Below are 71,470 nucleotides of genomic sequence, written 5' to 3' on the forward strand. Positions count from 1 at the left end.
CGAGGACACTTTCCTCATCAGCAGGTAAGGCATATAACTCCTCAGCGAGGACATTTGCCACATCAGCAAATGAGGTCTATTACTCCACAAAGAGGACAAGTGCCCTCTCAGCACAGTCAATCCTCAATACCCAACAGGGAGTATCTACCTCATAGGCAAATGAGGTCAGTCACTCCAAAACGTCAAGTCAGATCCACAACTCCTAATCATGAGAATCAGTCTCAGCAGGGTTCCTCTTTTTCCTATCCTGCTGGAAAGCAAGCATGGACCATGATTAGAGGACATCAGATTCCTCAAAATCATCATGGTGAATCCATACTTGGTCCTGTTCCTCAAATGCCCCCTCCTAAACTTAGACAAAGGAATAAGTCCAAGTCTAAGCAAAAGAGCAAGGCTTCCTCTTCCTCCACTCCAAAAATAAATGAACTTACTCAGCGAGTAAATGATCTTTCCTCTCAGCTGAGGGACTTTCTCCTTCAAAATCAAGGCAATTCCTCTGACAAAAAATGCTATCTTTGTAGCAGCGAGGACATGTTGCCTCTGAATGTGTTTTATACAGCCCAAGAGATGCTCCAGCGATTGTATGTCAACCAAACATCTCTACAGCTACTGAAACATCTTCCTCCTCTACTCGGATCAGTGAGAACCTCTCTACTGAACCAGTTATCAGTGACACCTCCTCTGTCACAAATGCAAGCATTGGTGAATACATTGTTGCTCAGCGCTTTGAAATTCCCCATTCTCAAAGGATTATTTCAAATGCTTGGGGACAAACCTCAATACTGGTTGAGTACAGCGCTCCTGATGTAGTAAGCAGCTATGCATATCTCATAGTAATGAAATCAGCATTATGCCCACAAATGAAGATAATCCTACCCCTGTCTCTGTGGGAAATCACATTACTCTTGAGTTGGCTCTCTCTGTAGAGCCAACATCCTCCACTGAAGAACCTTCAGATAATCCTGCTGATATAGAAATGGATGATCAAAGTGAACCTTAAATCCTTTCTTTTCATCCATGCAGGGCTCGCTAAGTAAAGGAGTGTGGTATTTGGACAGCAGTTGATCAAAACACATGACAGGCTCTAAGTCTCTGCTGGATGACTATACTGAGGCACCTGGTCCTATAGTGGTGTTTCGTGATAACTCCACTGGACAGACTGAAGGGTATGGTCTTCTTTCTAATGGCCTCGTAAAATTCTCAAAGGTTGCTTATGTAAATGGATTAAAGCATCATCTCTTCAGCATAAGTCAACTATGTGATGTTGACTACAAGGTAATCCTTGATAAACATCAAGGCACTGTAGTAAACATCAACAAGGAAGTCGTCTTGGTTGCACCAAGAAAAAGAGATGTATATCTTATAGACTTCACTCCTATCAAGACTGATAGTGAGACTTGTTTCTTTGCTAAGTCAGCATCTGAGTTGAATTGGTTATGGCACAAGCGTATGTCGCATGTGAATTTCAAAACCATAAACTCACTGGCCAAAAAGAACCTTGTTCGTGGCCTTCCTCCTCTGTCCTTTGAAAAAGATAGGCTTTGTGGTGCTTGTGAAAAAGGCAAATGCCATAGAGCTACTTTCAAAACTAAACAAGCCAACTCTGTTAAGGGTTGCTTTCACCTTCTACACATGAACCTTTTTGGACCGGTGAATGTTCAAAGTCTAAAGGGTAGCAGATACACTTTAGTAATTGTGGATGAATATTCACGATATACTTGTTCAATTTTTCTTAATTCTAAGAGTGATGTTGCTGATGAAATTATCAAATTCATTAAGAAATGGAAAATCTCAACAGCATAAGGGTCAAAGAACTCAGAAGTGATCATGGCACTGAGTTTAGAAACCACACTCTTGAAACTTTTTGTGTTGATCAAGGGATCTCACAAAACTTCTCTTCCACTAGAACTCCTGAGCAAAATGGTGTTGCTGAAAGGAGAAATAGAACTCTTATAGAGGCAGCACGTACTATGCTCAGTGAGTCCTCTCTTCCCAGTAGGTTTTGGGCTGAAGCAGTCAACACTGCTTGTCACACTCAAAATCGATGTCTCATTGTCAAAAGACATGACAAAACTGCATATGAAGTTTTAAGAGGAAAGAAACCTCAAATCAAATACCTTCATGTGTTTGGATGTCCTGTTTTTATTCTTAAAAATAAGGATCATTTAGGGAAATTTGATCCTAAAGTTGATGATGGTTACTTTGTTGGATACTCTTCCAATAGCAAAGCTTTTAGAGTATTCAATACTCGTCTTCAAAAAGTGGATGAATCCATTCATGTCACTTTTGATGAAAGCTCATCTGCTCTTAAAGATATCCAGCCATCTTCTACTGAAGAGATCTTCAATAAATTCATTAACCCTCCTATGGAGGATGCTGACTCATTTGTTGATGCTTCTTGCTCACCTCCTCCTTCTCAGCATCTCTCTGAGGATAGTTCAACAGACCCTGAGCTGGAGCAAAGTTGCTGCTCATATCTATACGATTGAGCCAGTTGAGCCTATCTTAAGGTCAATCCATGCAGCATCAGCCAAACCTTGATCACTGGCTGATGATGTGCAAGTTGATGACTCTGCTGATGAAGAGTTTCATGATGCTTCAGCTAACACTGAAGACGTGGTGTCTGCTGATGACCCCATCATTGATAACTTAAATCAGTCAAATGGCTCCACTGATCAAACTACACTTAATCCTTCCATTACCATTGATTTCTCCTCTTATTCTTCTCCTGCTGATCCCATGCAAATATCTTCCGCTGCCACTCTATGTTCATCAAGTGTCCCATCACTTAAACGGACTTCAAGTCATCCTGCTCACCAAATTATTGGTGATTCTCAGCAGGGCATTGTGACTAGATCAGCGACGAGAAACACATGTCTATATGTTAACTTCTTGTCAATGATCACTCCTAAGAATATTGGAGAGGCCATGGTTGACCCATCGTGGGTTGCTGCCATGCAAGAAGAACTAACTCAATTCCAAAGATAGCATGTCTGGTACTTAGTTCCTCTTCCTCTTGGCTAAGAACCCATTGGAACTAAATGGGTTTATAGAAATAAGATGGACGAAGATGGTGTTGTTATACGCAACAAGGCTAGGTTAGTAGCTCAAGGCTACCTTCAAGAAGAAGGTGTCGACTATGACGAAACCTTTGCTCCAGTGGCTAGACTTGAAGCAATACGCTTATTCCTGGCACATGCTGCTTATCAAAACTTCACTGTATATCAAATGGATGTCAAGAGTGCTTTCCTAAATGGAAAACTCGAAGAAGAAGTTTATGTGGAGCAGCCACCTGGTTTTAAAGATCTAACCAAGCCAAACCACGTCTTTCGTCTTAATAAAGCATTATATGGTCTTAAACAAGCTCCCAGAGCTTGGTATGACACTCTCTCTGAATTTCTTCTTTCTCATGAGTTTCGGCGAGGATCTATAGACAGCACCCTCTTTATCTATAGAAAGGGTGCTCATGTTCTCTATGTACAAATATATGTCGATGACATCATATTTGGATCCTCCAGTAAGAAACTTTGTAATAAATTTAGCTCACTAATGTTTTCTCATTTTGAAATGAGTATGATGGGTAAGCTAACCTTCTTCCTTGTTTTACAAATTCGCCAGCTCACTGATGGCATCTTTATAAACCAAGAAAAGTATATACGAGACATGCTGGCCAAATTTGATATGTCTAATATCACCACAAAGTCTACTCCCATGTCTCCTCCAAACAATCTCCATGCTATGTGAAACCCACTTTCTATCATGGAATGATTGGCTCACTGATGTATCTCACAGCGAGTCGTCCTGACATTATGTTTGCTACTTGCCTTTGTGCAAGGTATCAAGCATCACCCAGGGAATCTCACCTTCTCGCTGTCAAGCGTATATTCAAATATCTCAAAGGGACTTCCTCTTTAGGTCTCTGGTATCCCAAGGAGTCTACCTTTGACTTAGTTGCATACTCTGACTCTGACTATGTTGGGTGCATGTTAGATAGAAAAAGTACCAGTGGTGGATGTCAACTGTTGGGGGGAAGGCTGACTAGTTGGTCTAGTAAGAAACAGCATACAGTTTCCATCTCCACTGCTGAAGCAGAGTATGTGTCTGCAACAAGTTGTTGTGCACAAGTCCTTTAGATGAAAAACCAACTTGCTGACTATAACCTATATTTTTCCAAGATCCCCATCATGTGTGATAACACTAGTGCTATTGCCATTACACATAATCCTATTCAACATTCCAAAACTAAGCATATTGACATTAGGTATCACTTCATTCGTGATCATGTCATGAAAGGGGATGTTGAAATTTACTTCATTCCCACTGATGACCAACTTGTTGACATCTTCACTAAACCTTTAGATGAAAAGAGATTCAAGGATCTCATCAGTAGGTTGGGAATGTTAAATGGTGATTTTACAATTTCAACAACATGATCACTCATGTTTTGCTGCCCATATTCCTCTTATGAAGATGAGCAGCAACTTCTTAAGTCAAAGTCATCAGCGAGCTCTTCCTTTTACTCGCTGATCCCTGTTGCTTTGGGAAAAAGCAAAATAAAGGCAATGGAAAGCCAAAAGTTTCCATCTAGTCCAGCAGCAAACGGCTGCTGGTAAAGACGTCTAAAATCCGTTGATCCCTGATGCTTTAGGAAAAAGCATAACAAAAGTAATAGGGTGTTGAAAGTCCCTATCTAGTCCAGCAGCAAACGGCTGCTGGTAAAGACGTCTAAAATCCGTTGATCCCTGATGCTTTGGGAAAAAGCATAACAAAAGTAATAGGGTACTGAAAGTCCCTATCTAGTCCAGCAGCAAACGGCTGCTGGTAAAGACTTCTAAAATCCGTTGATGGTTGACAATTTGCCAAAAATTGTTTAATGCTCATCAGCATCCACCCCTTCTATCTTTGTGGTGCTGAGTAAAACTTTGTAACCATTATTTCTTCAAAGTTATCCAACTCTTTAGTGGATACCTCAAGTTATCTGAGTGTATTCCACTACGTGTTTTTATTAATATTATATTATATATGTCTAAAACAGTTACCTCGATTTCCCTCCCAAATGGGCTACTTGTACACTGTATAGCCGTATACACTCGAGTGTATTCGGCGTATTGGTACATGTCTCATCAAACTACTTATTTACGTTACTCACATACGTATTTTTGATTAATAAATAAAAACGTTTATTTGCACTACCATTGGTACAATATAACCATTATTTCTAATCTTAAATATTTTAATACATCAAATATCCTCATACTACGTATGTGAGAGAAAAAGTGACGGTTCACTTTTGCAGACGTAGGGTCCACTTCCATACCATATATATTTCCAATCGTGTCTATATCCAACCTTTTACGTTTCATTCTCTCTAACTCCTCATATCTCTCTAAACTGCTCAAATCTCTCAACTTCTTAAAGTTCTTCAAATCTTTTAAATCTCTCCAAACAAACAATCTTCTTCACTATCAATTAATCATTCTTTTCAAATCCTCTTTTATAATATCTCAAATGGCTTCTCCATTTGCACAATCTCCACATGCTGAAAATATTGATTCTGAAAGTGTTCCTGCCTATCTCACTTCCAAAGTATATGATCCTGAAGGGATTTCATCTTCTCCTCTTGTTTCTTTTCAAGCTTCTAAGCTGACAGTTAAAGCAAATAATTATCTTGGATCTCAAGGAGTACCCAAGAACGTAGAAGGGTACTACTCCATGATGGATTTCATCATGGGGTGTGACGTCAGAAGGGCTCTGTACAGAGACCCTGGTGAGATGCCTCTTCATCTTTTAAGAGAATATTGGTGGACGTGCAAATATGATAAGGTAAATGATACCATTACTGGCACGGTACTGAAGAGAAAGTACAGCATTGACATCACCGTTAACTCACTGAGGAGGGCTCTTCGCCTCCCTCAACAATCTGAAGAGCGTCCATTTTTTGGTGTTCTCCCAAGCCAAGTGTGGAAGGATTGGCTAGCCTCCATTGGATATGGTACAAATATGGAGCCAGTACAAGTTGTGCACAGCAATCCTCAAAAGAAGTTTTTACCGGGGATATGGAGGTTGTTGTTCACCCATGTCATACAATGTCTCGGTGGGAACAGTGGCTCATTCGATCAAGCCACTGCTGGCCAGATGCAGATCATCTATGCTCTGGCACATGGACGTTTCTTGGACTTTGCTGCAGTTATTTTTGAAGATCTACAAGGCAAGGTCACTATTAAAAACAGATCGAGTTCAGTGCCTTTTGCTCGATTTCTCTCACTTATCTTCAAAAGTGAGTTGGGAAATGAATATATCATCGCTGGAGCTAACTACATCAACTCTCCAAGGATCGCCAACACTGTCTATAAGACTCCAGCATGCGATCCTGAACTATTTGAAGCAAGATATGATGAGCTCACTCCTGCAATGTATCAGGTACTACTCACTGTCTATCCTGAGCAGTATGCCCCTAACCCTGCTGGAGCTGGTGTGCTGGTAATCCCCCCAGCAGCCTCCAAAGCTCCCAAGAAAACCAAAAAGAAATTGCAAAAACTCTCTTCCATCTCACCTCCTGCTGTTGTCCCAACACAGCAGCAGCGAGTACCAAAGGGCCCAACCACTAAGGTTAGGAAGTCCTCACAGCCCAAGGACATTAGAAACCCAGCCAGCCCATCAGCAGTCTCCCAACAGACTGCTGACGAGAATATGGGAAACAGTGAACAGCCACCTCAAACTTCTGTAGGCGAGGTTGGTGTAGATATTGGGTCAACCCAGCCCACTAGAGTTGAGTCAACCACTTCTATAATTCCTCCCTCTTCTCAACCTTCTGAGTCGCTGACAGCAGCCAGATCACAGGTGTTGCTAGAGTCAGCAAATTCTATGGCTGATGATGAGTTGGTGCAACAACACACTGACTCTGAGGCACCCGGTTCCCCTAACCCCTTAAATTTCTCTACTGAAGCAAGGTTGGTTAAACGTGAAGGTGGTGCTGAAGTTGAAGCCCATACTGAGAATGTTCTTGAAGGTGGTGGTGGTGTTGGTACGAATAATGAAGAAACAATTGCTGGTGAAAACCCTGAAGGCACAAATGACTATATGGATGAGGGTGAAGGGTTTGATGTAGAAGGTGTTGGATTTGATGTGGCGGATGATGAGATGTTTGATTATGAGGAAAGTGATTTCGAACTGGAAGAGTTCACCATCAATGAATTCCAGCTGGACTCCTCCACCCATGCTGATGAACAACTTGCAAGTGATATGGAGGAAGATGCTGATGAGGACACTGTTGCTGCTGCTGCTAATGATAATGCAGCAGTTGACTCTCCTGAACTAGCTACTGCTGATGACAATGCAGCAGCCCCTATAGAAGCTCAAACAGAAGCAGCTGTTGAAATAAGCACAGAGATTATGGTTAATGCACCTGCACTGAGGATGCCTTCCTTCAGCATGCCCTCTTCCTTCCCCAGCATGTTTGAAAGTCAACTTGCTGGCAAGTCTACTGATATTCCATTGACTGCCAAAGAACTGGGTCTTGTTTACAATACCCATTCTTCTGAAAGGCTAGCCAGGATTGAAGAAACTTTGAATGACATATCCAAGGCTACTCATCTAGCTATTGAAATCAAAGATCATGAAGATGACGCCTTGGTACGTACACTAAAAAGCTGGTATGTCAGGCAGCAGGAAAACAGTGCCAGCATCGAAAGCATTAAAGAAAAGTCCATCTCCCTAGCTGCTGATCAAGAAAAACTGCGCACTTCTCTCTCCTCTATCAAAAAAGATCAGCAGATTATTCTGGGGACAAGTCGATCGCTGTGCAAATCTGGAAATGCCACCAAAGTAATGGCTATGAAGGCATCTACAAGTAGCACCTCAGCAGCTGCTGAAGTTAAAAAGCTTGCTAACTTGGTCTCTCCACTTATCTCCCAAGTGGAAGACAACACCAAGGCCATCCGCGCCTTGGATACACGTGTGGCCAGTATTCCTCCTCCTCAAGCATCATTCACTGAGGAAGATCGTAAGTGCCAGCAAAAGTTGGAAACAGAGGTTGCTGAAATAAAGAACCTGCTGACCCAACTTCTTAACAAAAAAGATGATCCTACAACAGTAGTGGAGGTAGTTATCAATGATACTACCTCCAAGGGGGAGAAACTTGATGTTGCTCTCTATGATCTTGTCTCTAAAGCAGTTAAGAAGGCTGCTAATGATTTCATTGAAAAAGCTGCTGACAAGATCATCGATGAAGATGACAATACTGGTACAGCCACCGAAACTACCAATGATGAAAGAGCAATAGTGGTTGTACAAGAGATGGAAAGTGATGTTGTTCCCCCTGCTGGTGCTGAGGGGGAGACAAATGCTGAGGGGGAGCAACAATTAATGGTGATTGATGCTCCCCAAGATGATACAGTTGCTGAAGAAGTGCTCAGCCCTCGTACTATTGCAGCAGGTCAGGAAGCTGCCAGACAACAAATGTTAGAAAGAATGGGGGCTGAAGCAACAAGGGTTCCAACCAGTAGGAGACCAGAATATTATCTCAATGCTGACAATCTCTCCATCCACTCCCCAGCAGGCAATCAATTCCAAGTGATTGACATTCTTGCTCTAACTGCTGAGGGAAAAACTCAACAAGAGGCACTGGAGGAGCTTGATAGAAGGAAGGTGAACAAAGAAAATGAAAAGAAAAACTTGGAGCTCATTGCCAGGATGGCCCTTGCTGAAAGGGATGAGATGGATGGTGAGCAGAGAATGCTACTACTCACTGGTGGGCCTGAGGCTTTGTACAGGCAAAAACAAGCCGATGTTGAACAGCAGGTCAAGGAAAAGAGGGAGAATTTTGAAATGGAAAAAGCCAGATGGTTGGGCATCATGGATGAAAGGAAAAGGCCTGAAAAGATTATAGCTGTGGAGGTCAGAAAAGCTGCTATGGGAACACATACAAATCTAAAGTTCAGAAGGGAAGGTCTTGCCACTCCAGTAAAACTAATGAATGTGAAGCTGAAGAACCTTGGGGTGTCTGAATGGTTTGAAGTCTATATGCTGATTAAAGATAAGAAGGCTGCTAGCTATGATCACCTTTAAGACATGCTCAAGAGATTTTTTGAAAGGGTACTGGAGTATGAAACTAAATTCAAGGAAGACCTCCCCCTTCTGAGAACTATCTTCGGCACTCCAGCAGCTGTTTCTCAGACAGCAGGCAGAAGGGTACCAAAAAGAAAGCACTCTAGCAGACCTCTGTCTGCTGATCTCCCTCCAATTTCCACCGATGCTAGCTTGAACCTAAGGCTTCCCCCGAGAGCTTATTTTGAAGAAGGAAGGGTGTTGGAGCAACCTGCTGGCATCTTCTTCAACAATTTTGCAAATGATCAACTATGTTTTCGCCTTGAAGAGATGGAAAGGGCTTCAACTGGATTTCTGGTTGGATTAAGGAAAAGATTTGCAAAAATAGCTAGTGCCAGACCAGTAGTCAGCAGAATAGAAGAAGAGCTGATGAAGCCCCACAGGTTGAGTGATCCAGTGTTGCGGATAGCGAAGCAAGAAAAAGCATTTGAGATTGAAGCTGCTATGGCGTCCTCGAGTACTTTTCATATGTAAATTATAAATGATGTAACATTCCTTTTGTATGAAATAAAGATCCTTCCTCTTCCACTATCTCTATGTTTTCTTAAGTAATTTTCATCCAGCAAGTCTCCTCAGCTAATAGGGGGAGATTGTTAAGTCTGGGATTCGCTGAAAAAGACTTGCTCGCTGACACATGTCATCAGCAAGTCTTTAGCAAGTCATCAGCAGATGAAGAGACGTCTTCAGCAAGTTGAATACTCCAACATGGCGGGAAGAATTCAAATCAAATGAAGACAAAAAGGTCACATGGTGGTTAACCAACTGTAATATGCCTTGAATGGCAAAGATACATGTTGGGACCAAAGCAAGGGTTCTCTCTCTCTCTTACCCGATTTGGTATAGAAGACAAGGGCACATGATTCAAGTACCATGAGCTAATTGGATGTCGACAACCACCATCAAGTCACAATCAAAGCAGGCTGTGTTGCCCCAAGTCTTCTCCTATATAAAGCAACACAGCCACATTGTATCAAGTGTGTTAGTCACCTTAAAAGTGTGTGTCACTTAAAAAAAGAACATATTCGTGCCGATTTTGGGCTCACGTTCGAGTGTTTGCTCGTCTTGTAATTGCTCAAGTTTTTAGTATATCTAGACATAGCAATTATCATTGTTCTTTTGTATTCTTGTAAGTCAAGTGTATAAGATCAACCATGTATTCATCGTTTAATCAATGATACATATGATTATCCTTGCATTGATGTATTACAATTGAACTTAACATTGTTCTTGTTATTTACTTGCTTGCTTACTTTCTTGTCGCGTATAATTAAAACATAAGTAGTGCATTCGAGGACCATCAACTCGTCTAGCAAATCGCTCGCCACGCTGTATGCTAGTTGTCGAATTGCGGCTGTACACTTTTGAAGTGCGGTAAAACCTAACTTTCCTGCGGTGTTCACTCGTTGTTGAAAATATCTATACTCCCCTTCCATGTCGCCTACAATCTTTAAAAATAAACGCTTATGCATTCTAAACCGTCGTCTAAATTGTCTCGGGGTGTAAGTCGGTTGATCCACGAAGTAGTCTCGCATCAAGTTCTCTTGCACCTCTGCCCGATGACGTACAAGAACCACCCTTCTTCTAAAACGCGGTCTCTCTTCTTCTTCTTCCTCCTCCTCCTCTTGCGTGACCCGAATGGCCAAAGTAACGGCCGCAACAACCGCACTTTCAACGACATCATCATAATCATCGGAACCGAACGAATCAAAAGACGATGATGATGACGAAGAGGACATTATATGAAGATGATAAAGAAATAAAAAGAAATAGAATAGTATAGATATATGTAATGTTGTGTGTGTTTATAAAGTGAAAGAGATATAATATATATAGAGAGAGAGAGATTTAGGGAATAAAAAAAAATCAAAATCTGGTCAAACTAAACGTTGGGATGGGGTCCAAAAGAGTCGTTTGGCTCACTTCCATAGAATATTGCCTCCTGTTCCTTTCGTGTCGGTCTCCTTTTTTTTTTCTCCAAGAACGCCGCCGGGGGCGGTGTACCCGGCGTTTTTCGGCGTTTCCCGGCGTCCCCGACCAATTTTTGGCCGAGGAACGCTCTGTTCCGTTTAGTCTAAATGAGCTTATGGCGTTTCCCTAAGTACTTGGTAATCATGTTATGCATTTAACACACACATACCCACGAATCCTATTGACGCTATACTGCCCAAGAACCTTAAAGAACTCTGAAGGTTAGCTCGCCATATTTTTGCGTACTTTTTTAATATAGCTTAAACAAAAATTATTCTCATCTTGTAGACATGTGAAAAAAGTAGATGTGACGTTAACTGCGATGTGCGAAGAAATCCATATCGTCCATCCGAATTGTCTCCATTACAGCCAACTCCCATGTCTCTTTCCCTATCGAAAAACTCAAAGTCTCATAGCTTATTTGACAGAGATGACGTTTAACCTTTTCCGCGGACACCTTTACAAACGCTGTCCACTTCTGATAATGGGTATCGGTAAGCATAAACAAAGTATAATTAAGGAGCCGTATCCTCGATTCATCTAAACAAATTATAATACCGTAAAATAAAACAATAAAAATAACATTAATTGTGGTGTTAGCTATGCCAAGCTTATCGGGTAAATTAAGAGTTTAAGACCATGTTAAGGATGTGCATGGATTCTTTGGGACACAATACCTATGCTAACGCACTCATTGAGATAGACTCAAGATGTGCTTCTAAGGAAAATGTTGTAGTAGCTGTACCAAGTGTAACGGATGAGGGTCATGTTTAAAAAACGGTACGCGTGTAGAATTTTAATGGAAACACCCTCGATGTGCAGAACTGAACTTTTTTTTTCCTTTTTAGATGTTAAGCCCCCTAAGCCCACAATCCGTAATTTCTAAACTCCCAATCTCTATAGTGTATCAAGTTTTAGCTGATTTTGGCCATAATCTCTAAAGAAACGATATTTTTTAGCCATTTTTTTCATGCTTACATTTTGTTTTGTTACTTTTTTTTGGGGCAGAACTACTTTTGAGGATAACCGATTCCTGTAGCAAGCGGTACGGTATATATATATATATATATATATATAAAAGTAAGTAGGGTAAAGTTATTTTGAGAACTCTTTTTTTGTGAGAACCTTTGAGAACTTTTTAAATCAAGCCTAACTGATGATTGTTCTTTATATAAAAATTGTTTTTTTATTGTTTTCTGAATAACTTATGTGTAATTTTGAAGTTTATAATTGTGTGGAGTATGGATTATCATCTGTTATACAATTATGTGGAGATTTGGATTCTTGATCACATGTATGCAAGTCGATCACATGTAATCATAGAATTATTCGTGCACATGTGATCAAGAATCCAAATCTCCACATAATTGTGTAGCGGATGATAATACATGCCTCCACACAATTATAAACTTCAAAATTACACATAAGTTATTCAGAAACAATCAAAAAATAATTTTCATGTAAAAATTAATCATCGGTTGGGCTTGATTTGAAAAGTTCTCAAAGGTTCTCGCAAAAAAAAGGGTTCTCAAAATAACTTTTCACTAAGTATTCATATATATATATATATATATGGGGATGGGAATATAAGGCTGTCGGGTATCTAAGCTTAGGTGTGGAACACTCACATATTGTTTTTTTTAATCCATAAAAATCATGGGGGCCCATGCATTTATTCATTAAACAAGAAATAATAAAATATTAGTATGTGAGGGGTTCCACACCTAAGCTTAGGTGCCCGACAGCCTTATATTCTCTTTTCCCATATATATATATATGAAGTTTCCTTATTTTAGAACCATTTTTTTTAAGAACCATGAAAACTCTTAAATTATATATATGTTCATATGTTTTTTTATTCATTCACATGTGAAATGATATATAAAAGAATGTTGTAAAAGAAGTATTTTTTATAAACCTTCAAAGAAGCCTTTTGTGAACTTATGAATGAATTTGTTGATGTTTTTGTTCACACGTGACAAACGGCTATATAAAGGTTTTGAAAAAAAAAAAATTTGCAACATATATTTTTATAACGTTTCACATGAGAATGAACAAAAAAAACATGTGAACAAGTATATAATTTAAGAGTTCTCACAGTTCTTACAAAAAAATGAGTTCTCAAAATAAGGGTCCCATATATATATGTATATGGTAATACTCCGGTCTGAACACTTTTAAAATAAGAACGGTGAGAACACTTAAAAACATCATTTTTATGCATTAAAAGTCTATAAAACTAACATAGTGCTAAACTAACTGTCATTATTTAAATGTTTAACAATACATTGATCCGTCAAAATCGAAAAAATCACGTTTTTTTGTGCATCCATCTTGGATGCATATTCATCAAAATGATGCATCGAACAAAAAACATGGTTTTTTCAATTTTGACGGATCAATGTGTTGTTAAATACTTAAATAATGATAATTAGTTATGCACTATGTCAATTTTATGGACTTTTAACGCATCAAAATGTAGTTTTTAAGTGTTCTCATTTTAATTTGGTTCTCATTTGATAGTCACCATATATGTATATATATATATATATATATATATAATTGGAGTGGGTACGGTTTGGTTTGGGTTGGTTTTTTAACTAAAACCGAAAACCAGACCACTATAATTCAGGTTTTGAAATCTAAAACCATTTAATTTCTGTTTTTCAGTTTGTGTATTTTTTTGGTTTAGGCGGTTTTTAACCATTTGAGGTTTTGAGCCAACTTGAGCTAAAAAAGATTAAAGTTTACACTATATGACTATACTACAACTTCAATAATTTATCCAAAAAAGATTAGTATCAAAAATATATAAAAATGACAAGAAATCAATCAAAATAAATTGAACAAACTTCAAAACATCAGATAACTCAAACCGGCTTTGTTTTAACACATGTTTATATTTAGTATATAAGTATAGAGTTTGTTTATTGTAAAATAAGTATTAAAGTTAAACAAATAAGACAAGATCCTTAACTCTGATCATGACAAAACTGATGCACTATTCACGAAACACATGTATATATATTTATACATGATGGTTTTTATAATATACGGTGATTTTTAATGAAGAAAATCTAGTGTGTTATTTATTTTTCAAAAAATTGACTTCTCCTTTTATTTATTCTTTTCAAAATACAAAATTGACTTAAAATAAAGAAAGAAAAAGACCGTTGCTTAGTCGTAACGCGCTTCATTGTTGTAGTGGGTAAAAACAAAGAAGTTATTTGAAAACCCAAATAGAGATAGATAGAGTCAGTCTTTGTAACGAAACTTTCAATCATTTTTGCCAGTTGTTCACCCACCCACCCAACCCCGTTCACCGGCGATCAATATATATGTACATATAATTCAAAAATTCTAAATTTTCTTCTCCGATCACAAAACAAACACACATAATTTTACTTTGCCTTTAAAAAAATTAAGTAATTAATTTGAGAAATAGAGAGAGAGAGAGAATATTAGAAGTTACCGCGCAGTAAGTAATTTGAGAGGAGATGACGTCGCCGAATTGGGAGCTTAAAAATTGTTGCGATCGTGACCAGAAATTGTTTCTCGCAACTGTTGGCATCTTTACTCTCGTCATTCTCGCTGTATGTTTCTTTACTCTTTTCTTTTTATTTTTAATATTAATTTAATTGTAATTTATTATCTATTTATATTTATATTACATTACATTACTCTCTGATTTGATTTGCATTATCTTGATTATGTGTTTTGGCCCTAAGTTACATGTAACATAACACATAATATGTAATTATGTAAATCGGGTTTAGTGCACCAAAATGTAAGAAACTATGCGCAAAGTAGGTTGTGTGTAACCTATTTACAATTTTTTTCATTGCATATGTACGTTATTTTTCTAATTTTTTTTTGTTTGTCCAATTCGTGTAACGTTTTAGTGGCTAAATAGTTAGCCGGTTATTAGTTGATTTTTGTTATTTAAACACTGTGGATTAGTATCACAAAAATGTACATTGTGTGTAACAAACTATGCAAAAATGTTCATTGTATGTGGCAGCAACCGGATTCAGCTGGTTTATTACACGAATTGGACTTTAAAAATAAGTTACATAGATACAATATATAAAATTGAATGGTTACACACAATGTATAAATCATGCGTAGTTTTGAAAAATTTGGTGCACTAAACCGTATGTAAATGCTATATTGGTCCTAGGGACGCGGTTGTTAATTGGGATGGTCCGCCATGTGTATGCACTTAGTATTCGTTACTCGTTAGCTAAGTCTTTATGTGGTTTTTCCACATTCCTGTAACTGTAATGCTTTTCATACGATATAAAATTTGCTGGGGTATTTTTCCCCCATATCAAAAAATAGAGAAAGGTAACAACATCATTGTGTTTTTTTTACTTTCAACCTCTGTTTATGACGTAATTTTGCACTTCTGTCGAGTTTTAAGGTTATCGTTTGAAATTATTTACTGTAACTGCGTGATAAGCCTGAAGAAGCCTTCTGGTTATTATTAATGCTTATTAGAGCAGTAAAAAGTTAAATTAATATCATTGGAATTTGAAATGTGTATGTGATTGTACAGTTATGGAGGACATTTCTGCTTACACCTTTTAAACTCATCACCGTCTTTCTTCATGAAGCAAGTCATGCCATCGCTTGCAAGCTTACTTGCGGGGAGGTATGTGTATATAATACTAGCTAGCCTTGTTTTTCAAGTGGTTTATATCACATTGTATGCATAAATTGTTTTCTTATTACAATATAAATGCTTACATTCTGCCTTAGAAAGAATGCATCTAAATCGACTCTTAATGCCAACTTGTCTCACCTTATATACTACGTATATCTGCTTCCGTCCCTTGATGTACCCTTTAAGTTTCATTGATGTATTCATTCTGTCAGGAACAGCTGCCCTTGTATTTCTTGTTTAAAAGACACTACTTACTTTTAAATTTTTTGTATTACTTGTAAAACATATGTCTCTCCGTGGTATGCTGCCATGTTTTCTTTTAAATAAAGGATTCTTAAATGTGTTACCAACTTCATGTGTTATCATCACAAGTTATAGCTACTGTATTTTGTTAGATTCCAGCAGTAAAACATGTCTGGGTCAATTTTGATTTCGTACCTGTGTTAAAAGTCTCCTTGGTCATCTTTTCTTATTTTTATATATCTATGTATGCAGGTAATGGGCATGGAGGTTCATGCCAATGAGGGAGGAGTGACACAGACTCGTGGTGGCATATATTGGTTGATCCTACCTGCTGGATGTATTATAACTTCCTCTAAAAAACTTATCTTCTTCGATAAAGAATATATATTTTTGCTTTACCTTTTTTAAGCACGTTTAAACACTTATAAACTTCATGACATCTTTGTGAACGACTCTTTTTTTACATCCAGATCTTGGTTCATCATTTTGGGGCATGCTTTTGATCCTGGCATCAACAGACCTACTAACTGCAAGAATTGCTGCCGGTTGTTTAGCAGTAGCCCTGCTTGTAGTTCTCTTCATTGCCAAAAATGTAACAATATGAGAACGTCTTTCCAAGTTCATAATTAAACTTACATTTGTATTTGATACTGAATGTGTGATATTTGATGAAACAGTGGACTCTTCGAGGACTTTGCATAGGTATGTAACTATAGACCATGGTCCATGATAAGTTTTATTCTTATTGATGATAATTTTTTAACCAATATGGATGCAAATTTTGAATAGTTGACCTATTACATTTTTTACCAGGATTCATCATATTCCTTGCCGTGGTTTGGATCTTGCAAGAAAAAACTACAGTTCGTATCCTTCGTTATGTCATTTTATTCATTGGTATAATCTTTTCTCCAGTGTCCACTCTTTCCATATTATCAATTTCAAGCAAATATTGATCATGAATGTTTGTTTTTCTTATGCAGGTGTCATGAACAGTTTGTTTTCAGTTTATGGTACGATCAATTCTTCTGTTAATTTACAATTTATATGCGCAAATGAAAGTTTGATGTGTTATACGATTAAATATAATTCTATTGGCAGATATTTATGATGATTTGATTTCAAGGAGAGTTAACTCTAGTGATGCTGAGAAGTTTGCAGAAATCTGTCCCTGCCCATGTAATGGTGTTGCATGGGGAGTCATATGGTTAGTTTTTATTCCTCTTAAAAACTAGTCAAGTTGGTATCTTTTTACTTTATCATAGTGCAATTTTCTGACTTGTTGCAAGTTAAGTCATCTTTTGCCACTTCTTGCAGGGGAATGATATCTTTCACTTTTCTCAGCGCTTCCGTATATCTAGGACTAGTGATCCTATCATGAGGTATTATTCTTCTTATCTTCTGTAATTCTGTTGTATAGAGCTTTGTCCTTGTGAAGATGCATACATGATACATAGCATATCAACCAAATTAACTGTAAATGGCACGATTTTTTAAGCATGTCAGGTATAGTAGTATAGTAGCAGTGTAATGGCATTTAAAGCAAATTTCATTGGTCTAGTGATTTAGAATTCAATGAATCAATTCTTTCCAATTAAAAGTCTAAGTATGAACACTAAACACAAAAACTAGTCAAGTACGAGGTTGTAGATGTTAGGCTGAGTTTTTTGAGTCATTTATGTACTCAAGGTCAAGTTGTTGGGTATAATTGGGCAGAAATCGAAACAAGTGTTTTTTACCAAGATGTTTTTGAGCTATTAATTTGAGGATAGCTTAGATGGATATTTTGAGCTGAGCTTGAAGATACACTAAGAAAACTCATCGAGTCTAACCTCTCATCTTGATTTATTTTCACTCCTTGTATGAACCAAATTCAATGACTCTCAACAATTACAACTAAGAAGTATTTTCTTAGATAAATTTGTTGCAGTTAAAAGCGAAAACCAAAATGAATGTTTTCATTTAGGCATTTTTAAGCCTTGCACTTTGGTGGCATCAATATAAAAGGGATCAGTGTTATTGTGAATTATGTGATATCACATCTCTGTATTTTTTTCCAATACAACACAACTCATATCACCAAGACTTTGTTCTCATTCTTTTGACCCTACAGGTTCAGGTACTTGCATTTCATTCATTCGGCTGCGTTATTGTGGTCTGTTGCTGCACTAACTTTGATCTCATTCTTTCGGATCCTGATTGGGTTTCATACATATGATTTGGCTTTGTAATCATACAGTAGTATAGCTAAATATTTTAAATATTAATTCTTGTGGATAAGCATTTTTTTTCTGTTTATAAGTTTGATATGCAAGTCCAATTTGGCAATTTTTGTACCAACTATTTTGTAGTTACATATAGTATATTAGTATCTACTAGTACCAAGATGATTCTGAATATATAATAAAAAAATGTCAAATATGATTTTAATGTACTCCACTATTCCCTATATAATCATAGAAAAATAAAACAATACACGAGCTAAACTACTGGAAGTCTGGAACTGCCTGGCTGGGAAATGTGGTCTTTAATCTTTACAACGCTTGGCCACGTATGCCCTGGCTTGATAACTCCTTCATCAGTTGGTATATGGATTCCACGGCTCGATCAACAGTGTTGACTAAGCATGATAACTCCAACAAAACATAAAATGTAAGGTGTTATATGTCCAGATCATCGTCGGGGTCCTCATCAGAATCGGGCATCTCATCATCAGAATCACGAAAATATATGATCTCACCCCTGCCAGAATCCTCGTGTTTTTGCAATTTCTCAACAGGGACGCCATTTGCTTCATGTGTGCCATCTATAAGTGATTTACGACCATCATAAATTTGAACTGACTTCCCCGTTTCTGGTGCAAAGGGTTACTTGAAATCAGATCTTGGTAAGAACAGACAGACAAACAATTACATCAGAATAAGATACAGACTCGTACCTTGGTGTTCAAATGGAAGTACAACTTTTGCTCTATCGCTTCGTTCTTTATCTGAAAGCTGCAGATTAAATTGCACCTGCCAAAGGGTATGATATGATATAAATAACACTGAATCTTAAAGAAACTTAAAAGGATAATATTATGTAGTTACAGAATCTAACCTTGGGAACAAGACTTTGTGTGACTGCATTCTCCACGGCTGACATAGTTGTGAATTTGATTGATGATTGCTCAACAGAGAACTCTTCACACTATAAAATGAAGTATTAGTAAAAATCATGATCACATGTCTTGAAATACAGTATGCTATACTGACTGAGCATCAATATAAGAAACTAGACCACGTGATTGTGTGTGTTTATAATGACATGTTAAGGGGTAATGAAATTTACCATAACCCTAACACGTCCATTTCTGCGTTTGAGAGATGCATGGAATTGGCCTCGTTTGTAATTTTGTTCAAGCAAAGAAAGATTATCAATGTTCTCTCGTAATGCATTTGTTGTTGTAGTAAGTGGTTTTACATTAGCGACCATGGAAGACATGTATTCAAAAGCAGCAACAGTTTTCACGTCATGGAGATCAGAATGCAGCAGCCAAAATACACTAGATACCTGGGCTGCAAAAAGGAACCATACATTGAAAACTTTGGAACGAACATGTATGGGAGAACCGGAGAAGCCACAGATATTCATAGCTTATATGATATGCTACTTTTATAAAGCAATAACTTAAAAATAAAAATATACCATGGCTCCGAAGATTATTTAAAAGTCTAGCAACAGAAGACAACGATGTGTGTCTAAGCATCTCACTTACCTGAGCGAAATAAGAAGAAAAAAGAGCTCAATTTTATGCATGATAAAAACTGTCAAAAAGTTGATGTAAACTTGAACTGATATATTCTTCTAATGCAAATAGACCATATGAAATCAACAATGCAGACAATAGTGAATACACTTTGACTAAAACATTAAGATACAATGGAGCTAACCAGATATCTAACTGAATATAGTGAATACACTTTGACTAAAACTGTCTAGGGTTGTTAAAAGAAAATAAGCAGTATTACCGAGTCTATGGCAACTGAGAATCGGGTTTTACCCTCTCCAACAAGTCCTGCAAACATATACCAATGATATAAATGACTATACAGAGTTCAAAAACAAGCTTCACACTCCGATACTTTTCACAATATGAAGTCTATTATCTATTCCAGAAATACACAAACTATATCATAACTACCTTTTCCTAACTCAAGAATCAAAGAGAACAATTCATCCAAGTTTCTCACGTCTTTGCTAACACTAACATTAGGTAAAGCTTCCACAGACAAACTTTTAATGGCACCATGTTCTTTAAGCCGTTCCTTCCAACCAAGAGGATCGCTATAACAATCCAAAATTCTCAACCTGTCCCAAAATTTCCAACACATACTACCACATCATTTACTTGACAGGACCAATCCTATTATCAACATTATTTGCCTGATATCTATTTGTCCAACACTATAGTGAATTGTAACTAAATAAATAGCATTCTAACCATTCATGCGATTTAGTGACATCAATTCCTCTGTTCTTGAGCAATTCCACAGTATATGAAGGACTTCTAGAGAAAGCCACCAACACAATTCCGCTGAAACATGAAAAACGTGCAATTTAAAAAACACACACAGAGCTACATGTTCAAATGAAAACCACACAAACTTAAGAGCACCAATAACCACATATATAATACTTCCACAATCCCATAATAATTGTCCAAAACTTACTGTTTCAGATTGTCCTGAAATATGTGTCACTTCTAAACCGGATAAGATATAATCGATCATTTAACGCTATATCGAAATTAAAAATTACAAAAGCTAAATAAACATAGTAACTATTGAAGGGTAAAAATTGTCATTCAGCAAACGTAAGCCGTTATGATTACATTTTTCTTCATCTGTGTGGTATGCTTTTGTTACCTAGACAATTATTTTGGGACAGATAAGGTGCCTAAGAAACATGTCTTAAACTATGTCTAACCGACTCAATATTTGAACATGAACGTTTATGTAGATACAAATTGCGTTCCACATATCGACCAGACGTTTATACCGGGTCGAGTAGCAAAAATTTTTAGTAAGTTCATATGTGAATAAACTTATAAAAGAACAACCCACTTTCTAAAATCTCAATCAATGAATTGAACTACCTAAAATACCCTTCTCCTTTATTCATTAATCTAAACATCTACACCTAATATTCCTATAATACCGTTAATGAAATAATTTACAACATTAATCTCTCAATCTTTAAAATAACTACACTACCTCCTTTAACATCAATTACTTACATTCACCGCCGTTGCCGCCCCCCACCACCCATCACCGCCACCACCTGTCGTCGCCGCCACCGCCACCACGCGCCATCACCATCATCGGCGCCGCATTGCGCGGGCATACGACTCGTGTGAATAAATACATTCACATTTGAAAATATACAACTAAAGTAATATTACTATAAACCTGGTTATGTAACTTAACTTGTACACAATGTAAACAATCCAGACCATTCACATATGAACAATCCGACAAACAACAAACAATAGAAAAAAACATGAAAATGAAATGTGAGAAAGCTTACCGAGACTGAGATTTCTTGGAGGAAACAAAGGAAGATAACTGAGTGAAAATGTAATCAAAAACAGTTGGGCCGAACGGAGAGTCAATAGAATCTGTTATGGTGAGAGATGTTGCGTGTTCACCTTCAAGTGCTCCATCACGTAACACTCTGCAAACGGCATCCGCCATTGTTTGATTCCCCTGGTACGGAGGTTTATGGTTTCCAGCAAAACCCTAAAATTGATTTTGGGAAGAAAAGGGATTTTGGTTATTTTATAAGTTAAGTCCTTGATCATTTGTAAAAATTGTTGTATGACCTAACGTTATAAATTAGTTTTGGTTTAGTTCCGAGTGTATTAAGTGGCTGAATATATTAAGAATATTTGTATGTATTAAATAAAATACAAGTAAATGACGGTTATTTTTGTTTATTAGATAAAAAAAATAAAATTTGACTGAATGATTAAATTCTCAACTATTAAGTAAAAAAGAAACAAGGCTTTAGGTTTATGTATCAAGGTAGCATGGTTGGAATAAGTGTTCAACATTTTTGTCTCTATAGATTGAGGTTAAAGGTTCAATCTTCATTTTATATAAAGGTTGGAGCTCATTTTATATCATTATGATAAAACCTAGAGTAGCATCCTACATAGATAGAGGTAAGGTTTTCTACATCTTTACCTCCTTCATACACCATTGAGATATTAAGACCCAAAATCTATAAAAGACGACTTGGTGTTACATTTATATTTACTTAGATTACCGTATCAAATTTGTTACTTTTAGTTTAAAGGTCTTTTTTCGGTTTGTATTAGGCTCAAGTTTTTTTAAGATTAGCATTGACTCTGTGGAATATCTAATTTGTTGAAATACTTTGAAAAATGGTATGTTTCTACCGTTTCAGTTCGCCCGGATTGAATCGTAAGCCAACCATTAAATCCGTTCAAAGTGCAGATCAATTCTTTCTCTCTCTCTATATATATATAGCATAAAATTGCTCTCCCCATGGTCCAAGAAGTAACATACTTCATTTTAAAACAACCATCAAAGATGCTCTGTGGTTTAATGAACATATGAATCACTTAAATAGTTTAAAGATTAAACAAATGCTTGCGCGATGCGACAACTATGGCCGTAACAATGATGGTGGTAATTGCAATGTGGTATACAGTTGATGTAAATGTTATTTATGTAAAAGTGGATAGGGTGTAGTTATTTAAGAGTTAAAGAGTTGATATTATAAATTAATTTTATTAAAGGTATTATAGATATATCAAAAAAAATATTTTAAAATAATAATGCAGGGCAAATTTTCTTTAAAAAAGTGATATTCGTACCATGATATCTATTAGAACATAATTTACAAGCAGATAAAACATGTTTTCGGTAAGTAGATCAAAAATTCTGATATGAATATTAGTTTTTACCTTTTCTAACTATTCTATAAAAAAAAATAACACTCTTTGTCTTAAGTGTTGAAAATGTAATCTATAAATATACGAATTTGCCCTTCCTATATTTAATTCAAATCTATACTTATTTATTTTATTATTACCTATTACACAGTGAGATTTATCTAAAATAACCATCTCATTTTTATTTATAATCATTCACACACACAATCCTCTCTCACTATCATTTGCAATCATTCACGCACACAATCATCTCTCACTATACATCTCTCTTTTTGCACCCTATTAATAACAAAGATAAAGTTACTTTACAAACCTTTCACTCGAGATTTAGGAGTAAATCGCAATAACCGTTTCCATAATTTGTTTATTTTATTGTTAAACATTTTTTGTGAAGTTTCACTAACTATTTCTATAATTGTAAAGTCCTTACGAGGTAACCCCTATATTTTTCTTATTAGAATTATTTTTTAAAAATGCAAATGTCCTACATTACTAAATTACACGGGATGTATCCTCCAACTTAACCCTTGATTTAAAATTAATAGTTAAAATTAAATTATCATTTTTTTAATTTTAAACCTTGATTTGGTCAAGATTGCTCTAACTTCACCCCTCAAGTTATTTTCAACTTGAAGAGGTCTTCACCCAAATTACGCCAAATAATCATAAATTACACCATTATCAACAATTGAACCTTGATTTTTGCTACAAGAGATAAAAGTCTCAACCAAATGGGCTCATTCTTATTAAAATACTGGAGAAAAATAAAAAGTAATACGGATTAGTTTTCTTTTCGTGCAAGAAGTATATTTGAAACAAAATATATTATTTAAATTTAAATTTTAAAGTTTATACTGATCACGATAATGTTTATGTATGTTGTTTAAGCAAGTTTATATACTTAAGTTCAAAGGGGGTTAATCTAGCCTAGGAGGGTTGAAAGGTTGAATAAGACTAGTTGGCAGATCCCAACTAGTGTGAGATTAGTAAGGTAATCGCACGCCACCAAACTTATATGAGAGTATTTGTGTGTATTTCATTCTGCCTTGAATAAGATCTAGGGCGAGGTATTTATAGGGGTTTAAGGAAGGATCTAGAACATGTTCCTAAAACCCTGACACAATGGCTACAGGAAGCCGTTGAGCGATGCGTCGCCTAATATAACGAACTCTTGTCTTCATGTAGACAGTGTAAAAAAAGTACGAAGAGTGTCAGATAGACATCATGATATTGTTATAGCCTACAGACTAGATTCCGTAGCCTAGAGGACGGTAGCCTAAATAGGTTGTTTGTTTAAGCAAGTAGCCTAAGGATTAAGTTATATAAATCCTTAGCCTAAGTGTAACCGTAGGTATACCTTATCATATATCATGCATCCTTCACCCCTCATGCATATATGATATATACCATTCAAATATTCGATTATTCATGCATATATACCATTCAATTTGTTATACGATATTTATTCTCCATATATATCTTATTAATCTTTATACATGATATGATGTTTGATTGCTTATGCTTTTAGTCCTTATGCATGTCACTATAGAATGTGCTTTTTTTTCGAATTTCTCTGAGGTCGATTGTTTTATAAGTCTTATATAATATGTTCTTCCATAAAAAATATATTCATTATATGTTTCGCAACCTGTGAACATGTCTCAAAAGAATTGGTAAAACTTTAGAAGAAGTCAATTCTAAGGTAAACTCAACTTTACCATGCGTATTGTTTTAGTTTGACCAATAACAAAGAAGTTTCTAAAAAATGCCAAACATCATATGATAGCAACGCAAATTATACAAAGACATTCTCTGGATTGGGTTATTTAGAATGTGTATATATAATTACAAGAACTTTTGATCAATTGAAAGATCTTTTGACTTTTAGGTAAAAGACCCTGGTTAATTTAGTATTTTCAAATCTTTTGAACTTGAAAATAAAAGTCAAACATTCAAATCTTTACTTTTCATAAAATGTTAGAGATCTCTTAACAGTGTTTGTGTAAAATAAAAATAAACTGTTTACATCTTATTTTTATCATGTCTCACATAGAATAGGATTAGATAATTGTTAATTGATAATTTGCTATGTAATTGTTTGACCGTTTCATATTTTAATTCGAAAGAACTGTAAAGTCAAATGGATATAGAAAGAACAAAATACTACTAGTATTAAGATATCAAAAATTGCCACGTAGGCACATATCTGATCACAAAACCACTAAAAAATGTGCCAAACTAACACGGCATGTGATTCACAAAGTAGGCCCGTTTGCATTGAGTTGGTGGACCCAACTCTCAATTTTTTCCGATTACAACTGCCCACGGCAATCGCCATCCTCCACCGCCCGCCGCTATATTTATGGCTACGTGCGTAACGCGCCACGCAGTATGTTTTTAATTACTTAACCACCTACAAAATTTTCATACGTTTCACTAACTGACCTTAAACTTTGTGGATGTTTTATAAGCACCCTTTGTTTTAAACACCCATTGTATAACTTTAATAGTACTAGTAACTTTTTTATTTAACGGCAGTAAAAGCAGCATGGTTGGATCAGTGGTAAACACCCCTGCCTCTGGAGACAGGGGTCATGAGTTCGATCTTCATCCCATGTAAATGTTGGAGGGCATTTTCTACCATTTAGGTAGAAACTGGAAGCAACCTCTCTACTTAGGTAGAGGTAAGGTCTGCCTACATCTTAACCTCCCTCATACACCGTCGAGGTATTGGGGCTCAAAACCCACAGAAGATGACACTGAGCAGTTACTTACTTTTTTTTTACTTGTAATTTGTAAAACGAGTAACGACTAACAAATGCATTTTAGAACGAAAGTATTATAAAACCAAACTATAGCGTTTATATATCTAGTCGCTAAATACTAATTGTCACTCAACATGTTTGGTAAGACTTCGTCAAAAACATTTTGAGAGTTTTAACTTTTAATTTTGAACAATTAACTTTTATTATGTTAAAAAGTTATGTTTGAATGAAATTAGATTTAATTTTCATTCAAAAGAAAAAACTTTAAAATGAAACATTAATACATATTAAAATAACAGTCATACCAAACAATAAGGTATTTTTTAATTTTTTAGTAATTATATGTTGTGTTTATAAAATGTATGAATGAATAAATATGGTTTAATTTATTAAGTAGTATTACTGTTTGTTTTATGTGCTAAACAAACAAATAATATAAAATAATTAAAGTTGTAAATTAGAGATGGGCATGTGACCGGTCCCGTCCTATACCGGTATCGGTGGTATCTTTCTCAAAAATCACAAAAATGTGATACTAGTTTCGGTCCCGTTTAAGGCGGGATCGGGAAGGTACTGAAAAATCCCGTAATTCGCATGAGTTTCCCGGTCACTTCCCAGTTCCAATCCCAAAAATCATCAAAAATCAATACTAATAATATCTATTTCTATACGTCTCATTAAAATATTTAAAATGTAAATTTTTAACGGTATTAGAAAAATGCTATTATATCTATCGATTTAACAATTATCAATATGCGTATGAGTAAAAAATGCCAAGTTAATTGATATTTAAAAAATAATAATAAAAAATACTAACACTAACTAATATCTTAACAATATAACACAGTATATTATATGAGAATTGATAATGGTACCAAATTATTTGATTATCTTACCACAACTGTGCAGTTAATATTTGTACAGTCTGCAATGATACTTGTACATGGTGGTAAAAAATTAAAAAAAATGTTACAAATATCATCCCCTATATTAGGTTAAAAGTTCGCTACTTGTATTACACCACCACCACTGATAATTGATAGTCAGTATATCCTACTGTTGTCATCCTTACTTGTATCTTTATCTTGAAACTATCAGTGGGCGTTTGGTTCGCAGAATGTTTTTGAAGAAATTGAAATATGAATTGAAATTTGAAGAAATTGGATTGGAAAGTTTTAAAATTTGTCATGTGTTTGGTTGATAGAATTCAACTAAGGAATCTAAATTGAAATTATAACAAATGGCAAAATTACCCATTATTTAATTTTATAATATCTTATTAAAATATAAACAATAACAGTTGTCATCATAATAAAATTATAATAATATAATAACTATAATTTAGTGTAATAAAAATTATATTTAATTAAAAAACCATAATAAGTTAATGATTATAATAATAACTATGTATTATATTAAAAAAAATATAAATATAATCAAAAATTAATAAATAAAAATTTTAATAATAAAAAATAAAATAATAATAATGATAAATAACTAAAATAAACATTAATAATGATATAATATAACTAATAAAATTTAATAATAACACATAATAACAAAATATTAATATTTAAACTAATAAATAAGATTAAATAAATAATATCATTATAAAAACAATAAATATTAATAATAATAATTACAACAAAAATAACAATATAGTTACTAAATAATAATAAAAGTAATAAAAAAGTAATAAAAATATAGTTAAAAAATATAATTTTATTGATATAAATAAAAATATAAATAATTAATAAATTATTAAATTAAAAAGAATATAATTAATAATATAAATAATATAAATAATTAAATAGTATAAAAATAATAATATAAATAATTATTAATATAAATAATTAAAATAATAATAATATAATTGTTAAAATATATAAATAATAATATAAAAATGATTTAAATAATTACTATAAATAATAATAATAAAATTAACAATATGAAAATTATAATTAATAATAATAAATAATAAGTTAATAAATAATAAAATAAATTAAGATTATATATAAATATAAATAAATAATACAATAATAATAATAATATAAATGATCATTATTTAATAAATATTATTTAATAAAATAATAGTAATCATTATAAATATAATTTATAAAAATAATAATAATAATAAAATAAATTGTATTATAATAATTATAAATATAATAATAATAATAATAACAAAATTAATAATATATATTATTTGTTTAAAGGCTTTTTGGTAAATTTGTAAACACTCCATTGGAATGTTAAACATTCCATCAATTTTATGATGGAATCTTAAATTCCAAATTTGATGGAAAGTTTGTAATTCCAATAACATTAAGTTTCTCAACCAAACATGGGAAAGCTTGGAATTCAAATTCCAATTGCTATAAATTCATGAGAATTTCGCGAACCAAACGCCCCCTCAAGATCCATTCATTATTCAAGTTTAAAGTTCACTAAACCACCATTAATAACTGGTATTGGTAATGGTATAGCTAGCCGACATCATCTTTAGTTGTGTCTTTACTTTGAAAAATCAGACCCTATAAATCAATGGTTACAAACTTACAATTCTAGTTTAATTAACTAAGTAAAATAATCTATAATACATTATATTATAAAGCAAATTTCTTTTTGAATTTCAACATTGAACTTAAATTTTAATTTTTTTTAAAACGACACTTAAATTTCAACTAGTTTTTTGACTCCGGGCGTTGCCACGGGATCATCGTTGTGTTATGTAAACATACATACCATATTACTTAAAAGTTTGGACCCTTAAAGTTTACTATATATAGTTAGACTAAAGTTAAAAAACTCAAAAGTTAAGTGGTTATAAAAAAAAAACTAAAAAATGGTAAAAGTTAGATATCTTAAGGTAAAAGATCAAAAGGAAAAATAAAATAAAATTTGATGATTAAAGTTAAAACCCAAAATTGAATGATAAAAATTATAAACTTTAAAAAGTAAATTATACTTAAGTGTGTATATAAAAAGTTAGACTTAAGAATCCAAAAGTTAAGTAGGTTACAAAAAGTTAGACTAAAGTTAAACTTCCAAAAGTTAAGTGTTAAAAATAAGGAACTCTAAACGTACACAATGTTAAAATATATATATATATATATATATATATATATATATATATATATAAATAAAAAAGGGGACTAAATAGTTGACGTCAGCGGGTTACTGTAGCTAAGCTGACTTAAATTGTTATGATATAGTAATAATATTGATTTTAAGTTTCAACAATCCATAAAAACTACATTACATGAATAACTTAAACTACTCGTCACTGCCGCTGTCACCACCGCTCGTCCTCACCACCGCCACCGCCACCGCCGTCGCTACCTTTGCGTGCCATCATAACCCGTCATCGTTGCCATTATACCGTTACATCGTGCAGGCATAACTATAGTTGATATTAATAAACTCTTGGTCTAATGATCCAACGGAAAGATAGAAAATTTTTTTCTTTCTAAATATCACGTGTTTAAATCTGAAATGACTAGCTAATTACTATCTTACAAAAAACTACCATTGGCTATTGTCAATTAAAGTTGGTTTCTTCCAATCATTTATAAATATATATCACTTTTCACTATCAAACCCAAATATCAAACACATCACTATCGATCTTTCAACGAGGCTATGGGGTGGTGACGGGGATTGGATAAAACATAAAAGATGTGTTTTGTAAATATCCCCATACTTGTAGATAGAGTTTTTTCCAATGCATATCTTAGTATTAAATTTGATACTCCCAATGCCAAAGAAAAAATACATATATTATATATACACACACGCTATAATGCTATATATATATTTTCACACGAAAACAATGACTTCAAACTGCAATAAAATGCCACCGTCATTCCTACCACTTTTCCCTCTCTCTACTTCTCTTTAAAAAGCGGTTACATTCCATAATTCCCATTTCCAATTTTATATCCTTTTTTTCATCCTCATTGCACATCATCATATATACATATAGATACATCTTTGAAAACTATAAGGGGTGTGATTATATACATGGAGGCTGTTGCAATTAACGGAATGAATGACAAGAAACAAGAAACAAAGATTGTGAAACTGAAATGTTCCGTACAGAATTACGACTGGGGTCGAATTGGGCACGATTCTCGTGTGGCGAGGCTGTTCGACAAAAACAGTTGTGGGGATGGTCAGATTGATGAAAAGAAACATTATGCAGAGTTTTGGATTGGAACTCATGTTTCCGGGCCTTCTTTTGTACAACAAAAAGGGCAAAATGGGAATTGTGATGAGAATAATGTAAGTCTGAAATCTTGGATAATGCAAAATCCTAAGGTTTTGGGGGATGTTGTTGTTGATAAGTGGGGACTTGATCTTCCTTTCTTGCTTAAGGTAATTATATTGTTACTTTATTAATTTTGTTATAGTTTTTTTTTATTATATGTATTTATTATATTTCCGTTTTTAAAAGGACTCTATCTTGAATTGTGATTTACCATTTTTTTTTATTTTTTATTTTTTTTTTGCAAAATTGTGAAATAACAATTAACACACCATTTATTCCAATTTACATGTTCAAGTTTATTGAAACAAAATAGCATAAGCTTAATATACCAATCACACATTTTTTTTAATTTTTTTTTGGGTAAAGTACAAATTACACATGTTTTTTAGTTTATGTATTTTATTTATTGTTTTACAAAATGTAAGTAAATAGTTTTAGAATTTTGTATATCTTAGAAATTAAGGTTGTGTACGTTTTTTTGTTTAATTATAATTTAGTGGCGGGTAAGGGGATGAAACGTTTCTTGTTATGATCTGTTAGAGAAGGAAAAACTTTTCTTGACCATTCAGATGGTTTTTCATATGGTTTAGAACCTTACACATCATGTAAAGATATCAAAATGACGAGCCACTATGTCACTTTGGTGGTTTTTTCATTTAGGATTAGAATGTTTGTTTAGGTAGTGTTTTTACTTATCATACAAAAAATTAGATTGAGTAAGGCTGAACTCAAAAAAATTGTATCTTAAAAACTCCACCCGAAACTAATTTTTTGTTGGATAAACCCAATTAATAGTGGTGTTATTAACCAAGGGATACCCTAATTAATATTCATGGATCCTCTACTGGTTATGGTATTTCTTGTTTTATTATTGGGAAAATTACTTGTGATTAGGCTACTAGGTTATTAGGATTGTGTGTTGTATTGAAAATTATGGATAACTGGCCCATCATCAACATAAATTGCAGAACAGTGGTTAACAGGCATTTTTTGAATTTTTGACCTCTGCTTAACTGTTTTTATGTTGCATGTCACGACTACTAGGCCGTCATCATCATTCATAATGTGGACTAGTTGGAAAAATGCACAAAAAAGTAACACATCTTTACAAAATTTTCATGGCAATCAGTTCTTATTTTGCTCAATATAAGATTTATAATGGTATTTTAATTTCAAAGGAAGGTAAACAAAAAATCTATATGGTTTTTTTTGGTAGGGTTATGCTTTGGGGTGCCATGGGCATGTTTTAGTGTGTATTTATATTTAATAATTTTTTGAAAAATGAAAAAAGAATGTCTTGAATACTGATTAGTTCTACTTTTTAATTTTGAAGTTTTTATTAGGAATTATATATGTAGTTAAGAATTAACATGTGACCCGAACGCATATTGACATAACCAAATTTAAGTATTTTCTATATACGTGGGCGTTGCTGAAAATGACTGTTTGTTATATGATATTTACTAGTTACTTTTGTCAAGGTTTGATTGAGTTTTCTTACTTTTTTGCCCATGTTTTTTTTTTAGAACAGCATTTGTCAACTTTTTTGCCCATGTTGCCCTTTTAGTTTCGTTTACTATGTGATTCTGTCTTTTTTTTCTTTATTATGCCTAATTACTCAAGGTTAAAGTTGGAAATTTTGATAAGTAATTGTAAGATGGGTAATGATGGACAAAGTGGTTTATCAAGGAATAGCCCTTCAAGATTTTAGTTAGGCTTATGATTTTGTTAATATGGTGGAGAAAGGTTTGACATTGGTCTGCGATAAGCTTTTGATGATTAGCTAAAGTATATGGGATTAAATGACTAACCGGTAAGCTTGAGGTGGATACACTGATACAGCTCATCTACAGCAAAGAAACGTGACGGATCCACCTGATTACGTTATTAGTTGAGACGTGAAGGATTGCATTTTCCATATTTGGTTGCCTTGTTTAATCTAGGCTTTTGGTGCCGTGTAATTCGGGATAGTCAAATTTAATGTCACACGCAATCTTAAGAGATCTGTTTAGTGAATATAGTATGAACTAATTTCACTAAGACAAATTTACTGCTTATATTGGTCATATCTTACCGCTAATTTAAGTGTTGGTGTATCAGGTTCTTTCAGTTGGACGATCATTATCTATACAAGCCCATCCGGATAAGGAACTGGCCGGTTTCCTTCATAAGCTGCAACCAAATGTGTATAAAGATGCAAACCACAAGCCTGAAATGGCGTTGGCCTTAACAGAGTTTGAGGCCTTATGCGGCTTTATTAGTGCTGAGGTAATTAAAATATGAGTATATGTTTAGTTAATTTTTTGCAGGCATTTATAAGTACAATAGATGTGTCTTCCAAATTTTGGCCAATTACCAAATTGTTGTGTATTCAAATAACTTGATCATACCTTTACTATTTAGTCATAACCCATGTGTCCTATATTCAGTGAGTACTTCCACTTAATGAGAGTCTAAGATGCCTTTGTAATTTTGATCTGTTATATCATTCTCAATAGTATGTAGCATGCTGGCTTTCCATATTTACTTGCTCAGAGTATCCTTTTATCTGAAGTTTTGGTCCATTTGTTGAATGGTGGGTCATATATGTCAATTTTTTAGGGCCAATTGCTGGTACCTTTTTTTATTTTTTGCATTATATACATGGGGTATGTCAATCAATGAGAATCCATGAGAAATTTGCCTCTTTTACTATCTAGGTAACATGTATATTCTTGCTTTTGAATTTATCTTTTTCTATTAAAACCAGTCTTCTGTATTAAGACTTTTTTGGCCCACTTTGTGTTCTCTAGCACGGTATGTGGTTTATACTGTTAAGGCTACTAGTGTTAAGTGGACATGTTGTTTCCAGATTAATTGTGCCTATTGGATGCAAATTTGACCCCTTTAGCTGTTAATGGGGAGATTTGGGTAATATCTACTACAAAATGGGTAAGAAAAAAGGGGTTAATCTTAATTGGTAAAAGGTCAACTGGTGAAAGTTGTCAAAATACCATTTCAATGCATACAACCTTTTAGATAGGTTATTTGAGTGGTATCTGGAAAATTAATGATTTTGGTCAGAGTAAATGCATTAACAATATATATAGTTAGTTTCCAGTGTTAGACATAAAAGTGTTTATGGGTCAACTTGGCCTGACCCAGCACGTTTTGACCCATACTAAAAACTACATATCTCAACCCAACCTACATTGACCTGTTAGCCGACCTAACCTAACCACCTATCTTGCCACTTCTAGTACTGGTGAATAACTATAAAATGACCCGTTTCAACCTGAAGAGTGAAATTTGATTTTTTGTAACTTGTTGCTTTTAATTGTTATTTTTTGTGTGTATGATATGATATAATGTACTCAGAGATGGTTTTGATTTATTTTAGGAGCTTGATGTAGTGCTTGAAAATGTTCCCGAGATCAAGGAAGTGGTTGGCAATGCATGCGCAGACCAAATCTCAGCTTTGGACAAGCACAATGGGGAGGCCAAAGAAGAGCGATTTCTTCGTGCAATATTCACTGAACTCATGTCAGCTAACCGAGAAGTGATTTCTGAAGCACTTTCCAAATTAATTAAGCGTTTAAATAGAGAAAAGGAGGTATGATATAGACAAAAGTACTGCTATTTCTATTTTGAAAGTAACTAGATATCAATACTATTTGTACTAGTATTGGGTAAAAAAACAACTTTTCATGTGTTTGATCAGACAAGGCAATTAACTAGCAAGGAAGAACTAGTGCTGAAACTTGAAAAGCAGTACCCCAATGATGTTGGGGTCTTTGCTGCCCTCCTTCTTAATCAAGTAAAACTCGAACCAGGTGATGGTTTATATATAGGAGCAAATGAACCTCATGCATATCTAAAGGGCGAGTGTATCGAGTGCATGGCAGCTTCAGATAATGTTGTGCGTGCCGGCCTTACTCCAAAATACATGGATGTCAAAATCCTTTGTTCCATGCTCACATATAAGCAGGTATACTTTAAGAACCCGGCGTCAAAGTTCTATATATTCAGCCCACTAGTCAAATTTTGTACTAATTTTTGGTAACCTATGTGTTTTATGTAATATCAGGGATTACCTGAAATTTTGAAAGGGGTTCCTATGAATCCATATGTAAGAAGATACACACCGCCTTTTGAGGAATTTGAAGTTGACCGTTGTATGCTGGACCAAGGTGGGTTGGTTGTACTTCCTGCACTTCCTGGTCCGTCGGTTTTTGTGGTTATATCAGGAGAAGGGTCAATGCACACAGAGTTGAGCGAGGATAGAGTGTCGGAAGGGGATGCTTTGTTTGCACCTGCTGGGACCGAGATACGTGTAAGTACAAACACAGAGTTGCATTTATACAGAGCCGGAGTGAACAACAAGGTCCTTATGAACCCATGAGAGGATGAATAGGTGTTTTTTTTTTAATATCTATGTATAGTTATGGTCATGTTTTGTATCAGTAATCTGCTGCGTATCTGATCCAATAATCATACACAACAATAAACTACATAATAATAGTTTTTTGCTTTCATTACTTTTATACAAGTAGTCTAAGAATTTACACATTGCTGTGAGGGAAAATGTCATATATTCCCTTCCTAAAGATAAAAATAACATGTTACTTATTTAAAGAACGTATTATCATTGTGAAATTTTTTTTTTGAACATTATTATCATTGTGAAATTACTTTCCATCAGTTGGAATGTCTGAAGAAATTCTGGGAAAAAATCATATTCATTGCATGTAATCTATGATACGAAGGTTAATGGAATGAAATTGTATTTGGATGAAGTTTTTGATAGTTTTTGTATGGCATATATTGTTTTTGTATATATATACTTGAAAAAAATATTAGCGAAACTAAATCATCATACAAAACTATATAGGAATTTTTGGAGAAGGAAAGATAAAAATAAAAGAACTCGATGAATGTAAAAATATTTTTTGATCAAATATAATTTTTAGTCAACCAACAAAGCTTTTTTTTAATTAATATGATGATTCTATAGTTCGTAAGCTAACACCAAATACAATACGGGATTAAAAAAGTGAAATGTAAACCATCTTATTCTATCTTGGGGAGTTATGTTGCTTAAAAAAGGTTTTTGGCCTGTAAATTAAGAGTTAGAATCAAATCCTTATGGGCAATATGCAACTTGTCAAATACCGGCAAGTTTTGTCAATTTTTTTTTAGCTAACTGAAATTTGAAGTATTTGTTTATTTTTTTACTTTAAAAAAACAAAAATGTCGCAAATACTAGTGTGTTGTGCTAAAAAGGGCCAAATACTAAGTAAGGTGGTCCCACACTTAGGTAAAATTCATTTTTATTGGCTTCATAGTGTTGATTTTAGGGTTTAATACATAAAAAATATTATATTTACACAAATTTCCTATTAAAAGTAATCTATTTTATTTTCGTCTATTTAAAAAACCTTCTTTCTAAAAATTTCCTAATAAAGAGTATCTCGTTAATTTTTGACAAACAACGTCCGTTAAGTGCCACATCACCGATGCCACGTTATCAGATTTGCTGACGGGGCAGTTGACTTTGACTAACTTATCCAAAACGAACATATATAAGTTAGTCAAAGTCAACTGCCACATCGGCAAATCTGATGACGTGGCATCGATGACGTGACACTTAACGGGCGTCGTCTGTCCAAAACTAACGAAATACCCTTTATTAAGAAAATTTTGAAAATAGGGTCCTTTAAATAGACGAAAACAAAATAGGTTACCTTTAATAGGAAATTTGTGTAAATAAGTTACCCTTTTATGTATTTTTTCCTTGATTTTACTTGGAAAAAAAATGTCATTTTTTTCTAGAAGTTGAGAGTTGGGATTATCTTCGACAAAAATGTCAAAGGGACAAACCGAAGAAGTGTGTCAATTACACCTTACCCCTTATCTCTCTCCAGTGATAAATAATTTTTGCTTGATTGAAGTTTTGCGATGTTATATGTTTTCTTTTACTTTTACAATCGTTATATTTGTGTTAATATAGTCTTTTTATCCAAGGGCCAAAGAAAAGTTCTCATATATGTCTTTTTTTTGTTTTAATTTTTCATTTACATGCTTTATTAGTCGTTATAGGTTGTGTTGATTTATAATTTATGAAGTAACGACGACAAGAAAAACAAGAAAAAATGTTCATGCTCTCGTTATTCTAAACGAGAGTTAGGTACATGCGCATTGCGGTGGTGATGGAGGTGATGACAGGGCGGTATGTGTAATGGCGGTGGAGGCGGTAGCGGTGATGAGGTGATCTACCTGACGGGATCCGGCTTTATCCGTATGAGCTCTGCCCTCGGATTTAAAAATTCGTCACAAGTATATCAAATGACCTCTCTAATGAAAGAACATGAATTTTAAAAACACCCATATAAATTTTATAATTTATCGATGTACGGTTTTTGAGATAAAAGATTTTGAATGAATTAGAGAAATAAAATGATTTATGGAGAACAAAAAATAATGAGTAGTTGAGATTTAAGGAGAGAGAAAGAGTATTATAATTATTTAGATAAATATATAAGAGATGTGAGGGACATTTTGGGAAGTAAATCTTAAAACTTAAAATGTGGTTTACATGTATTGTAGAACATGTGTACATTGTTGAAATTTGAAACTTAAAAGTTAAAATCCTATTTGCTTTATAATATAGTATAGATATAGATATATAGAAGGGAAAAAGATAATTTGAGACCAACTAAAAAAAGTCCAAAAAATGACCATTGATTTTCGTAACTTACACACCACCATCATCATCTTAGTGTTTTTACAAAAAAAAAGTCTTGTATATCGTAGTAGATGATGATGGTGTATAAAAATCAATGGTCCTAGTTGGTCTTAAAATAAGAGGTGGTCTCAAAATATCTCACCCCTAGATAGAAATATATATATATATATATATAAGTTAAGTTATTTTTTTATGGTTTGGGCTACTCAATCCAATAGTCAAATAGATACAGCTTGAAAAATAGTGTAAAGCCAGGCCCAGCCCAGCCCAAAGAAAACCTGATGAAGCATATATAAAGTGAGTTTAGGGTTTTCATTTGCTTTCTCAGCCGACTGTGTGTGTTTTTACTCATCAAAGCTGCCTGCTTTTCCTTTCATTCTATCTTGGTACACATATCTCCTCTTCCTCTCATTTTATAGATTTATATATATATATCATCCACTGGTACTTATATATATATATATGTCATCATTTGTTTATGTTGTATTTTTGATCTGTATGTATATAATTATATATGGTTGTTCTAGTATAAACCTTGTTGTTTGTTAACCTGCTTTATCATTTTCCATCATTTATTATCCTATTAATATATTCTGTTATGCCTTTAATTATTTAAATTTTTTTGTTATTATGAACCACAAAAATGCTTGTTAAATGGATTGTTTTTAGATAAGTCTGATATTAGTTATATTGTGCTATCAAATTATCATGCTAAAAATTGAAACTTGTCTGCATTTAAGACCAGTAGATTGCCTTTTTTTTTTTTGAAATTTTTTTGTGAATTTTGTGGTATGAAAGGATAAGGATAGTTTTAGCCCTTTTTATGTATAAGAATTTGCATAAAAAGTATATAGATTTTTTGTATTGTTTGTTGTGAGTTTACATAAATGCCATATTTTCTGTAATTGAAATGGGTTTTTATTGTCTTTGTTGATTAGTTTGAACCCTCAAAATGTATACTTCAAGGAAGAAGATTCAGAAGGACAAGGATGTCGAGCCCAGCGAGTTTGAGGAGTCCGTTGCACAGGTTATGTTTTACCTTTTTGTTTTTGTTTTGACACAACGTATGTTTTCGTGTTTTCTGACTTTGAAGTTTGTTTGTTTCGATAGGCATTGTTTGATTTGGAGGCTGCAAACCAAGATCTCAAGAGTGATTTGAAGGACCTTTACATCACTGGCGCTAAGTAAGGGTTCATTTTTGTTCATTTTGTTTTTTTTTGTCTGCGACATGAATTGATGGTGGTTTTTTATGCTTTTTTTGCAGTCAAATTGATGTCTCTGGAACTAGGAAGGCTGTGGTGATCAATGTTCCTTACAGACTGAGGAAAGCTTTCCGCAAGATCCATCTCAAGCTTGTTAGAGAGCTCGAGAAGAAGTTCAGTGGCAAGGTAACTTCTTTTTTCTTGAAATAAAGTACCAACTCGATACTTAGTTTTGGAACTGTTTATTGGATTACCACAATACGATTCTAATTGTAACAGTTAATTTTTGTGTAATGGAACTTAACACTTTATTACCAAAAAGAAATGAACATGAAATGTTTTTTTTGGTTAAACATGATTCGACTTTTTATTCCTTTTCATATGTTTCAGAAGCTCTGTGTTTTGAGAAATGTTGCTTGGCTTACCCATTTCACCCTGTTCTTGTAGCTTTCATTACTCTTGTGCATCCATTCATTACCATGTTGATAGTCTTGTTTGTAATTTTGGCTTTTGATTGTTTGCAGGAAGTTGTTTTGATTGCAACCAGAAGGATGTTGCCACCACCAAAGAAGGGTTCAGCAGTTCAACGACCCCGTAACCGTACCTTGACAGCTGTGCATGATGCTATGCTTGAGGATATTGTTCACCCTGCTGAGATTGTTGGAAAACGTGTCAGATTCAGAGTTGATGGCACCAAAATCATCAAGGTAGTTTTCTGTCGATGTTTCAAATGTGATACATTATGTAAAAGATACAATCTGTATTGACCTCATTTGCCTATCATTCGTTGCAGATCTATTTGGACCCTAAGGCAAGAAATGACACTGAGTACAAGCTGGAAACTTTTGCTGGGGTTTACAGGAAGCTTTGCGGGAAAGATGTTGTCTTTGAATATCCCATCACCGAGCCTTAGAGGAAACTCATGTTGAGAATCTTGGTTTAATTTTTGTTGTCTTTTCAAATGCAACTTTATGGTTAATCTGTTATTTGACGTCAAGATTTTCAGATCATCCTTATTTTGTCTAGGAAATATTTAAGATTGCCAGTTTCAAGTTTTCTTATCTATTTTGCCTTTAATGTTTGGGATATTTTGATATAGAACCTGCATTTTATTTTAAAGTCTGTTATGTTGTCTGTTTGTTTCTTTCAATTTGCACAATTATGTACATCTTTCCTCAAAACTATGGTTACATTACACCCCAAAAACATCATTTTAGATCCTTAACTTTATTTCACTGATTAGTGTAGATTATTGAAGGGAGTGGCATGTTGATGTATCTATGAAGCCATTCCATAATGCTGATCACTGTGCAAGTAGAATTGCCTTCCAGAGCATAGGTTCATATTAATATGGTCACTCACGTATTGGTAGTCACATTTTAGCTTGTTTAGTCATAAACCATATGCTTATTCCATTCTGCCATGAAAGCACTCAACTTGAGGAATGATCAAGGTATATATGACTACTTAAACAAAGCTGAAACTATGTTGCACAAGATAAACACTGAACATCAATACTTGATTGTCTGTTTCAAAATCTACATCACATGACACGATACATGATGTTGCATCAATGCATCTAGAAGCCGATACATGTTTCAGGAAGATCATGTTTAAGATGTGCAGCCACAAGAGTGTCACGGCATGACTGATGTTCTATCTTCTCGCTGCACCTTCAAAATATCATGTGCTATACATTCTGAGGAAAAACCAATTTCCAGTAGCAAACTAGCAATTTCTGATTGTTGTATATTCTGGTCTATTAATAACAATTTATACATTACCAATAAGGGTAACTCAATAAGCAATGTCGCCTAAAACAGTATGTTCTCAAATCTCGCCTTTTCATTCTAGACTCTAGAGTATTCCCAAGTCCCAACCCATGTGTGATATGATGCGTGAATGCGTCATACACTCTCATCCACACACTTATGCACACATTTTTGCCGGAACTCTTTTTGAAGTAAACGCTACACTCGGGTAGAGCTACGGGTGTTTATATTTCGTTTCCAATCTCAAGGGGATCACATACTTTGTTGTAGGGTGAATACGTAGGAATGAACTGCTAAAAGGTGCATATCTGAAAACAATAGATATTCAAAGGGTCCATTTAGAAAACACCAAATTTCATCACACTCGACTACTCAAATGATTAAAGAAAAAGCAGCCAAAAAGTTTCTCTTGAAACCAAAACAATGGCTGCAGTTCATGGCTATGTTCTTGCAAGCATCCCCTTTACCAAAATGCCCAAAGCCATTCTCAACAAGGACTACAAAATGAAGGTTCCATACACACTGAAACAAGGGCAATCTCGTAAATTTCACCAACTCCCTTCTGGGCTGAACATGGAAGTCATCTATCAAAAGGGTCTGAAAAACAAATACCCAAATGAGAAACCACCATTAGTGTTCATCCATGGAAGCTTTCATGCAGCTTGGTGCTGGGCGGAACATTGGTTGCCTTTCTTTTCTGAAAATGGGTTTGATTCGTATGCCCTCAGCCTATTGGGGCAGGTAAATATATCTATCTCTAATTATATGTATAGGCTTTATATTGATTGATACATGTATAACAACTATATTATACAATGGTTGCATATCTACTTTAGGACAATCACCTAGTCGAAAGCATGGGAACGAGTCGAAAACCTGAGACAAAACCCTGGTAGTTGATTAGTCAAAATATATGAGTGATAGTTTGAGTAGAATTTTGTGTGATTATGATCTATGCTAGTTTTTTTTTTTCAACCGGTAAATTTAGGCTCAGCGACATTGCCTATTCATATAACCAACTCATGTTACCGAAAAACCCCCAAGCTCTAGCCCCATGAAATTTTTGCTCACACCAGGGTTTGAATGTAAGACCTCAAAGTCTCAAGTTCTCTCAAGTACCAATTCATCTGTTGATGGTTTATAATTTATGCAAGTGAGTTGTGACCCAATTACCATATCAAATCATAGTTTGGAATAATGGGCAGGGTGAAAGTGATGCACCGGATGGTCAAGTAGCAGGTTCTCTTCAGGTACTTTTGTGAATTGTTGTCTGTTTTTGGATAGGCTTACCTGTTACAATGAGTTTTGTAATTCATCTGTTGATAATCTACTTAATGAAACAATAGACACACGCAGCCGATATTGCCCATTTCATCCAGAAACAAACCACATTGTCCCCGGTGTTGATTGGACATTCGTTTGGAGGGCTTATCGTTCAGTACTACATTGAAAATTTTGGAAAAGATTCCAAAGGAAGTAAGTCATTCTAAGGTTTTGTCGATTTTGAAGCATCTTGATAACGAATTTAATCCCAAAATTCTGTGTTTAGCCTTTATGCAAGACTATTATTCATTTAGCAATTTAGGTGAACCCAGACTGGTTTAAGATAAAAATTAGCTTCTTTATCGGATTTTAACTCAAAATGTTATGCCACACTTTTTATGGTGAGAATTAGATATAAACTTGTGTTAGACATGATCGCTTGCAGATGTTGCTGGATCTGTACTTATTTGCTCTGTGCCCCCTACTGGGAATAGGTTGCATTCATGCCTTAAACTTTAGTTTTCATGTTAACATATGAGACGGCTAACAAGTTCTGTTTTGGTGGTCAGTGGCTTAGTATGGCGATATATTTTCACAAAACCTGTTGCTGCCTTTAAGGTACATTATATTTATATCCCATTTCTAATATTCGTAACTCAGAAAACTTATAGGTGGAAATGTCGACCAATGTCTCTATGAGGGGATCAATTTGGGTTATGTTTTTTTTTTTTTCTAAAATGGGTCAAATAGGTTAAGCTAACAGATATACCTAAAAAAATAACGAATCAAATGGGTTAAATTAGTTGAAAGTCATCGGAAGTGTATTGAAAAGCATTGAACCCTCTAAATTACTTTACTAGTGAACTTTGTATTGCTGTTGTAATAATGAAGCCTTTCTAATGATGCATGACACGTTAGTGTTTGTCGGATGGTCAACTTGAGCGTTTCGACCTGCACTAAAACTTATCTGTTCTGACCCTGACTCAACCCACCCATTTTGCCACCTCTATGAAAACATATATACGGTCAAACTTTACGGGGTATGGATTTCAATGCCCTGGTAGGCTGGTAGCCAGCAGAGATTTTTCAATGTCTTCTGGAGAATCTCAGTAGCCACAAAGAAAAAGGTCTTTGCATTCTTCTTCCATTATTGGAACCTTAACCTCTGGATTTGGGTTGCAGTTTTTCAAGACTAGATTTTATCATAACCAAAACTTTATAACAAACCTTTTCAGGTCACTATGAGCTTAGCAGCTAAAGCTTTTCAAACATCATTACCCCTTTGCAAGGAAACATTTTTCTCCCAGGAAATGGATGACCATCTTGTCCAACGGTGTGTATATAGTTTACTTTGCGGTGTATTATAATTAACTTCATTGTATCATTCCATTCGAAAATAGTTGAGTATAATGCTAGAAAGTTGTTACCTTCAGTTATCAAGAATTGATGACAGAAAGTTCAAGAATGCCGTTGTTTGATCTAAAAAAGCTCAATGCTTCACTTCCGGTTGCATCAATGTCAAACCGTTCAACCACAGTTCTGGTTATGGGTGCAGAAAATGACTTTGTTGTGGTAAACGTTGCATATTATTAATTTAAATATTAAGGTTTCTGTCATTCTATTACACTTCAGGGTAAAACCATAATGTGTTTTCGCAATAAAATCATGTAGACTATTGAATAATATATTTTTTTTTTGTAGTTTTTACTCTTTTTAAACTAATTGAGCTGTGTGTGTGTGTGTTTGTGTGTTACATTATGTATGACTGCTTGATTCTTTACAGGATACAAAGGGGCTTGAGGAAACCGCGAGTTTCTATGGTGTGCAACCAGTATGTGTTGAAGGGGTTGCTCATGACATGATGCTCGATTGTTCGTGGGAAAAAGGTGCAGAAGTGATCTTGTCATGGATTAAAGGTTTAGAAGGATAAGGTGTTGGAAAATGATAAGAACTGCTCAGCAGAAGCATTAACTCAACTGTGTGATCAACCCTTTCAGAAGTCCTAACTTTGTATGATCAAAGCGGTGATGAATAATAGGTAAATGGTAGTTTATAATCTTCGTGTAAAGATTGGTTTCGGTAGCAAGTGTTATTCATTGAGGTATGCAAACTCGCGCTCAGTGTTGAGGCCATTGGATTTTTATCTTCTCTTTTTTGTTTCTTCTGGATGTTGAGACTATTCTTTAGGAATCTTTTTTCTATAAGATCCAGGGCATTCTTTTAGTAATCGACTATGGTGAAGCATCACATGGTTTTTAGCATGTTAGTGTTACTCAATAAAGGATGTTGTTCAGTTAAACCTCGGATCCAAATCTGGGATTCAGTTTGTATTTTCCTAACCCGATCTTGATTAATCTTGATTTGTAGTTAAACCAACTTTCAGTTAGCTACTAACTCTGTATAATATGAACAAATCCCATCCAATTGATGTTATGTAGGAGTAAAAAAACTCGGTATAAAGCTTTCGTATCTAAACACTAGAAAAATGAATTTGAACGGCAGCTGTACATAGATTGGAAATTTTACTGTCTACTTTATACGTGGTTCGGTTTGGCTAGCTGGTCTTCTGAAGGTACAGCATTACGCATTTACGCCTCTTGCTCAAGGTATTGGATTAATTTCGAAAGAAAATGTTATGTGCACTTCCTAGTGGCCTATCAATCCAAGCTATATCAGGTAGATGAAGTTTAAACTGGTGGATTAGTTTTCTATGGCAATGTGGAACATGCTTGTAGTAAGATGAGCTATATGTCCATCTACTTATTGTCTTATGCCATGTAAAAGTAGAACACCCACTTCGTACCACTTAAGCTTATGCTATATGGTTGTAGGACTATTTAGGGTTCAACCAGTGCGGTATTTTCTGTGTGGGCTTCTCAAGTACCTTCGGTTTCGGTGTAGTATTAATATTTTTTAAATAATTGATTTATCAACGTAAAAGGAACTACTTAGGACGCAAGAGTTGCAGAAATAATCATGATAAGACGTGCAAGCTGTCCATTGACACACATAGACCAAGCCAATGACCGTAATTAGAAGACTTGAAGTAATCAGTGAACATGTTCCATGTCAAAAATTTTACCACGTTTACTCGAAAGTGACCATACTAAATCTGTTTTATGAAAGTTACACCCATTCTTTTTAAAATTTGTAGCAACTATGTTCTACTGATTTGTTTTTTGTCCATGTTTATACAAACTCACATGCCCTGTAAAGTATAATGCAAAAAACCCATAATCATTAAAAAAAAAGAACCCATAGAGTTTAAGTTTAGTCTACACATCAACACTTGGCTAAATTTAAAGCGTAATAAATGAACATCAGTGAATCTCAGTTTTTGATTTTCTGGATGCGCTGGTGAAGGCCTTCGTAATGGCATGAATGAGTATTCCGATTGGGCAGAATAACAGGCAAAGAGATACCGAATGGCGGATCTCTATCTCGTTCTCCAACCCGTCTTGATACACACTTCTGTTTTATGTAATCCAAACTATGATAGGTTAGAATAAGGTTTGACTGCCATGGTCAGCATAGTGAAGACAGTTTTGACCAGTTTACTTGATGGGTTTTCTGTTGTGTTTATCTCAAACGGGTCAGACAGGTTGAAAGTAAACCAAAAGTGTATTTTTAGATGATACCAATATACAACCCCATGAATCCTTATCTCTCTATCATATATTCATATAGATTACTATTGTAATGATATATTTTTATAATCATATTGAACATATTAACTGATTGTCAAACATCTTAAGAAATGTACCAAATAATCTTTGTGGGGGTCAACCCGAACTGACCTGTCCAAAAAAACCAACCTGTTTCGACTGAACCCATTATCCAACCCACCCAACCTGTCCTTTCTTGTCACCTCTAGTCACCCACATACACATACGGAGAGGAAACAAGCTGAGCTACCTTGCAGCATAGAGATCAACGGCTAACAAATGGATCCAAGCAGAAGCTAATGTCATCTCATTAGAAAACATCTTAGCCACTCCAGGAAGCTGTGAATAGGCCATGGATAAAGTTAAAGATTGTCTGGGAATGAAGATTCAGTATACAACAAACAATCTATATAGGCTTTAATGTTTAAGTTAAAAACATACCTCTGGCAGCCAGTATTTGCTTGCAAACATATATCTGATAGTATCGGGTGTCCATGATAGATATAGAAGGTACGAGTATAGAACCCCAAGCACAACAAATGGTATGCTACTTCTCATACACTTTTTAGTCTGCATCACAGAGAAACAAACGAAGAGGATCCTTTATCACTTAATATTCGTGTTAACAGGGTGTTTCGCAATGGCCAGCTACGGTTGCACAAACATCGAGCCACAATCACTAAGTTCACTACATTTGACAGTCATCCCTATGCTAGTTTCTGGCATAACATGTACATTGATTAAAGTCATATACAAGTAGCTAGGGGGGTAACTACAAACCAGAGCTGGCAACTTCTACCCATTACAAACAGATGGGTCGATAGGGGCTATCTTTTATCTGTAAAGGACTAAGGGGTCAAATTCGTGAAGCCAAAATATTTAACTTGGAAGGGAATAGGTCATGTCAAAAGTCAATAATGATACGTCAAAAGTTTAGGTTATGATATAGTTTTTGTCATATATTAGCACACTGATTAGTTATAAGATAAACAAAGTCAATAATGTAAAACATACGCTTGGCTGAAACATATCTTGCATTACAAATTACCCACGTTTACACAAACGCGTCATCAACTGTTCAGCAGACTCTCCAGATCTGCCATTTTGCCACTCCTGCTACATAACGCTCTCATCATGAAATCTTTACCAAAGCGGGTAGTCTAGTTCTGACATTTATTGCATATAGTATTGAGAGAATTTCAAACCGCCTGTTCAGCTTGATTTGTGGTTATAGGTGTCGGATATTACTACAATAAAACTAATTCATAATATATCTATAGTATAGTTCCAACACTCGAACAAATTAGTTCCATTTGGTTCAAAGAGGCTGGAACCGATAATAACTGGTGATTTCATTCGTGGATTCAGTCAACACAAAACCAGACTGGACCACTTGTAGGTAGTATGATATCGTAAACTCTTACCAATTCAGCCTTTGGAGCTGCAACCATGAGGGTATAAAATGGAAGAACAGCAGCAGTTCCTAACGTGAAAGCATCCCCAGCTAAATGCGGACTAGTAAACCCTACACAAACAATTAGTCATGTTGAATAGAACATATATCCAACAAATTTTAAGGGAATTAAAACTATAAAAGGTTATAGATAACAAATCAAATGGTAAAACAATTACATGAAGCTTGTAATGGTAAATTTTTTCGATGCAGACTCAAGCTTCTAGGATTCCGTAAGACAATGGCTCGTGATCCTCCGGCAAAACTCCATTCACTTCTTAGCTTGCATCCAATATGCATGCCATAAAATTCAGTATTCACAGTTTTTAGAGCATATGTGGACTTTGAGTGTTGAGCAGCCGTTGTGAGAAGGTTAATCTATAACAAAGAAAAGCCTGCAAATTAGGCATGACAGCATTTACATGAAAAAGAAAGTTACAGTGAACTTTACAAGATGTATAGGCATCCTTTCTAGACAGTAAACAACTAACAAACATACTTGCAAAACAATAAACCATCACTTAAAATACTCTTTGGTATTTCGCTACTTTTTAACAACAGACAGTAGTGTTTCTTTAGCATATTCGGATTATTCGCTTACCAGTCTATTGTTTAAGCACTTTTGCAACTGTCCTTTTTGAAACATGGCATCTAATTATGATGGTATGAAAACTAATTGTCTAACCTACTCGATCCCAGGATCATGAATCTTGAACCATACAAAAATCTTACTCTTTCTGCTTTGCTTTTTTTGCAAAAATTGCAACATCTAATACCAGAGCTAAACACTGCTCAGTAAGTTTGTAAAACTCATGATATCTAATTGGTAAATTATGCAGAACTGACCAAATATGATTTTGTTTTTTATACATATCTAAAAAATGAAACACACCCAGAATGTAGAATGGAGATTTAACCATTTATATGTTAATTAAAGGTAAAGTTATTGAACATGTGTAACCCAATAACACACACACAAACAAATTTGGATGAAATACAGTATAATGGGATGAAAAAAATAGCCTAATTCATATCCAAGAATGCAAAATGATTCATACCCAGATCAAAAAATGGGCAAATAAACAAAGGGTCTGAATAGATAAAGTCCACTAGAACATATGCAAACACATAGACACTAACAAAGAGTCACACACACAAACATAGATACAAAAATAGTAAAACAGCCACAATAAGAAGTCCATAGAGAAGAGATTGAGCAATTACCTTGAGTGCCAATTGATAGTGGCAAAGGCAAGAAGAGAAAGCCATAGCAAAGGTGAGAGAGGAAAAATGTTAGTCTTCATGTGGAAAATGTAGTATTATATATATTATGAGATATGATTAAAGAAGAAACAAAGAAAAACGGAAGTGGAAGTAGTAGTGTGTAAGATAAAAAGAGAAGTACAATCATCATGGATAGAGGAGAGATGAATATTTAGCCTTCTTCCAAGGTCAGTTTTGGAATATTCTGTCTACCTCAAACACTTTTTAAACTGATACATACTCGTATATGTTAGGGTGAGGGGCTTGGACCGTATGGTTTGACCGTCTCGAAAATCGGTAAGTGGCAGCGGTACCAATCAGCACGCAGCTTGGGGCACCAAAATCGGTACGATGACGCTGATGCAAGTGAACTTTGGGTGCCTCGTCCACCCTCTTTCATCACTCTCTAGTCTAACCTCTTTAGTATCTCTTTCTTTTTCTATGTACAGTGGCAAAGCTACATGGAGGTCAAAAGTAGTCGTGATTACTTAACCATGTCTATAAAACTCATGTATTTATCATATTATTTTATGTATTGGTTTTGTTTAAAATTAATTTACCACTCAATAAAACATACAATTAAAATTTCATATGCGTAACTTAGCTTTAAGCTAATGTTCTTGATATCTTGTATTTATATCTTCTTGATAACTTGTAAAATATTTTGACATCTGATAAATACAAAGTCCTAGCTTTACCACTCCCGTGAATATACTGACGCCGACCAACCTTTTCAATTTGGCTTGGATTTGTGTGGAGTTATTTCTCCCTCGGTTGCATGTTTTCCAAATCTTGACATGACATTTTTTATCCTTGACTCCATTTTGCTTTCTTCACTGTCTTATTTTAACACACACAAATACATCCTTTCCAAAAAAATTGACGAGGAAAATGAGTTGTCGGTTATGTGGTTCACCAAAACTGATGTGGCAAGCGACAAGGTTGTGCCAATATTGTCACTTTTGTAACGCAACCAACAAGCAAAATTGGCGAGACTGTAGGTACAAATTTTGTATCGCTTGTCTATATTACATTATAAAGTATTTTTTAGAGGTGTCTTAATAGTTAAAACTTTTTAAGTATAACATTTGCATTTAATAATTTTATCAGAGCTAATGGGACAGTTAGTGAAAACAAAATAAAATTCACATAGATTTCAGATGTTTAGCATAATACCTTTATTTGTTACACGACTATCACGGACGTTGGAGTTTCTACCTTCAACTATTTAGTCGTGTATCCTTACAAAATTTTATTTAGATATATACGGTTACGGTTATGGTACATTATACGGAGATATTTTGTAAACCAATCGACATTAGTGTTACCTTAATTGTTTCAAAATAAAACCTATGCCCTATTATAGTATTATTTCCGTTATTTTTTAATTTTTTAAGATGCGGATCGAATATCATCTATACTCTTTTATAGAAAGAATACATCATCTCTCATAAATGTTGAAAGTTACATATGACGAAATTACACTTATACCCTCCTTATCCACACTTCTTGAATACACATAACTCACCCCTTGTTAGTATAAGTATAACATTGCGATTTAAACATACTCTATTTGGGGGAAAAATAGGTGTACATTGGATAATTTTGTGATGTTAATTGTATCTGCCGCAACGCGCAAGTACCAAGCTAGTAATGTGGAATATAAACTATGTTGTCTTAATCGAGTTCACGCTAGAGAGTCCTGTCACATTCTATACCTAATAGGAAGAAAACCATACATTAATTCGCCAGAAGACATGATAATTAGTTTTCAACCATCAATTGACGCGTCTCGGTTATTACCTCATTAACTGCGTCATTGCCCCAAGCGCAAAGATAATGATAATAAACGTAAATTTTACCCCCTGATGCTCGAATTTTGGTTTTCCCAAATCTAACTCTTTCACAGGAAAACTGCCTTGCCATGTTAACCCAATGACATAAGAACCCGTTATTTAATAACCAATTTTTTTTCTCAAAGTGTTTTTTGCTTATTTATTCATTTGTTGCTTCCATGAATCACGATGCTCTATCTTGTAGACAAATAAATAAAACATTATCTCATCATAGTTGGCTGTTTTAGGTTTTATTCCAATTTCCAACTATGCCCATGTAATGTTCAGTCTTGTACCAATTTTTGTGCTAAGTTACACTGGTAGTCCTTAATGTTTGGCTTATGTTCTAATTAATGTATTGATATCTTATTATTTTATATTTTAGACCCGTATCAAATACACTTGGTTTACGACATTATAAATATAAGATCAAGTTTATGCAATCCGAAAAGACTTATAAATTTAGATGTAAAAATTTAGTAAAAATACAATCCGATAAGTTTGGATTTTAAGAATGTATTAAAATCAAGTCATGTAATAGTTGGAACCTTAGAAATATGTATACTCTTTTATCCTTTGCAATATTTCTTTATAGACGACATTCGTTATTGTACATTTTGTCTTTTATTCTTTGTTGCATATCAACACTTCCAGGATCTTATTCGATTTAACCCAATAGATCGCCACGTACAAAAATCCGTGTGTGATCAAACCAGACGTCTTAAATACAATACAACTGTCGATAAAAATTGCCTCTGACTTTTATTAATTGTCATTGCGAAAGAAACAACTACTTTCTTGAAATAATAATAGGGTTGCCCATATTACTAACAACAATATAAAATAAAGTATTAATATAAATATTGTTTTAATTACTAATAACAACAATATTATAAATAATTTAATTACACTTAATAATATAAAATATAGTATTAATATAAATATTAGTTTGTTATTAGGTAAACAAACTAGGGAAGAAGATGAGTGCATTTATGGGGGATTTTTTTTAAAGACTGTGATATATTATATTATATTATATTATACATATGTAAATCTGTATGTATGTAACTAGGGAAGAAGATGAGTGCTGCAAGCCAGCAACCACAAACTTTCCTTTTTTTATAATTTTGTTTGTTAGTATAATATTACAAAACAGACCTTAGAGTATTATATATTTACATATTTAGTTAGTTTTTTTAATTATAATTTGTTTTAAATAGTTTGTTTAGTTTAATCAATGTGATGGAATTTTAAGTTTAATAATGGTTTTTTTTAATTAGAAAAAATTGTTTTAGTTTAATATAAAATGTTATTTTTTTATTATTTAAAAATGTAAAAAGAAAGTTAGGAGGGTTGAAAGTTTTATAGAATGTCAGTAAAAATGATTTGGAGGGTTGATTGAGAGGGTTGAAAAGGTAAAATGAGGTAGATGAATATTGTTGGTTGAATTTGGCAGGGTTGATAAAATTGTTTGTTATCACTCCTAATACCCTTAGCATCCGTGCATTTAAGTTTTTTTATTTTTTATTTTTTTCTATAAACTTATAGACGTGATATTTACACGTAAACAAGTTACTTATTAAGAGTGGTAAAAAGCGTTAACATAGACATGTACGTACACTCTGTTATGTAGATGTATGCATGCACCAATAGACTTTGTATGCAGGGAAGGCCCGGAGGGGAGGCAAGCAAGACCTCCGGCCAATATAAAAATTTTTTAAAATTCCTATGTATATTAATTGTAAATGTAAAAGTATAAAATTATATATTTTTTGAACATTTAAAATTATATATATATATATATATATATATATATATATATTTGATTCTAATAACAAGTTAATGCTTAAATTATGTTCTATATCAATAGAACTTGATGTGAACAGTGACTTATGACGTGCCAAGACCATGTCACATCCTGTTTCATTACTCGGAAATTTTACACAACTTAATCAGTTCGGATTTTTCTTTTTTTATAAATATATACGAGTAATATTTTAGCTGTTAAATATGTATATACATACAAATTTATGTCCTCAATAATAAACTATACTAAATGACTTTAACTAATAAATAAACATCTAAATGAAATTTACAAGATAAGGGATAAATCCCCCTCACACTTTTTCATCTACACAAAGGGTTCATATTGAGTTCTAAAAGACTATAAGTAACATCAAAAAGCTTTAGATTTACTCTTAATTTTTAGAGGTATTATTATGTTAATAATCTTTTCTTGATTAGATTTTATTATTTTTTATTTTGAGATCATATCTTGGTGATTTTATTTAGATTTTCATTTGAAATTATTAAGAATTTCATTTGATTAAAATTATTTTTATTTATTCATCTTTAATCTGATATAAGGTTTAATTAGATTAGAACAATAAATAAACAAAAAAATCGGATATTGATGCCGGTAAACTTTATATGGAGTTGAAGTTAATTGACACGTCACAAATTGATTAACTTAAAAACCCAATAAATGTTTTGAAGGTCTTGAAACAGCTTAGTTATTTCCCGAATTCAACCATTGCATATAGAATATTATTGACTATACTAGTCACAATTGCATCTGCTGAAAGGAGAAGTTGAAGTTGTTAAAATTTTATTTTTATAACGTTTCAGTTATATATTAAAAAAAATTATATAATCGGATTCCTAAAAGTAGGGGGCATTTTTTTATGTATGTGTACACAGTCTATATATGGCCACTGTTTTTTTATAATGTTTCACTGTTTATATGTATGTGTACACAGTCTATATATGGCCAAGCTAGTAAGCTCTGGACTATGGTTTCTCTATATATGCTTTTAGCCCGTGGTGAAGCTATGTGGTGGCGGACAACCCCACAAATTTTATGAAACTTTATATTTCTAGTGTAATGTTTATTTATTTTTTTAGTGTAAAGATAAATGGCAATCCCTCAAAATATACACTTAAATATTATACTCTCAACTTGAAGTTACATATTTACTTTACGTTTATTATTATCTTGAAAAGAATTTTGGCGATCTCATACCTTAAATCCTAGCTCCGTCACTGCTTTTAGCTCTTTGGTTGTTGATTTAAGTTTACTTTGGCATCATATTATACATCTATATTAATAGTCATGCTTATGAATAGTAGCATGCACATTGATATTACGCCACGTGTCCCCATTTTTTGCATAACACGTATTATTTCATTCACCTTTCAAATTTTGCCACATCATCGTGTCTCGGGTTTTGGTTTTGGTTTTGGTTTTGGTTTTGGTTTCGGTTTTGGATATTGGTTTTCTTTAACTTTATTAAACTATGTATTTTATAATACAAATTCATTGCATTACATCTATATTAATAGTCATGCTTATGAATAGTAGCATGCACATTGATATTACGCCACGTGTCCCCATTTTTTGCATAACACGTATTATTTCATTCACCTTTCAAAATTTGCCACATCATCGTGTCTCGGGTTTTGGTTTTGGTTTTGGATATTGGCTTTCTTTAACTTTATTAAACTATGTATTTTATAATACAAATTCATTGCATCATGTTCGGACTTTGTCACGTCGCTTTTTTATATTTCTTTATTTTTCTTTTCGGATTTTTTATTACGGGTTACTATATTATTTTTCACATTGTTTTTCTTTTTGAGTCATTCAACCATTTTGTGGCACACCCCGTACCACTACTTGCATTTTGTTACATCGCATCCGCTTGAATTCTGAATTAATATATTGATAATTTTGTCATATCACATCCCGTTCAGGTTTATACTACGAGTTACTTTTTGGTTTCTTACACACTTTTGAACAAACATATTAATGACAAAAATTATTTCTAAGGGGTCATGGGTTCAAATTCTGCCACATGCAAATATGGTGGGGAACCTTAGCAATGCTATACTTATCTACACATGGGTGAGCAAACCCTTTAGGCAGAGCCGGCTATAACATGGCTCAAGTGGTGCTAGAAATCCAGGCCCGCTTTTCTTTGGGGGCCCACAGTTTTTCATAGAAGTTCTATATATATGTATATATTTTCGTTCGAAATCCTTGGATTGGTATTTATGTAAATACGTGGACTCTTGTTAACCATCAAAAAAATTAAAATCCCACAGACCTGAAAATGTCAGACTGACATCTTTTCTGTTTCCCTAATTCTTTATCTCCAAATATCACAATTCATATTCATTTCATATATAAAACGTCGTACGTGGTATTCTTGGAGGCTTGTCCAACCTTTTTTGCTTAATAGGTATTCTTCATTTCTAAATATTTATAACGTATTATCTAATTGTTTATTGATTCAAGGGAACATCTAACTTAGTTAAGTTTTACAGATTAACATTTATAGAGCTTATTATTATTGTCATACATTTTATACATATTTTAATTAATATTATGAATGTTAATCTTTTTTTTTTAGGTATGCCTAAAAAATACAAGGAGAGCCGCACGATTTACTTAATAATATAAGCTAAGTTTTTGTTTTGTCATACTTTGTCTTTTATAGTCGAAAACGTTTATCGTCCTAACACTATGCTATTATACCGCTATATTAGAGGCCCACTTTTAATTTTCGAGCTAGACCCCGAAATTTTTTTACATTCTCAAAGACGGCACTGCCTTTAGGGCATTGCCAAGATTCGAACCCGGCGTGGGCGCACTAAAGTTGAGAGTGTTAGCCATTTATCCGCTCTGTCTTTCAAAAATGAAAAAACATTTCTAAGTAAGTGGTTCAAGGTTCAACACAAATATACCGAAAATAACGTAACCGTTTCAACAAGACAATTAAGACCCCACAATTAAACTTGAAGCTTCTCGCAACAATTAAACTTTCCGGTTATCAAATCAAACGGTTTTCCAATCAATGGTAAGAATATGGTCATTAAACGACTCTCGTATGTGCAAGATCATAGTAAAAACATCATGTGTCGTAATTTAGATGTCTCTATTCTAGAAAACGTTATTATCGAGTTTAGTCGATGTTTGGATTATTCAAAGGTCTAAAAGATATATCTCAATTTAGGAGGGGGGTAATATATAATTTGGGTTAGAGTCAAATGCTAAAGGTCTATGTAAGCCACGTTTGATGGCCCTTATTTAATGGGAGGCGCACATGCGGTCTTGTTGACAGAGAGTTTGACACCGCTTACTCTTTTGGTGCTTCTTTTCTAACTTTAAACATAAAAAAGGAAGGACGATTATTTTTAGCAAGTTTGTTCAAAATTGACTAAACCATTTATAAATCAAAGCAACTTTCGCCAATTTAGGAGTGGTAATAGATATAATGTGACGTTTAGCTGTTAAAAACACGAAAGCAATTTATGAGTTAAATGATTATTGACAAATGAAATGGGCTGATAAATAAATATATAGTACTAAATCAGTACTATGTGATAGGAACACTTTCGTATGGAAATTAACATAATGAAATGAAATGATCAATGATTGATTGATTGATATAAAAAGTTAGTATTAAAAATACTAGCACGGTACCCACGCAATACGCGCAATACGACAGTAGTTGTAGTGGCAACAGTGTGTGGTGGGGGCGACTGTAGGTGGTGGAGGCATCGCCAAGTGGTGTAGATAATTGATGTAAAGTTAATTGACGTAAAAGGTTAATAGAAATATTTTGGATAAATGACTGATATTGTAATATAATCATTAATTTATTTATTAAATAATATAAAAGTATAGATTAGATGTATAGAGGAATTAGAATTAAGAAATAAGAGTATTTTAGGTATAAAAAGTACTGAATTTCCTTAAAATAGAAGAAGTTAATATGTTTTATAAGTAGATAGATGAACAAGATAATGCGTAGCACATATCAAGATAATTATTAAAACTTGAAGAGTATTGTATATCTCAATCATCATCTATACTATATTATAAAAAGAATATCTCTTTTTATTTTTGGTAATATTGAAAATATGTAATATTTTCACTTAGTACCTCTTAAAATGCTTTCACATACACAATCCCCTTAACATTAATCTATACTTCTATACTATATTATAAAAAGAATAGTCCTATTTATTTTTGATAATGTTGAAAATATGTAATATTTTCACTTAGCATCCCTTAAAATGCTTTCACATACACAATCCCCTTAACATTAATAATTAAATGACACTATCAATCCTTTTATCACTTAAAATATGTCCATTAACCTTTACGTCAATTATATACACTACTCAAAGCCGCTCCACCACCAAAAGTCGCCCAACCATCACACCATCGCAATTACGGCCGCCGCCGCATCGCGTGGGCACCGTGCTAGTATTATAAAAAGAATAGTCCTCTTTATTTTTGGTAATGTTGAAAATATGTAATATTTTCACTTAGCACCCCTTAAAATGCTTTCACATACACAATCCCCTTAACATTAATAATTAAATAACACTATCAATCCTTTTATCACTTAAAATATGTACATTAACCTTTACATCAATTATATACACAACTCAACGCCGCTCCACCACCAAAAGTCGCCCAACCATCACACCATCGCAATTACGGCCGCCGCCGCCGCATCGCGTGGACACCGTGCTAGTATATTAATAAATTTATCACTAATATTAGTAAAGAAATCCAAATCTTTCCAGTTGTATCGATCTTTATATTTGTTTTAGCTAGGTTGGTCTTTAAGTGTATGTTTGGTTTTGTTTCTTTTGTGCTTCACTTGTATTTTATGTATTTGTTATCCCAAAGTTGCCAAACGCCCAAACCAAAACTTTCTGGTATTGGACCTCTTAGTATGGATCCCATCAAATGTGTTATTTTTTCTACTAGCTCACTAGATCATTCAGCCCATGAGTCAATAAAGTTGAAGCCCAATTGTCATGACATTAGACTTTATTATGATGGAGTGATGGACCATTGTATTTTTTGTTCTATGCTGACTCAGACTATATTTTTGGGAAAATGTTAAGTAAACCGTGTAGTACCTATTTTAGCTAAAGCAGATGTAATTATGTAAAATTCAGATGAGGTTTATGTAAAATTCAGGGGGTTATGTATGTTTATCAAATTCAAAGGTTTAATCTGTAACTTTTTTTAATGTGGCAGTACCTAAGTTTAGATAAAGTCTGCAGTACGGATCATTTTTCCATATTTATATGCTTATGTTAGTTATAAAACTTTGAACAAAAAAGTTGACACAAGTTATGTTTACATAATATATATATTTTTTAAGAGATCTCAATCATAGATTCATGTGTCAAATATATTTTTAAGAATTAATTACTGAAATGGTATCTAACGTTTGCGTAGCCAAATTTCCATTCGGACCATACTGGAGGCTAACGCCGTTTGAATGATACCTAACGTTTGAATGATATTGCAAGTTTCATACCTAATGTTTCTTAATAACTTAAATGGTACCTAATGTTTAATTATTAATTTTTTTATTTTTTTATTTTAAAAAGTGAATTCCTTTTTAAGCCAATGTCTTAAAAACTGGTATTTTAGTCATACCGGTGTGGAAAATTTTCTGGTATTATCGGTATTACCGAGATACTGGTCGATACGACTATTCTCCAAAACTTATTACAATTTAACGAAAACAGTCAAAATGTACTTATAATCCAGTCAAAAATAATACCAAATAGGTTTTTCATAACAAAATATAAGTTTAAAGTTCACAAATAACCAAAAATAGCAATAAAGTATCATAAAATAATTTTATAAAAATTCAATTTTTCTTTTTTGAAAATATTGGGAATACCGTAACGATAATACCAGAAATATCCAGCAATACCAGAAATATCGGCCGATATCTAACGGTATTTAAAACATAGCTTTAAGCTTCGTGTCGCAGTAAATACTGACCGGTATTTCTGGTATTTCTCAAATATTCTGGTATTACCATTGCGGTATTTCCGGTAATTTCGAAAAAAAATTGAAATTTTTTTAAATATGTTTTTATGATACTTTATTGCTATTTTTGATTATTTGTGAACTTTAAACTTATATTTTGTTATGAAAAACCTATTTCGTATTATTTTTGAGTGGATTATAAATACATTTTGACTATTTTCGTTAAATTGTAACAAGTTTTGGAAAATTTTCATCATAAAAGAAAAATAAAACAAATTGAAAATAGTCGTACCGGCTAGTATTTTTGGTAATACCGATAATACCGAAAATTCTTCCACACCAGTGTGAATAAAATACCAGTTTTAAGACATTGGCTTAAAACGGAATTCACCTTTCAAAAATAAAAAATAAAAAATTAATAACTAAACATTATGTACCATTTTATTAATTAAGAAACATTAGGTATGAAACCAGCAATATCGTGCAAACGTTAGGTACCATTTAAGTAATTAAGAAACACGATATTACATCTTTACCCCTCACGTGCAAGTCACGTGGGGGGGAGGTGTTTAACGGCGACGTGACGGCGTTAGCATTCAGTATGGTTTGAGTGGAAATTTGCATACGTTGGGTATGATCAGCATAATTTCGAACGAAAAGATATGAAACCAGTAATATGACGCAAACGTTAGATACCATTTCAGTAATTAACTCTATTTTTAATTGTTAGTAATCTATGCTAATAACGTCTTATTTTCAACCAATCCAAAGTCAAAAAGTTAGAAAATACATGGGCATATGGTACAAAAAAGCATACAAAAGTAGAAAAAGACTCGAGGTTCAAAATATTTGACAGAAAGTCTGAAGTTATTCCGCAAATAAGTTGAATAAAATTAGTTAAACAGATGATGGGAGATCAGGTTTCCAATCGAAGAAAAGTTATATATGCTTTCACTACCCTAATACATACAATATTTAACTAGACACGTACCTACGCGATGCGGCAGTACCTTTGAAAAGGTGATGGTTAATTATATCACCTAACCGATTGTAGAGCTCATAAGGAATGGTGATTTGTGGTAGTGGTGGTGATGTAGTTAAACAGAGAGAGCGAGATGAAACCAATTTTTTTTTAGATTGATGGTGGTTGTCGTCGAAATAAAATTTGTTTATATATTATGCTTCCGGTGAGAGCAAGAGAGGAAGAGATTAGGAATTAGGGATAGGCATTGGGAAATACATGGAAGGATAGAACAATATGTATTTCAAAGGTAGATTAGTTGAAAAAAATAGACAGTTTACTTTAATATAGAATATAGATATAGATTATGTGCTTCAATCCTCACAGCAAGATTATATCTTAAGTTGAGTTAATTTGCTTGTAACGTCTAAGTATGGAAGCAATATGTCGGACATTACATCAATATCACATTATCATTTAATTAATTTAGGGAATTATATAGGCCAGATCAGAGATGGATCCAGAAATTCGTATTAATGTGGGCAAAAATTTTTCTTGAAATTTAGAGAAATGACCATTACTGTTGTGATGAAGCGACAACCGATGAAAAATAATAAACAATCCACCAAGAATGAAACAACTAAACACAATGACACAAATTAAATTGAACAACACTATATACCAGTATAAAAAATATGAAGTTTTACTTATAACACGTGAAATCACTTATAACGTGGGAACCAAGTAATAAACCTAAAACTAAACTTTAAACACGTACAGTAGTATCATTCGGTAGTGATATATGAAGACTATCTCTTTTTTAAAAGTAAATTTATCTTTTTATTTACTGGCAAAAAAAATATATTTGTAACTAAGAAATGATTTTCAATATGCATATTAAGATTACAAGTAATAATAAACCAAAAGCACAATTGTAAGTTTACAACTAAAGTTAAATGCTTATGAAGGTAGCTTTTGATAGGCCATGTGTCATGGTGGACTGGACGAGGGAAAGAAATTATGGAACGGTGGGTTTTTGTTTAATAACATGTCGATATATATATATTTTTTATATTATTTCTAACCATGACACTTATTAAAATTTGATGGATTCTTATAGCTGGGCTTGTTGGGCTTGAGGGCACACCAAATATTGAGCCGAGGGCGTCATGATAAAACCTCAAGTTTCAAAAGAAAAGTTACACTAATTACATGGAATGTTTGGGCTGCTATAGGGGGCATTTACCCCCCAGTATTTAAGTTATACATCCGCCCCTCGGCCAGATGATGCCGTATGCAGCATTTTTCTTAAACAACTAGCTAGTAGAGTTCTAATATATATAGATGATATTCTATTGGTAGACAATAATTTTTTTATTTTTTTGAATGACGATAGGATATTATATGTAATAAGTTAAACCAAGCTAGCAAGTGGCTAGATGGATAAAGAGATACAAGAATACAATCTAGAGATACAACGCATACAAAATGCTCTAGATCAATGCGTATCTTAACTGTGAGGACCGTAAAATGAATAAAAAAACTCGAATCATGACAATGTGATGAGAGAACAACTCCAGAGACCATGTAATCGTTACAAATTTCTAAAACTGTATAAGTATTTAAAAGCAAATCATTCAAAGGTATGACTAGTGGGCACAAAAGCAATCCGTGTAGGCAAAGTTGTCCTTGAGTCTCATCAAACATCTAGTAATGATTTTCAAATCTCATAGATAATTACTTATAATAATTAATTACTTAATAGTCTAGTTTCAATAAAGCTTGTTTCTTCATAAAAGGACGGTCAAGTCTTATTCTAAACATATTTGAGATAACCGCATTTATTAATGTCTATAGTGAACTTGGGTGAGTTAATCTCTCCAAATTTCCAGGTGATATATGTTTCTCATTGAGGGTTAACTTGGGACCTATTCTAAGAGAGATTTTAACACAAACCTGATTAAGATAATATATGTTAAACCACCTGATATTCGTGAGTAATTCGTACCTTTCAAAGTAAAGAAATGATTTGTATAATGCATAATTTTTAGAGAAATGCTAAAGATACAAACAAAAGTTTACAAACTAACTTGTCAAATGGGATGGACCAATTAAAATAAAATTCTTTTCTTTTCATGTTTTCCTCGCCCTATTCTAGCAGTGACACATAAGTTTGTACAAAATGTGTTTATAATTTGTTAGTCACTCTAGCATTGTTCTAATTTTTATGGGTAGAGATTCCCTAAAGTTATCAGAACTTGATGGGTAAAGTTGCAATGATATTGATCATTGGATGAAAATCAATGATTGAGATTTAAAGATGAATATTGAATCTTAATCATTGATTTCAATATAATGGTCATGATCCCCCTAACTTTACCCCTCAAGTTGAGATTAACTTGAGGGAATACTCACCCAATTTTTATAACTTACTTAATGTATTATAATAGGAATATGATAAATATATTATAAATATTTAATTGTTATCACAATATTCATTTATGAGATATGTTAGATATATTTTCAACTTATCATATAATAATATTATATTATTAAATAACCTTATCTTATTCTTTATATACTTTGGTATTTGTTTGTCTTAAATTATATATTATGGATTATTTAACTTTTTTTTTCTTCTATTAATATTCATGTATTGTATTCAAAAATTTATGAGTTTTCTTTTTTTCCTTTAACTTTGTTTTTAATGTCATTAACTCATAATTTAATGATACATAATCAAATATATATAGTAGAATATAAGTGATCTATAGATCGTACGGGTATTAATTATAATAATATCATAAAATGCTACTTGCATATAAAGATGACAAAAAAACCTGTACCCGATGAAAAAATCCGAAACCCGACATTTTTGGGTCGTTCCGGGTATGCTGGTTTTGGGTCGGATATGGGGATGATTTTAATATTTTACGCGAGTCAGGGTCCGGGGACGGTCTTAGATTGAAACTCGCATACCCGAAACCCGGACTAACCCGTATACCCGAAACCCGGCCCGAACCCGTATACCCGATCCTTATATATTACATTATAATAATAATATTGATATTTTTATTTTTAATAGGTATATAAATATATGAATTGCTAATTGATCAATATTGAAGAGTTAATAACAAATATTTATACTTTTGGAAAGTATTAACTAGATTTAATGAAAGTGCCAGTATATGGCTACTGCCTCGTCAGCAGTGTCACTAACATTTTCGCAAACACAAATAATTCTTGTAACATTAATTCTAATTAATCAAATATTGTAATAATTATTACTGGCTACACGTATAGATATATTATATATATATATACATATGTAAATAAATAAATTAATGGATTCCCGATTACCCGTGGGGAAACCCGTTACCCGACGGTTAGTAAGTAAACAGGGACCCGTCAGGTCCATGTCCGGGTTTGGGACGGAGATTTTTAATCGGGTCCGGGTCCAAATCCGGGATTACTTAAATCTGGACCATACCCGGCCCGTTGTCATCCCTACTTGCATAAAGTATATCAACTCCCATCATTGATATTCAGATGGAAATGTCCGGAAGCCAAATAAGTTCATGATCGAGTTGAAAAACGTTTTAGTTTAATAATTTAAATATACACAAGTTGTCACAAATTTTGATGGAAGTCTCCTGGTTTGTGGGATAAACATAAAGAAAAGTGTTACGAGTACAATATTCCAATGTGGTTTTATCAAAGTGGCCCATGGTTTTTGTGCTCATGGTTTTATCCAAAAACCACTAAACCAGACACTAGTTTTGGTTTTGCTTTGCTGACTCAAAATCATCAAAAGCAGAATAAGACTTCCAGAAAACCAGGAATACATTACATTTGTGGGCCATTCTCCATTATATGTGGCGATTCGACCCCACTCTCTCCACGCGCCACATCCACGCCACCTATCCATTCACCTCCCCTTGTCTTTATCTGTCGAGAGTCCACACTTCACAAAGAATTGTTACCATAAACTTACGGAGTATTTCCTCAAGTTATTTAGAGTTAAAATCAAAATATTATCTTGAGAAAATTATATTTTTGGTACTTTAATTTGACAACTTTTACACTTTTAATTTCTAACTCAAAAAATTACAGTTTTCATACTTAAAGTTTTGTGTTTTTTTCAGTTTTGGTACCACGTTCATACGGCGTTAAATTTTGCCGTTAACGTCCTCACGTGACAAACACGTGAGGGGTATTTTAGTCTTTTGGCCCTCCTTTTTTTTTGATAAAATTACAGTTTTGATACCTCAAGTTGTCAAATTTTTCACTTTTGGTACCTCAAGTAGACAACATTTTTTTTTATTACACTCTATAATTTTCATCTCACACATTAGCATATATCAAACAACACACACTTAAAAATCAACACACATTCATATGAATCCATGTATACCTATATATCTTTATACCATACCAAATTCAATACATAAACATGCATAAATAGATTCAGATCTCTTATATGAATCATACACCACCAAAAAAGGTTGCCGACTATCTCCCTCCACACCATGCACCAGATTCCGATCTAATCTCGTCTATAGCAAATATATTCATCTATAGCAGATTCCGTTCTCGTTTGTAGCAGATTCCGATCAAGTGTCGTTTGTAGCATATTCCAATAGAAAAGAGGGTAATTTAGGAGTGAGAGGATTCAGATCTCTTATATGAATTATACACCACCAGAGAGGATTTTCCCGTGACATGAGTTTTTTCCGGCCATTCAGTTCCTCCACTATCACCCGTAATTACACCAACAACATATAATATTTCAAGAATAGATACACACCATTGGGAGATTTTTTAGGAGTCGTTAAAAAAAATAAAAAATCATGTGTGTTGATTTTTGAGTGTGTGTTCTTTGATAGGTGCTAATGTGTTAAATGAAAATTGGAGAGTGTAATAAAAATATGTTGTCTACTTGAGGTACCAAAAGTGAAAAAATTGACAACTTGAGGTATCAAAACTGTAATTTTCTCAGCAAAAGGGGGTCAAAGACTAATACCCCTCACGTGTTTGTCATGTGAGGGCGTTAACAGAAAGATTTAACGCCGTATAAACGTGGTACCAAAACTGAATAAAACACAAAACTTTAGGTATAAAAGCTGCAATTTTTTTAGTTGGAGACTAAGAGTGCAAAAGTTGCCAAGTTGAGGTACCAAAAATGTAATTTTTTGTATTATCTTTTGATTTTAACAAGATTGTTCTAGCTTGACCCATCAAGTATTTATAACTTTAGGGAATCTCTTCCCTAAACTTAGGCCTTATACAACAGGAAGCTCATCCACACATTTTCCACATGGTTACGTCAGTTTTTCTCTCTTCTCATCCACCTCTTCCATGCTCACTAAAAATAACACTTTTTTCACAACTTTTTATTTTATTAACCAAAATTAATTAAATTCTTTTTATTAATAATTAAAACTATTATTTTAGTTTTAACATAATATACTAGATTATTACCCGTGTAATACGCGTGTAACCTATATAAATAATGACATGTTAAATTTTTATAAATATCATAAATTGACAAATATTTAACCAGGTAAGAATTAAACTATTAAAAACATGAAGTTACATTAGCGGTCGTTAAGATTCCGGTAAACTGTAACTAGACAGTTAAAAAATGGATATATCATCTATTACAGGTCTCGCTAAATAAGGTTTTTATTTTTTTAGATGTCTTTCATTTATCTGGATATGTCTGTATTGTCACTGTACTTGTGCTTTAACGTTTTTCTCAAATAAATTAATTATACACTAAAATTACTAAACAATTTAATTATCAATCTATATATCGCATCTTATGTTAATCTAAGTTAAAGTTATGCATAATATCATTGCAATTTTCATACAGTTATTTTTCTGATATATAACTGTGATAACTTACTGATCTAATAAAAACGTTATATGATAAAAATCCTTATAGCAAATTTTATTCGTAATATATTAAAAATTATATACAAAAATATAATATTACATTAAAAAAGAAAAATTTTATTGTAAAAAATACAAAATACTTTTAAAAATATAAAATGATGTAAATATAAAAATATTAGTTTCCATAATTATATCATTAAAAACAATTATTATTATCAATGTCTACAAACTTAAATAAGGAAATAATAATAATAATTATTTATTTATTAAAATTAAATTAAATATAAAAAAGTTAAATAAGGTATATGAAATCATCATTTGATCTAATGACTATAATTAAAAGTTGAACTTTTCATGAATTCGGAAGTTCCGATTTCTCATCGTCGTCGTCGTATTCTGGCGGCTTCGAGTTTTGGCTTCCGTTGCTCTAGCACACTTAGAAAAAGACATTGCATCATCTTCTTCGACTAGAAGATTTATTTGGAGAGATCGGTATACGACTCATGAGAAATTGATGGCCATGTATTTTGTAGATGATCCAATGTTTGATGACGAGGTTTTTCGTATGAGATATCGTATGCCGAAGTGGTTGTTTCTGAAAATCGTAGAAGATCACACTGCATCATTTCCATAGTTTCAGGATTCAGTGAACGCGGCGGGTACTAGAGGGTTCTCGCCAATTCAAAAGTGCACGTGTGCGTTACGACAACTAGCGTATGACAACCTCGCCGATTACTATGATGAGGGGTTGACGTTCTCTACTAGAATTGCACGTGAGTGTGTAGACAACTTTTGCATCGCCATAAAGCATCTTTATGGTGAAGAGTATTTGCGTTCTCCGACTAGCCATGATATTGCGCGTTTATATGAGGCGCATGAAGCTAGACATAATTTTCCTGACATGATAGAGTAACGACTTTACCTACTGGACCTGGAGAAATTGCCCACATAGTTTGCGTGGGCAATACCATAGGAGTGATCATGAATGTCCGACTATCATATTTAAGGCTGTTGCTTCCTATGATTTATGATTTTGGCATTCGTATTTCGTTATCTCGGGTTCAAACAATGACGTCAATGTGTTGAAGAAATCACTATTGTTTATTCCCAAAGTGAATGGGAAGTCTCTTGAGTACGGGTTTATTATAAACGATCACCGTTACAGTAGATGATACTATATAGGGGATGGTATTTACCCACCTTGGTCTTGTTTTGTGAAAGTGTATGCATACCCGGTCGTTCATAAAGAGAAGTTAATATAGAAAATCCAAGAGTTCGCGAGAAAAGACGTTGAGCGAGCATTCGGGCTTTTGAAGAAAAAGTGGACTATCATAGAACGACCGACACTGATGAGGAACAAAGAAAAGATCATTAACACGATGTATGCATGTGTTATTTTACATAACGTGATCCCCAAGGACGACGACAACGCGATATCACCGGTGTGCATCAGGGATCCTCCAAACGATCTTTGTGTTATTGACCCTAAATTTCATTTTTAGTTACGTCACGAAGAGACACATTACATGTTACGTCGTGATATTACAAAACACGTGGGTAGTTTAGACATAGACATCGATGTTTAGTAATCTTTTTCCTTATATATAAGTATTTGTATGTTTTAAATAACTGTAATATTTTATTTAGTTGTATTGTTGTTTATAAGTTTAATGAAATTTTAGCGTTAATTTGATAAATATCAAATTGGTAAAGATTGGCAATTACACCACATTTTTGTTGGATATTTTAGTGTAATTGGGTTAACTTGTTTGATCAGTATTGTCATAATAATACATCATATAGGATTGGTGGTGCGGAGTGCACGCCTATTTGAATTTATTATGACCTTAGGGGCGAAGCCCCTAAGGTACGGGGGTCCGGGGGCAGCGCCCCTGGGAGCGGGGTTCAAGGGGCGGCAGCCCCTGACGGGGTCCAAGGGGCAGAGCCCCTGGCTGGGTTCCATTAAATTGCTATAGTAAAAATCCCTCCGAAAATTTAATTTTCGGAACTTGAGGGACTAAAAATGGCAATTTCGAAACCTTGCAAATAACTGCCTTCTGCAGGATTTATACAACCCGTAACAAATTTTCTGATCATTCTTTTTCTTCCTTTTTCTGGTTCTTTTCTCTCAAATAATAAACACACAGAACGTTCTTAATTCTCTGAATTGTATCCGATTGAATAGTTTGGGTGAACCGCCAAATTGATTCAATCTGAAAGTGATTACACGCCTTTCAGAGTTTGATTATATACGGTTATCTGTTCGTTATTCACGAATTTCCCCAACAAAGATTGAATCAATTTACTGAAGATGACGAACATCGATTCTGGCAAGGATATGATGAAACCCTTTGAGAAGTTGAAGCAGTTTACTGGGCAGGAATTTCGTCGATGGCATAAAAAGATGCACTTCAATCTGACGAATTTGAAAGTGGTATATGTTCTGAGTACCCCATGCCCTGAGGCCGTTGAGAATGAAACCCTGGAACAAACTCGCGCTCGTTCGAAGTGGGAAAATTCTGACTACATCTGTCGCGGTCATATTCTTAACGGTATGTCTGATTCCATGTTTGATGTCTATCAAAACGTAGAGTCTGCAAAAGAATTATGGGATTCCCTTGAAGCCAAATACATGGCAGAAGATGTGTCTAGTAAGAAATTTATTGTCAGTAATTTTATTAATTATAAGATGGTAGATACTAGGCCTGTCATGGAACAATATCATGAATTGCAAAGGATGCTAGGACAGTTGGCACTATATGGTATGAAAATGGATGAATCTATTTCTGTTTGTAGTGTGATTGACAAACTGCCCCCCTTTTGGAAAGATTTTAAAAATAATCTGAAACATAAGAAAAAGGATATGAATATGGTTCAACTTGGAAGTTGTCTCCAAATTGAACAATCCATATGTGATATGGAAAAGGCATCTGATGGTGGTACTAAAGCCATGGCTGGTTCTTCTGTGAACATGATGGAGGAGGGTGAAACCTCCAAGGCTGGTAAAGGGAAATGAAAATCTCAAGGCAATAACAATAAAGGGTCTGATAAGAAACCAAAGTTGGCCTGTTGGAAGTGTGGGAAACTTGGACACTTGAAACGTGAATGCAGGTCTGGTAAGGGTAAAGGAAAAGGCAAAAACGAGGCTGGTTCTAGTGGATCCAAGGATCCTGAAAAACAAGCAGGTTCGTTTTTGGTGCCATGTGATCATTCTGTTCAGATTTATTATATATCTGTAATATCTGAAGCATTTTATGTGCAGGATGATGACACTTCGTGGTGGACAGATTCAGGAGCAACATGTCATGTGTGCAAGGATCTTCGATGGTTCAAGGACTTTAAACCAATTGAAGATGGATCTTTATTGAAGATGGGCAATGTTGCTACTGAACCTGTTAAAGGAATAGGATCTGTTCTATTAATATTTACTTCTGGAAACTCTTTACTCTTACATAATGTTCTATATGTACCTGGAATTCGTAAGAACTTAGTATCTGGTATTGTATTGAATAATTGTGGATACAAGCAGGTCATTGAAAGTGACAAGTATATCTTGTCAAAACATGGAACCTTTATTGGATTTGGATATTTGAATGAAATGTTTAAATTAAATTTGGATGTTTCTTCTTTTGATAATTCTATTTGCATGACTTCTACCGTCTCTAGCAATAATTTCAGCAAATCAGAATTATGGCATGCTAGACTAGGACATGTACATTACAAGAGATTAGTTGACATGTCGAAAATGAGTCTAATACCTTCTTTTGATGTTAATAATGAAAGGTGTAAAACTTGCATGTTGACTAAGATTACTAGACAACCTTTCACTAAAAACGTCACTAGAGATACAAAGGTATTAGAACTCGTTCATAGTGACTTGTGTGATTTCCATTCTACTCCATCACTTGGTAATAAAAAGTATGTGGTTACTTTTATTGATGATGCTACTAGATATTGCTATGTTTATTTGTGTCACTCAAAAGATGAAGCTCTTGATAAATTTAAAATTTACAAAGAGGAGGTAGAGCTTTATCATGGTGTGAAGATTAAAACCCTTCGCACTGATAGGGGAGGCGAGTACTATGATCCAGTGTATTTTCAGTCCACTGGAATTGTACATCAGACCACAGCTCCTTACACTCCATAGCAAAATGGTATATCCGAAAGGAAGAATAGGACATTAAAAGAAATGGTTAACTCCATATTATGCTATTCTGGACTTAGTGAAGGTTTTTGGGGTGAGGCTATGTTGACAGCCTGTCATTTATTGAATAGAGTTCCTAACAAGAACAACAAGGTAACCCCTTATGAACTTTGGCATAAAAAGATCCCAAATCTAAGTTATCTTAGAGTTTGGGGCTGTAGAGCAGTGGTGAGACTGACTGACCCTAAAATTCATACCATTGGTCAAAGAGGTATAGATTGTATCTTCATTGGTTATCCTGAAAATTCTGTTTGTTATAGGTTCTATGTCATAGAACCTAATGACTATGTATCCGTGCACTCTATTGTTGAGTCAAAGGATGCTGATTTTGGGAATGAGGATAGGTTCACATCTCTACCTAGACCTGGAGACACAGTGGCAAGTTCTAGTGGCACAGGTGGAAATGAACAAGTGACTGAAGCACCTCCTGAGCCTAGGAGGAGTGAAAGAGCGCGAAAACCCAAGTCATATGGGGATGATTTCCAATTGTATTTGGTGGAAGGATCAAGGAATGGAATTGACTTTCAATATCAATATTGCTTTAATGTTGATGATGATCCTAAGACCTACAGTGAAGCTATGGCTTCAAGGGATGCTGCATTTTGGAAAGAGGCAATCCAAGATGAGATTGACTCTATTATGCACAATAACACTTGGAAATTGGCTGATTTACCACCTGGGTGTAAGCCTTTAGGTAGTAAATGGATCTTCAAAAGGAAGATGAAGGTGGATGGAAGCATAGACAAGTATAAAGCTAGATTGGTGATCCAAGGCTTTAGACAAAAGGCAGGTATTGATTACTTTGACACCTATGCTCCTGTTGCTAAGATTACCACCATTAGGTTACTGTTAGCACTTGCTGCTATACATAATCTTGTAATTCACCAAATGGATGTCAAGACTGCCTTTCTAAATGGTGAATTGGATGAAGAGATTTACATGAAACAACCTGAAGGATTTGTTATGCCTGGTAATGAACATAAGGTTTGTAAGTTAGTGAAATCTCTTTATGGTCTGAAGCAAGCCCCTAAGCAATGGCATCAGAAGTTTGATGAGGTGGTGTTGTCTAATGGTTTTGCATTAAACCAAGCAGACAAGTGTGTCTATAGCAAATTTGACACTTCTGGTAAAGGAGTGATCATTTGCTTGTATGTTGATGACATGTTGATTTTTGGTACTCACCAAGATCAAGTTGATAAAACTAAGGAATTCCTGTCATCAAAGTTTGATATGAAAGACATGGGGGAGGCTGATGTGATTCTTGGAATTAAGATCATACGTGGAGAACATGGTATTACTATCTCTCAATCTCATTACATTGAGAAGATATTGGATAAATTCAATCACAAAGATAGTTGTCCAATGAGTACTCCTATGGATCCTACTCTAAAACTCGTGCCTAACAAGGGAGTTGCAGTGAATCCACTTGAATATTCAAAGGCTATTGGATCTCTCATGTATGCCATGGTTAGTACTAGGCCTGATATAGCCTTTGCTGTTGGAAAGCTGAGTAGGTACACTCACAATCCTGGTTTGATTCATTGGCAAGCGATTAATCGAGTATTTAGATACTTGAAAGGAACCAAGGATTTTGGTTTGACTTGTACTGGATTTCCTTCTGTTCTTAAAGGTTATTCAGATGCAAGTTGGATTACTAATTTGGAAGATCACTCTTCCACAAGTGGCTGGGTATTCCTTCTTGGTGGTGGTGCTATATGTTGGGCATCAAAGAAACAAACTTGCATCACTAATTCAACAATGGAATCTGAATTTGTGGCATTAGCAGCAGCTGGTAAAGAAGCTGAATGGCTAAGGAATTTGATATATGAAATTCCATTGTGGCCTAAACCGATATCACCCATATCTATTAGATGTGATAGTGCAGCCACGTTGGCTAAGGCATACAGTCAAGTGTATAATGGAAATTCTAGACACTTAGGTGTTAGACACAACATGTTACGTGAGTTAATCACTGATGGTGTGATATCTGTGGTGTTTGTGAAAACACAACACAATCTAGCCGACCATTTAACCAAAGCGTTGAATAGAGATCTCGTGAATAAGTCGGCTATAGGGGTGGGATTAAAGTCCGTCAGAAATCTCTGAGCATTGAGATACCCAATTCCCATCTAGTATGACGCTAGATGCTGAATTCAATGTGGAAGGCTTAATGTTTAGAGATTGGAACACATTTAAAGATTCATCCCAAGGTATGTGTTCGGATCTGCAAGATAAGGAGGTTGAATGTTTATATTCTTAATAGCTCTTTTGACAAATTGCATATGCAGGTGCAAGATTAAAGGAGCTACCTATGTGAGCATGAAGTTTAGCCGCTTCAAAAAGCTGGGACTTGGCTTTGACATGCTTATGAAGGATAGGGACATAGGCTAGTAAAACATATGTCAAGATAGAACTACAATGTGTGTAAACTTTTGTGTACATTATCTTCGTGTATTCAATAGAGTTCCCATGGTTCAATCGTTACGACACCATGAAATTCGAATATTCGGAATGTGTAATGTACTAATGTGAAATTCAATCGTTACGACATTTCATTTATGCAAAAGTTTGAATGTTTGAGATGGTTGTTAGTTAATCATGGATTACACTAAAATAGGGGAGGATTGTTGGATATTTTAGTGTAATTGGGTTAACTTGTTTGATCAGTATTGTCATAATAATACATCATATAGGATTGGTGGTGCGGAGTGCACGCCTATTTGAATTTATTATGACCTTAGGGGCGAAGCCCCTAAGGTACGGGGGTCCGGGGGCAGCGCCCCTGGGAGCGGGGTCCAAGGGGCGGCAGCCCCTGACGGGGTCCAAGGGGCAGAGCCCCTGGCTGGGTTCCATTAAATTGCTATAGTAAAAATCCCTCCGAAAATTAAATTTTCGGAACTTGAGGGACTAAAAATGACAATTTCGAAACCTTGCAAATAACTGCCTTCTGCAGGATTTATACAACCTGTAACAAATTTTCTGATCATTCTTTTTCTTCCTTTTTCTGGTTCTTTTCTCTCAAATAATAAACACACAGAATGTTCTTAATTCTCTGAATTTTATCCGATTGAATAGTTTGGGTGAACCGCCAAATTGATTCAATCTGAAAGTGATTATACGCCTTTCAGAGTTTGATTATATCCGGTTATCTGTTCGTTATTCACGAATTTCCCCAACAATTTTTTGGCTTGATTTTGGTAAAATTTAGCTAGAAATTGGCAAGGCCACGTTGAAGTTCTTATTGAATGAAAAAGAACCAAAAGTTGTCAAAGAATCAATGCTTAGCTCTAACAGGTTAATACATCTAACGCCGTTTATGTTGTACCGTGTCACATAGGTCGAGTCGAATACGACACTATACCCAAAGATTAAAGAAGTCATAAAAGCAGTCGACGAAACTACACTATTTACCCGAGAGTGTAAGAGTCACGCGCAAGTT

At 34.1% G+C, this 71,470-nt stretch overlaps 7 protein-coding genes and 1 pseudogene across 9 annotated transcripts; 4 read left to right on the top strand and 4 right to left on the bottom strand.

Moving 5' to 3' along the window:
• Positions 1 to 9,660: 9,660 nt before the first annotated feature.
• On the bottom strand, positions 9,661 to 10,841 carry LOC122610173. The gene is made up of 2 exons (XM_043783166.1): positions 10,356 to 10,841; positions 9,661 to 9,681 (listed from the first exon to the last, which is right to left on the bottom strand). The coding sequence occupies exons 1-2, from the start codon at positions 10,839 to 10,841 to the stop codon at positions 9,661 to 9,663; spliced, it is 507 nt and encodes a 168-aa protein (XP_043639101.1).
• A 3,502-nt stretch (positions 10,842 to 14,343) lies between these two features.
• Positions 14,344 to 18,310, top strand: LOC122580030. The gene is made up of 10 exons (XM_043752300.1): positions 14,344 to 14,666; positions 15,632 to 15,727; positions 16,235 to 16,319; positions 16,453 to 16,574; positions 16,660 to 16,684; positions 16,796 to 16,879; positions 16,966 to 16,995; positions 17,084 to 17,189; positions 17,300 to 17,364; positions 18,096 to 18,310. Exons 1-9 carry the CDS (start codon positions 14,571 to 14,573, stop codon positions 17,361 to 17,363), a joined length of 708 nt encoding a protein of 235 aa, XP_043608235.1. The 5' UTR covers positions 14,344 to 14,570; the 3' UTR covers position 17,364; positions 18,096 to 18,310.
• A 15-nt stretch (positions 18,311 to 18,325) lies between these two features.
• On the bottom strand, positions 18,326 to 21,809 carry LOC122580029 (elongator complex protein 5). Its single transcript, XM_043752299.1, has 9 exons — positions 21,551 to 21,809; positions 20,466 to 20,558; positions 20,166 to 20,332; positions 19,993 to 20,039; positions 19,670 to 19,739; positions 19,313 to 19,539; positions 19,082 to 19,171; positions 18,921 to 18,996; positions 18,326 to 18,836 (listed from the first exon to the last, which is right to left on the bottom strand). The coding sequence occupies exons 1-9, from the start codon at positions 21,715 to 21,717 to the stop codon at positions 18,643 to 18,645; spliced, it is 1,131 nt and encodes a 376-aa protein (XP_043608234.1). The 5' UTR covers positions 21,718 to 21,809; the 3' UTR covers positions 18,326 to 18,642.
• A 7,736-nt stretch (positions 21,810 to 29,545) lies between these two features.
• Positions 29,546 to 34,495, top strand: LOC122578149 (mannose-6-phosphate isomerase 1-like). The gene is made up of 5 exons (XM_043750045.1): positions 29,546 to 30,085; positions 32,079 to 32,246; positions 33,358 to 33,570; positions 33,679 to 33,945; positions 34,045 to 34,495. Exons 1-5 carry the CDS (start codon positions 29,732 to 29,734, stop codon positions 34,357 to 34,359), a joined length of 1,317 nt encoding a protein of 438 aa, XP_043605980.1. The 5' UTR covers positions 29,546 to 29,731; the 3' UTR covers positions 34,360 to 34,495.
• A 2,517-nt stretch (positions 34,496 to 37,012) lies between these two features.
• On the top strand, positions 37,013 to 39,023 carry LOC122578110 (40S ribosomal protein S7-like). Its single transcript, XM_043749992.1, has 6 exons — positions 37,013 to 37,088; positions 37,641 to 37,729; positions 37,813 to 37,886; positions 37,967 to 38,090; positions 38,429 to 38,611; positions 38,698 to 39,023. Exons 2-6 carry the CDS (start codon positions 37,655 to 37,657, stop codon positions 38,815 to 38,817), a joined length of 576 nt encoding a protein of 191 aa, XP_043605927.1. The 5' UTR covers positions 37,013 to 37,088; positions 37,641 to 37,654; the 3' UTR covers positions 38,818 to 39,023.
• A 1,037-nt stretch (positions 39,024 to 40,060) lies between these two features.
• Positions 40,061 to 43,166, top strand: LOC122578795. The gene is made up of 8 exons (XM_043750832.1): positions 40,061 to 40,417; positions 40,882 to 40,926; positions 41,023 to 41,152; positions 41,385 to 41,433; positions 41,509 to 41,557; positions 42,175 to 42,272; positions 42,373 to 42,511; positions 42,723 to 43,166. The coding sequence occupies exons 1-8, from the start codon at positions 40,100 to 40,102 to the stop codon at positions 42,867 to 42,869; spliced, it is 975 nt and encodes a 324-aa protein (XP_043606767.1). The 5' UTR covers positions 40,061 to 40,099; the 3' UTR covers positions 42,870 to 43,166.
• Positions 43,167 to 44,157: 991 nt separating this feature from the next.
• Positions 44,158 to 47,529, bottom strand: LOC122578641 (protein ABA DEFICIENT 4, chloroplastic). 3 transcript variants are annotated; one of them, XM_043750647.1, is made up of 6 exons: positions 47,463 to 47,529; positions 46,237 to 46,435; positions 46,029 to 46,129; positions 45,046 to 45,174; positions 44,855 to 44,943; positions 44,158 to 44,429 (listed from the first exon to the last, which is right to left on the bottom strand). In XM_043750647.1, exons 1-6 carry the CDS (start codon positions 47,469 to 47,471, stop codon positions 44,270 to 44,272), a joined length of 687 nt encoding a protein of 228 aa, XP_043606582.1. In that variant the 5' UTR covers positions 47,472 to 47,529; the 3' UTR covers positions 44,158 to 44,269. The 3 variants fall into 3 exon arrangements, with proteins under 3 accessions (XP_043606582.1, XP_043606580.1, XP_043606581.1); XM_043750645.1 differs by lacking the exon at positions 47,463 to 47,529 and adding an exon at positions 47,282 to 47,407; XM_043750646.1 differs by lacking the exon at positions 47,463 to 47,529 and adding an exon at positions 47,282 to 47,397 and having other exon boundaries at positions 44,158 to 44,410.
• A 1,500-nt stretch (positions 47,530 to 49,029) lies between these two features.
• On the bottom strand, positions 49,030 to 49,158 carry LOC122580691 (annotated as a pseudogene).
• Between the last annotated feature and the right edge of the window lie 22,312 nt (positions 49,159 to 71,470).

The sequence above is a fragment of the Erigeron canadensis genome, chromosome 8, assembly GCF_010389155.1.
Source record: "Erigeron canadensis isolate Cc75 chromosome 8, C_canadensis_v1, whole genome shotgun sequence".
Lineage (NCBI taxonomy): Eukaryota > Viridiplantae > Streptophyta > Magnoliopsida > Asterales > Asteraceae > Erigeron > Erigeron canadensis.

Coding starts and splice junctions, on each gene's coding strand:
- LOC122610173 (XM_043783166.1), bottom strand. CDS start 10,841: ATGTCCTCTTCGTCATCATCATCGTCTTTTGATTCGTTCGGTTCCGAT. Junction 9,682..10,355: donor TAATTATACGCGACAAGAAA/GTAAGCAAGCAA, acceptor TCCCCCTATTAG/CTGAGGAGACTTGCTGGATG.
- LOC122580030 (XM_043752300.1), top strand. CDS start 14,571: ATGACGTCGCCGAATTGGGAGCTTAAAAATTGTTGCGATCGTGACCAG. Junction 16,996..17,083: donor CAGTTTGTTTTCAGTTTATG/GTACGATCAATT, acceptor TTCTATTGGCAG/ATATTTATGATGATTTGATT. Junction 17,190..17,299: donor GTTGCATGGGGAGTCATATG/GTTAGTTTTTAT, acceptor CACTTCTTGCAG/GGGAATGATATCTTTCACTT.
- LOC122580029 (XM_043752299.1), bottom strand. CDS start 21,717: ATGGCGGATGCCGTTTGCAGAGTGTTACGTGATGGAGCACTTGAAGGT. Junction 19,740..19,992: donor TCTCAGTTGCCATAGACTCG/GTAATACTGCTT, acceptor TATTTCGCTCAG/GTAAGTGAGATGCTTAGACA. Junction 18,997..19,081: donor CACAAAGTCTTGTTCCCAAG/GTTAGATTCTGT, acceptor ACCCTTTGGCAG/GTGCAATTTAATCTGCAGCT.
- LOC122578149 (XM_043750045.1), top strand. CDS start 29,732: ATGGAGGCTGTTGCAATTAACGGAATGAATGACAAGAAACAAGAAACA. Junction 32,247..33,357: donor GCGGCTTTATTAGTGCTGAG/GTAATTAAAATA, acceptor GATTTATTTTAG/GAGCTTGATGTAGTGCTTGA. Junction 33,571..33,678: donor GTTTAAATAGAGAAAAGGAG/GTATGATATAGA, acceptor GTGTTTGATCAG/ACAAGGCAATTAACTAGCAA.
- LOC122578110 (XM_043749992.1), top strand. CDS start 37,655: ATGTATACTTCAAGGAAGAAGATTCAGAAGGACAAGGATGTCGAGCCC. Junction 37,730..37,812: donor TTGAGGAGTCCGTTGCACAG/GTTATGTTTTAC, acceptor TTGTTTCGATAG/GCATTGTTTGATTTGGAGGC. Junction 37,887..37,966: donor CTTTACATCACTGGCGCTAA/GTAAGGGTTCAT, acceptor CTTTTTTTGCAG/TCAAATTGATGTCTCTGGAA.
- LOC122578795 (XM_043750832.1), top strand. CDS start 40,100: ATGGCTGCAGTTCATGGCTATGTTCTTGCAAGCATCCCCTTTACCAAA. Junction 40,418..40,881: donor CCCTCAGCCTATTGGGGCAG/GTAAATATATCT, acceptor AATAATGGGCAG/GGTGAAAGTGATGCACCGGA. Junction 41,153..41,384: donor TGGAAAAGATTCCAAAGGAA/GTAAGTCATTCT, acceptor GATCGCTTGCAG/ATGTTGCTGGATCTGTACTT.
- LOC122578641 (XM_043750645.1), bottom strand. CDS start 47,326: ATGGCTTTCTCTTCTTGCCTTTGCCACTATCAATTGGCACTCAAG. Junction 46,130..46,236: donor TTTACCATTACAAGCTTCAT/GTAATTGTTTTA, acceptor TTGTTTGTGTAG/GGTTTACTAGTCCGCATTTA. Junction 44,430..44,854: donor GTTGATCTCTATGCTGCAAG/GTAGCTCAGCTT, acceptor AACCTATCATAG/TTTGGATTACATAAAACAGA.